The 60,948-nt window shown below is 38.2% G+C and overlaps 11 protein-coding genes across 15 annotated transcripts; 6 read left to right on the top strand and 5 right to left on the bottom strand.

Annotated features, from left to right (window-relative positions):
* Positions 1-4,325: 4,325 nt before the first annotated feature.
* On the bottom strand, positions 4,326-6,531 carry LOC119068390 (28S ribosomal protein S9, mitochondrial). The gene is made up of 8 exons (XM_037171951.1): positions 6,362-6,531; positions 6,006-6,242; positions 5,606-5,779; positions 5,450-5,535; positions 5,142-5,386; positions 4,966-5,081; positions 4,528-4,690; positions 4,326-4,457 (listed from the first exon to the last, which is right to left on the bottom strand). The coding sequence occupies exons 1-8, from the start codon at positions 6,461-6,463 to the stop codon at positions 4,366-4,368; spliced, it is 1,215 nt and encodes a 404-aa protein (XP_037027846.1). The 5' UTR covers positions 6,464-6,531; the 3' UTR covers positions 4,326-4,365.
* A 316-nt stretch (positions 6,532-6,847) lies between these two features.
* LOC119068656 lies at positions 6,848-7,453 on the top strand. Its single transcript, XM_037172336.1, has 2 exons — positions 6,848-7,130; positions 7,188-7,453. Exons 1-2 carry the CDS (start codon positions 6,928-6,930, stop codon positions 7,378-7,380), a joined length of 396 nt encoding a protein of 131 aa, XP_037028231.1. The 5' UTR covers positions 6,848-6,927; the 3' UTR covers positions 7,381-7,453.
* LOC119068034 (probable glutamine--tRNA ligase) lies at positions 7,400-10,037 on the bottom strand. Its single transcript, XM_037171400.1, has 3 exons — positions 9,852-10,037; positions 8,578-9,779; positions 7,400-8,525 (listed from the first exon to the last, which is right to left on the bottom strand). Exons 1-3 carry the CDS (start codon positions 9,909-9,911, stop codon positions 7,457-7,459), a joined length of 2,331 nt encoding a protein of 776 aa, XP_037027295.1. The 5' UTR covers positions 9,912-10,037; the 3' UTR covers positions 7,400-7,456.
* Positions 10,038-12,737: 2,700 nt separating this feature from the next.
* Positions 12,738-21,296, bottom strand: LOC119067826 (protein ELYS). The gene is made up of 12 exons (XM_037170998.1): positions 21,106-21,296; positions 20,881-21,025; positions 20,398-20,822; positions 20,131-20,323; positions 19,951-20,068; positions 19,536-19,890; positions 19,279-19,469; positions 18,869-19,205; positions 18,209-18,804; positions 15,566-18,148; positions 13,278-15,499; positions 12,738-13,214 (listed from the first exon to the last, which is right to left on the bottom strand). The coding sequence occupies exons 1-12, from the start codon at positions 21,197-21,199 to the stop codon at positions 12,857-12,859; spliced, it is 7,617 nt and encodes a 2,538-aa protein (XP_037026893.1). The 5' UTR covers positions 21,200-21,296; the 3' UTR covers positions 12,738-12,856.
* A 6,208-nt stretch (positions 21,297-27,504) lies between these two features.
* LOC119068504 lies at positions 27,505-33,722 on the top strand. The gene is made up of 2 exons (XM_037172115.1): positions 27,505-30,277; positions 32,293-33,722. Exon 1 carries the CDS (start codon positions 29,287-29,289, stop codon positions 30,229-30,231), a length of 945 nt encoding a protein of 314 aa, XP_037028010.1. The 5' UTR covers positions 27,505-29,286; the 3' UTR covers positions 30,232-30,277; positions 32,293-33,722.
* Positions 33,723-34,329: 607 nt separating this feature from the next.
* LOC119068618 (protein seele-like) lies at positions 34,330-35,276 on the bottom strand. Of its 2 annotated transcripts, XM_037172284.1 has the most exons (4): positions 35,006-35,276; positions 34,776-34,943; positions 34,582-34,712; positions 34,330-34,499 (listed from the first exon to the last, which is right to left on the bottom strand). In XM_037172284.1, the coding sequence occupies exons 1-4, from the start codon at positions 35,118-35,120 to the stop codon at positions 34,350-34,352; spliced, it is 564 nt and encodes a 187-aa protein (XP_037028179.1). In that variant the 5' UTR covers positions 35,121-35,276; the 3' UTR covers positions 34,330-34,349. The 2 variants fall into 2 exon arrangements, with proteins under 2 accessions (XP_037028179.1, XP_037028187.1); XM_037172292.1 differs by lacking the exon at positions 35,006-35,276 and having other exon boundaries at positions 34,776-34,996.
* Positions 35,277-35,311: 35 nt separating this feature from the next.
* On the bottom strand, positions 35,312-36,507 carry LOC119068426. Of its 3 annotated transcripts, none has more exons than XM_037172006.1 (2): positions 35,683-36,507; positions 35,312-35,652 (listed from the first exon to the last, which is right to left on the bottom strand). In XM_037172006.1, exons 1-2 carry the CDS (start codon positions 36,472-36,474, stop codon positions 35,401-35,403), a joined length of 1,044 nt encoding a protein of 347 aa, XP_037027901.1. In that variant the 5' UTR covers positions 36,475-36,507; the 3' UTR covers positions 35,312-35,400. The 3 variants fall into 3 exon arrangements, with proteins under 3 accessions (XP_037027901.1, XP_037027893.1, XP_037027909.1); XM_037171998.1 differs by having other exon boundaries at positions 35,312-35,655; positions 35,686-36,507; XM_037172014.1 differs by having other exon boundaries at positions 35,312-35,873; positions 35,952-36,507.
* A 1,456-nt stretch (positions 36,508-37,963) lies between these two features.
* Positions 37,964-47,698, top strand: LOC119068533 (band 7 protein AGAP004871-like). Of its 2 annotated transcripts, none has more exons than XM_037172149.1 (6): positions 37,964-38,325; positions 46,579-46,729; positions 46,801-46,990; positions 47,060-47,235; positions 47,301-47,466; positions 47,526-47,698. In XM_037172149.1, the coding sequence occupies exons 1-6, from the start codon at positions 38,226-38,228 to the stop codon at positions 47,628-47,630; spliced, it is 888 nt and encodes a 295-aa protein (XP_037028044.1). In that variant the 5' UTR covers positions 37,964-38,225; the 3' UTR covers positions 47,631-47,698. The 2 variants fall into 2 exon arrangements, with proteins under 2 accessions (XP_037028044.1, XP_037028052.1); XM_037172157.1 differs by lacking the exon at positions 37,964-38,325 and adding an exon at positions 42,135-42,300.
* LOC119068543 (cilia- and flagella-associated protein 298) lies at positions 39,197-40,263 on the top strand. The gene has a single exon (XM_037172167.1). The coding sequence runs from the start codon at positions 39,243-39,245 to the stop codon at positions 40,119-40,121; it is 879 nt and encodes a 292-aa protein (XP_037028062.1). The 5' UTR covers positions 39,197-39,242; the 3' UTR covers positions 40,122-40,263.
* A 2,946-nt stretch (positions 47,699-50,644) lies between the features above and the next one.
* Positions 50,645-54,518, top strand: LOC119068332 (organic cation transporter protein-like). Its single transcript, XM_037171890.1, has 8 exons — positions 50,645-50,835; positions 52,340-52,560; positions 52,629-52,732; positions 52,795-52,896; positions 53,208-53,233; positions 53,309-53,498; positions 53,559-54,220; positions 54,286-54,518. Exons 1-8 carry the CDS (start codon positions 50,796-50,798, stop codon positions 54,435-54,437), a joined length of 1,497 nt encoding a protein of 498 aa, XP_037027785.1. The 5' UTR covers positions 50,645-50,795; the 3' UTR covers positions 54,438-54,518.
* Positions 54,519-56,432: 1,914 nt separating this feature from the next.
* Positions 56,433-58,375, top strand: LOC119068576. Its single transcript, XM_037172225.1, has 3 exons — positions 56,433-56,561; positions 56,940-57,370; positions 57,871-58,375. The coding sequence occupies exons 2-3, from the start codon at positions 56,961-56,963 to the stop codon at positions 58,118-58,120; spliced, it is 660 nt and encodes a 219-aa protein (XP_037028120.1). The 5' UTR covers positions 56,433-56,561; positions 56,940-56,960; the 3' UTR covers positions 58,121-58,375.
* The last annotated feature ends 2,573 nt before the right edge of the window (positions 58,376-60,948 follow it).

The raw sequence follows: 60,948 nt of genomic DNA, 5'->3' as shown, positions 1-60,948 counted from the left end.
GGACTTCGAGGGGGAAACCACTATTTTGTGATTAACATGGTTAATCAGTTAATCTGTTAATCAGAAACATAAGTTTTGTGAATCCAAACGGTTAATCGGTGATTAACAATGATTAACCGCTATATTTCACGTTTATTTGTAGTTTTGCGACGATTCCACCGGTCAAATGCTGGTTTCAACAAAACAGTCTTTTACTTGCCACCCGAAGGTTGCAAGAACACTTAAATGAGAAACTCGAATTCGCATCCTGTTACAACCACTCGAACTTCGCACTTCGACGAGTTCTTGTAAACTCCGAACAGCACAAAGTTGTCACACTAAAGGAACCGACAAAAAGCAAAAAACACTCTAGGAGACAAACAAGGAACAAATCTTGAGTCAAGGTCAAAAACGAAGAAATTGCGAAATTTCTTTTTTCTTTTTTCAAAAATTAACATCAAAATTACACGATTGTCCAAGTCACGTCATTCCATTCCTAAAGTACCTAAAGACACCGTTTCGTCCCGCTGATTTCAAAACTAACTAGTTCACTTACATAAAATTCCCGTGAAATCTATGTGGAAACAGCACATTGGGGGACTCGTCAGGGACGACAATGTCGATAATTCTGAAATCATATGCGTTCTACGGTTTTTGGGGGAATTCTAAATGAAACCTTCTGGAAAACGGAAACCGAAACAGCAAAAAAATTAAGAAAAGAAAAAATCAATTCGTCATAATGCTAATCACTGGTTAATCATGTTAATCACATCAATAAAAAAGAGTGGTTTCCCCCTCGGAGGACTTACAGTGGAGGTACTGATAAATTTACAAAAAAATCAATAAAATTTCCTTAGTATAGAAATCCGGTACAACAAGACTGTAAAAAAGGCTGTACACGATGTGCTTACTAAATTTTTACTAGATGCCTCGCAGAGAATAGAAAGGATATAATGCGAATCGTAATGGAAAAACTTCGTTCTCCATCAATCTGAGTTTCAACTCGTAAAGCTGATCTTTTAAATTCAATAAAATAAAATTTTAGGCAGAGCCCATATTTTTTCTTGAAAATATTTTCCTGAATTTTCCCGATTTGCTGAGAATGTTTTTCGAGAAATTCCATGGAGTTTTCAAGAGAAAAGGTTCTCGAAAATAGGCACTGCTACATAGTAGTACACAATAGTACAGTTTACAATACAAACATTATGATAGGATTTGATAGAATTGCTGTCTTAAGAAAGACCAACAGGGGTTTACAGCGTCTATCGGTTGCATACGTGATTGATAGAAACTGGATGTATTTGCACCTTGCGTTGGTAGCTTTGGAGGCAAAGTTCAAGAAGAAGAAATCGTTTCTGTCTATATTACACAGCAGGAAAACCATTTATGTCGTTGGGTCCTTCGAGTTTGGTAACTTATTGTCTAATATTTTCAATGAAATCAGGGAAGTTAGCGATCATATTGCCTAGTGACACAATAACATTTTCAAAATGTTACTCCGCTCTTCCGTTAAAAGACTACGATTCATCAATATTTTTTTTGAAAATTATCTTCATTTTGCAACTAATCTACATCAGGGACGTAACCTAATATAATGGTCAAACAGCTCTAGAGGATGTTCGTACTTAATTTATGCTTGATCATAGTGCATCTTAAGTCTGTCTAATTCTCGTTTGTCGAAACTTTGTTGTACCGACAATTCTAACGATCACCATCACTATCATTAATAGACCTTGCTAACAATAATTATATTTCATCTGCAGATATTCTCAACGATTAATCGTAAACATAGCTATAATCAAAGTTTTTTTTTGTGTACTACGCGATAGCTTAGTTGGAAATTTAGTTCGTGTGGGAAGATGATCACAAATGATTATCGTGTAACGTTGCTCAGACATGTATCGTCACACATTTAAAAGGTAACGTATTTTTTGATCGCAAAGTGATAAAAAAAACGACAACAGCCAAAAAATCAATAATATGCAAATTATTCTTAGTGCCTTTTTTATCGGCAAAAATTCAATTGTTTAGCGAATCAATTGCTACAAGACATAAACATAATTTCGTGGGTGGACCAACCAGCTAACCGATCAATCAATGAATCGATATGATAAATAGATGGGATTCCTAATAGTCGGTTTTCCTAAATAGTTTGATTACATGGTTTTTTTTCCCATTCGTCAAGTGTTTGTTTCAAAAAGCTTTCGAAATTACGCGCGAATTTGTTACATTGACGTCAAAACATTTGATAATTTGATAAATTTTTTTTTGTTTAACTGTGTTGGACGATGGAAATGGATAAACATTTTTTATTATTAAAAAAAGTGCCAATTTCGGCGGTTAATGACCATGTTATTGCTTAATTGAATTCGCAAATGGTGAAGAGAAAAAGCAGCATATTTGTTTACATCTATCAGCTTTTAAATAAATCTACAGTAGGCAACAGAATTTCAAGGTCTCCTAATTTGGAGAAAAGTAAACTTACCATACACACCATACCAGTAAAATACGTACATATATGCACTAAATGGCGTCATAGTTAACACGTCTGCTTTCCACTATTCGATTGCCAATGTGAGGGTTCAAAGCTCAAACCGCAAACAGATTTGAATCGTTTGTCAAAGAAAGCAATACAAGTCTCATTAAATCGGTTGAAGTTAAAAGAAGTGGAGTGTGCAGCTATCACAAGGTCGATCGGAAAAATCATTGTTAAGAGAACCGGTTTTCAACACCTACTAGTTTCACTCGGCACTCGGCTAGGGCTCGGAACAGATCAGATCAATATGAAATCTGAAATCTGATCTGAAAATTTTGATCTGATCTGATTCTGATCTGATATCTGAAGACTTGAATCTGATCCAATCTGAACGATCTGAAGCGATTTGAAGTCCCAAGATTAAAATTTCAATATTCCAAAACTTGCTACTATTATAGAAATATTTTTGATTTTATTAGTTCCCCTGCACTCGCGGAGTCTTGCAGTTCAAGAATTTCTAATAAATTAACAAATAGTCATACTGATTTTCAGATTTCAGATCAGATCAGATCACGCCGCCTGAGATCTGGATCTGAATCTGAAATTTTCGCTTTTTTTCAGATTCAGAACGATCTGTTCCGAGCCCTACTCGGCGCCAAGGGTGTTCAGTAGAATATTTTGATAATGAATGGTAATAAAATTGTTCAGAGTACACTTGCAAGATTTTTGACCCATCATGAAAGGATAGAATCATAAGCGGTGAAACTGATTCTGACATAGTAATTGACTAGCCCCAAACACTTTGTTGGTTGTTGAGGCAGATTACTATTATGCCTACATTCGATAGACTGTCTAAAGCGAGGCATAAAGACTGTTATTGACAACAAAAACAACACTGCTCCTAGCATGAACACAGAATTGACAATTGTAAAATGTGGAGGCTTTAAAGATAAGAGCTACCGCTTAGGATTGTTTGTATTGTACGATTCAACTTATACAACAAAAATAAGTCGTCTATCTTCACGAAAGAAACGCAGTATCTACGGAACAGTACTGTGCGAGCCGGAGGCAAGTTCTGGAATCAAATTTACTAGAAAGCCTTTTAGCATAAGTTTGGAACGAGAATTTGTACATAGTGTGCCAGAAATTAGCTAAGAATTCACGATAGTTCTGCACAGATAAACAAAAGAATATTTGTAAATCAAACTGTAAGCGGCAATCGATGATTTAATCAAAGAAAGGATGGCACTTTTCTAAAGGTTGAACTGAACACGTTGCTATATTTTTGAGTCAGAATCATTTTTTAATATTTTACTAAAATTGAACGCAGTATAATGTCTGCCTGATTGTTCTGTTCGAATTGCACTTCCTGCTGATAAATTAATAATCTTGTATATGGAGAACGGACGTTTTGCCTTAGTTCTTTCTTTAGATTAGAGAAATCAGTCTCTATTTTTAACTGATGTTGATTGGTAACGTCTCCCTATTACAAGCAATTATGGTTAAAATTGACAAAAGGGTCTTTCTGTACAGGAAATCATTGAAGCGAATTCAGGCTTGGACTGCCCTGTACGACCTTTTAAAATTGAATTATCAAAGTAAAGTAAATTATTTACAAGACGTTGAATATGCCCCCGACGGAAAATCAATTTATATGAAAGATGGTGGAAATCAAAGCGTAAAAAACGTTACTGAAAACAAGACTGTTTCTGAGACGATTCCACTAGAAATAACTGCCTTTGCAATCCAAAATGTGGTAGAAATTCGTGTAGAAATATTTTTTTAGGATTAAGAAAGTCGTTGCTTACCTCATCTAATACAGCCATTTCTTCATTTGTGATGCCATTGCTTCAAACTATAACATTTGAACTTTCGATTCATTGACTTTATTCTAATTCCTTTTCTACAATTTAACGCTTCTGCCATGTGAACTTCTTTCGAGCTTTCGCTTGTCCTGGCTTCTTTCGTTCCCTCCTTCTGTAGTCTCGTTGCAGTAATCCAGCTAAACATCGATGTCAAAATTTAAATCAACAAAATTACAAGGACGCATAAACCCAAATGGTAATAATTACCTAGCCTCATTCGTTCAACAGTTTCAGCATCGACGAAACTTCTCAAACACATTGCTATGCCCCATCGAACAGCACCAGCTTGTCCGGACGGGCCGCCTCCCTCGACGTTGGCTTCCACGTCCACTTTATCGTTCATTCTTGCGAAGAGTAGTGGAAATAGAAGCTGAAAAACGATGAAAGAATTCTCAATTTGATATCAAGTCTAGTCGGGGTCTTTGAGAAAATTGAAGAAAATATTTTTTCAAAGAAGATCTCCTGAATACTGGGGGGAAGTGAAGTACGCTGAGGATGGTATCAGGGATTATAAGTTTATTTATCAATTGGGCTGTTTTTTCAACACTTCTAAAGACAAAGGAACTGTTCAATCAACCGTGGTTGTCTTTAAATTCGGGTCGCCAAACACACTTCAAAATTCTGTGTGAGACAAAAGTACCTTACCTGCTCTCTTGGTTGTATGTCTCGAAAGTATAAAATGTCCTTTCCATTTATGGAAATCTTTCCACTACCTGGTGATCTGACCGTAACATCGCCCCGAGCGCTCTTTCGCAAACATTCTAAAAAAAAAGTTTCTCTCAATATAACACCGACTGAGCATACATTTTCGCAAAACGAACCATAAGTTGTCACGTACATCCGTCCATCAGTATCATATTTAGGCTTCGCTATTTCATAAACGTTCGTTCGTGCTAGCAGAGGTTTACGATACTTCATAATGAAATCCTTCAGTCGATACGAGTATGGCAACGAGCACAGCCGTTCCATGGCAGTGATAAAATTTTGATAGTCCAAATCGCCAATCGTTTCGACTAATATATTTTCGAGATCGTCTTTAGACACCCATTGTGCGCCCGACATAGATCTAAAACGTAAACGGTCAGTTTAGTTGGGTATCTCTATCTCTACCAATAAAACGAAAACTTACAATTGAAGTGCTGGATCGACAGTTTTCTGCTGACGGATCATACGATCTTCGAAACTGTTCGACTGGTTGATATGCTCAACAATTTCCTGGTATGTGGAAGAAACGTTTGATTAGACACAAGATCCAATTTATGAGTGGGAATCATTCGCCGCTTACGTAAAGAAGTTGGTAGTAATTCGGTTTTCCTGTATAAAACATGCTGTGATGTGGTCGACCCGATTCGTCAAATTCAGCTGCTTTACGCTGCGGAAATACTTCCTCTGGGGGTTTCATAAACGGTCTCGCTCGACTATCATATAAACCTGAAGGAAATAGATAGGCGATGGCATTCTGGAAAGGACAAACAATTTTCTTTAAATCACCGAATAGACTGTTATGATCAGAGCGAGAGAACCGAAGACTAGTTAATTATAACTTGCCTTGGGGTACTTGTCAAAATATTGTTTTCTCTTTCAACATGTTTGAGAGGACCGAAGACCAGTTGTCTTGGGGTACTTGTCAAAATATTTCTCTTTCATAATAACACTCTGTCGACTACGCATCAACTTGAACTTACGTCAATGTCTTGCTGAGTAAACGTCTCCGGATCTTCTCCCATCATATTAGCCAAATGCCGCTTTCCAATGCGAAACTCTTCGTCTTTGACTTTCATGAATTCATCGTGTTCCTTGGCTCGTTCCAAATATGCCTGCATTACCTTGCTGACGGTTTTTGTTTGCTGCTTTTCTCCTGCTGGAGCTGGTCTAGATGTCACCGTAAAACTCGTCGCGTATGCATTGGAATTGGAGTTTAACTGAAACATTAGGGTACAATGTACATTCTGTCACTTGCTTAACAATTTTGGTTTATCGGCGAGTTGAAATTGAGGTTAGACTGTTGAGTTACGCAAAAACAATTAGATTGGTCAATTACCACATTTGTTAAGCATCCCAGTTGGCTGCCACCTAGATGTTTCCAGCTACCGAGCACTGGATTCCGTGGCAGAACACGAAATATTAATGTATTAATGGACATCGTTCAGCTTAATGTTCCATTGATGAGGACACCGAAGATATTTTTCTTCTTGAGTGAACTGTCATACACTGTGCGAGATTTGAGAAATATAAGAGAGTGAGAGAAATAGACCATCGTGAAGGTTTCTCTCTTTTTGGGTTAGTTCACTGATGGCACTGATGTCAGTCATAGGAAATTCAAATTTCGGTACCGTGAGGGTGACAACTTATTAAAGCGATTGCTTTGATTTCTTACATTTGTGTAACAGTAGAACAGATCGGGTATGATGCATGTAGTTTGCGTAATTCGTTTCACGTTCCCAATTTTTGTTCAAGAGCCCAAGGAGCCCAAGAGGCAACAAATTCTCATAGACCAATTGAACGCATCCGAAGCTAAATCTTTGACATATCGCTCTTGCTGCGCTGCCAATCATGTAATTGTTTATTTACGTTTGGATTATTTACACTTTTTCTCGAATCTCCCGGATGAATTCATCTAACTGGTCGATTCCATGTCTCGCTGATGACGAAGACCTCGAACCACCGCCAGAAGAACTAGAGGCAATGTACCAAAAACTTGAGAACGGTTCGATTCTCGACCTTCAATGGAAATGCCCCGGTAGACGATCGGTTCCTACACCACCGACTGCTGTTGAAGCCGAGATTCCAGTAACACCGGAAAAAGAGACGTTCGTTCGAGAGCGTAGACCCATTTAGTGAAACGATTTAATTTCGATCTCTTGCAGTGTGACTAAGAATAAGGAATTCGATTTTATGGATGAAGTTGCCAAGCCGACGATGAGAGTACGCCCGAACACAACACCAAAAACATCAGCGAAAAAGAAAACTGCAAACTTTGCTGGTGTACTGGATGCAATGAAAAAACACAGACTATCTTCATCGAGTGGACCAGTGACGCCGAAGGAATCAGGGTCATAGTCTAATCTTAACACCAAAATTATCCACAAAATTTCATTTTATTTCGTCAAATATAACAAAGTATTAAGATGAACCATTAGTTCTTGCCGGAGTCTTCCTTCAATGTTACAGTGCGGTTGAACACTAAGCGTTTGCTGGTTGAATCCGGATCAACAGAGAAGAATCCAATCCGTTCGAATTGGAATTTTTCGTAGACTTGGCACTTGCTCAATGACGCATCCACGTACGAAGTCAATTTGGTCAACGAGTTCAGATCACAATCACTCAAAAATCCTCCAGGCACTTCATTCGCATCTTCCGGATTCTTATGCCGGAACAACGATTCATATAGTCTGACCTCTATTTCAATGGGATGAGATACCCACTGCACGAACGCTTTCGGTTTGGCAGCTGTGTCTGTACTTTGGCATGAGCAAACGAGTTCCGTGACGATTCCTTGATCATTTTTGACAACTCTGTCAACTTTCAGCACAAAACCGGCATGCCGAAGTCCAACGGTTTGCTCGGGAGCCAATCGACGATATCCCTTGTCTGGAACTTCTTTGAAATCGCTCTGTTCGATATAAATTACTTTATCAAACACGATATCACGGCTGCCGAGTGTCGGATCGTTCGGAAATTTCGGTACGGTTATTCGTTGCGGCTTGTCGTATGGGAAGTTCGAAATGGTGATTTTCAGCGGTTCAAGCACCGCCAAAACTCGAGACGCAGTAGAATTCAAATAATCGCGAACTGATGCTTCTAACATGGACGGATCAATAGCTCCCTGAGCTCCGGTGACACCGACGAGTGCACAGAAATTGTTAATTGCTTCCGCCGGAAATCCTCGTCGTCGCAATGCTGTCAATGTAAATAATCTGGGATCGTCCCAATCCTCTACGATGCCTTCGGTAATGAGTTTAGCGATTTTTCGCTTCGAAACAACAGTGTAGTTGACATTCAGTCGGCCATATTCCCATTGAACGGGACAGTAAATGTCCAATGCGTTGCACAACCAGTAGTAGGACGATCGACGGGACTGGAACTCCTTTGTGCACAATGAGTGCGTAATGTTTTCGATACTGTCGCAGAGGCAATGTGTGTAGTCGTAGGTTGGATAGATGCACCATTCGTCTTTCGTGCGATGATGAGAAACGAATTTTATTCTGCAACGGAAATGTTAGAACGATTGCGATACCGACCTGTCGAGCTACTCACCTATAAGCGACTGGATCCATTTTTCCTTCTTCCAATGTGATTTTCATACGAAGTGTAGCTTGACCCTCGTCAATTTTTCCATTTTTCATATCCTCGAAAAGTTGAAGACTCTCCTCAATGGGGCGATCACGCCAAGGCGAAGGTAACGGATTGAATCCTTTCATTTCATCGGCACCCTGATGACACACGTAGGCCAAACCCTTTTTGATTAACACCACTGCCCAATCGTACAGTTGCTGAAAGTTATCCGATGAGTGCGTGATTTTCGCAGGTTTGTACCCCAACCACTCGACCATGTCTTTGATGCCGATAAAGAATTTTTCTTCTTCCTTTTCGGGATTTGTATCATCATAACGTAAGTAGCAGGTGCCGTTTTGAGCTGCAGCATAGCCAAAATTGATGTTAATTGCTTTGGCGTGACCAATGTGCAAAATGCCATTCGGTTCTGGTGGAAAACGAGTTCGTACCATGCCGGATGTTTCTTTCAGATGTTGTTTCAGAAGTCTTTCGGTATGTTCAGTAACGACATAGCCGTCAGTCTTGTGATTTTCACCGGGCGCATGAAAACGTACCTTTTTCATTAGCTCTGCTATGGAATGCGCACCATCTTTAACGGAAGAGCTTTCCGCTGCCGATGCAGTCTCTTTCGCCTGCTCTTTCTTCTCCTTCGGTTTCTTTTCGACTTTCGGCGGTGGAGCCAGATCAGCAGCAGTTTTTTCGCCCAACAAATCAAATAGCTGCACTTCAATTTCGCTCTTAACATGTTTACCGTCGGCCCATGGCAATTTCGTACGAATTTCTTGCATTATTTTCCCAACATTAAAGCGATATCGTTGCTCTATGATGGCGGGCTTATTGGCTTTGATAACCTCATCGACGGCCGATTCAATCTGTTCCGGTGTTACGACAACGCCAACCCCACAAGCTGTCTCCAGTTCAGCAATGTTAATAGCTTCCTTCGATTGGCCCCGACTCAGAACGAAATCCAGGGCAACATCTATTCGAACAGTTGTGTCCAACTTCTTGTCAACAATCAACTTAACCAAAATTGGTAGGCCATTTTGGACGATTTGTGGTTTAATTTTGGTGGCCAAATGGTAGAGTAGCATACCAACTCCATCCGCCAGTTGGACACCTTTACATTCGTTCAGTGCCGCTTCCAAATGCTTTGTTAAATTTGCATTTTTTATCGTTTCGATGGCCTAATTTCAAAACAATAAATTGCCGGTTGTAGTGCTGCCCACTGAAAATTTAAATTCACAATCATCACTGACCTTCTGTTCGCTCATTCCCAGAGCCACAAATTTTGGGATTAGATCCGCGGTGTTGGCCATTTTATGAGTATTTCGATTGATGTGCTTAGCTAAAATTGCATCAACCAGCTAACGTGGTAACTTTTTGTTTTTTCTTCTAATTTTGGTGTTGACCGTGTGATGTATTGAATAGAACAGAGAGAGGCGGGTGACGGATGTTGACGTTCTACTTTTTGCTCAACGAGGATGCGTTCAGTGTGGACGTTTTTTTTTGCGGTGAGTGTTCAAAATTTCAAAAAAAAATATTTCAATTTTTTAGTTGATTTGCAGCAATGAACGTCAACACAAGGTATGGTCGAATGTCAAACTTTGTGTGGAGCGGAGGACATAGCGATTTCATATAAAGAAACTCACCTCTCATGAGAGATGAGTTTGTTTATATGAAATCGCTATGTCCTCCGGTTTGTATGAATAGACCATACCTGGTTTATACTTTCATTGATTTGCAGACCGATAGCTCAGTGTCTGTGGTTGCTGATGTCCATAGACATACGAAAACTATGTAATGGATTTTACATGCTACACGCGTCGAAAACCTATACTTTTCATGTTTCAAGCACTACAACTTTCGACTCCCTCAGCATGAAAAATCCATAACATAACTTGGGATAAAAATGAAATATCTCGTTTTAGTTTGTTTATTGACCTCTGTTACGCCTCGGATCAACAAAAATTCAACTTGTCATCTTTTTATCACTAGTTAGTCATGTAATAGTATGTCGTGTTACAGGTGTTGTGACGTTGATTTTTTCAGCACTATATCCAAGTTTTCTGCACCAGCGGAGCGAGGGCAAACATGAAAAATACGGTTTTCGACGCATCTAGCATGAAATAGTTATTTATGCAATGGCACTGCGAAAGGTGAACTTTCTCATGCCTGATTTGGGTGACGTATGCATAATGACTGTGACTCATTACTTGACAGGTCGGGCTTCTATTATTAAAGTAATTTAAAAAATTCGAATTTTTGTCGTAAACAAATTTGTGGTAAGTTTGCATTTCGAAAGTTCACTTTTCGCAGCTGGTTGCATAAAGCGTTGTATGCAACACGTTGCGAAACGAGGTTTTTTTTCGTCACTAGATGTGATGTTATCAAACGAGCGAAGCGATAACCTCTTTTCGCAACTAGTTGCATAAATTACTATTACGTATCTGTTGTATATTTTAGGCAATTCCGCGGATTGTAGCCCGAACGAATAAAGTTTTTCGTATAAGGCAAGTGGATAGAGCCGTTGCCATTGTATTTGTATTGTTGTATCTGTAAGGCAAACCAACCCACGCATACAATTGTTGTGGCGGTACACGAAACTTTCCTTATCGGTAGTTTAATTCAAGATGAAATGTATGAAATGCCATTAAAATACAGAACTGTATGTAACCCCTATGAATGTATGGTTTCATTGTGTAAAACCCTTGATAACTTTAGCAATGCTGAACCGATTTTGAAAAAGAGTTTTCGCCTGAATATTTGAAGCCTACCACTATAGCAATTCCGGACCCATTTTCAAAAATTTTCTTCGAATCTACAATGCGATTCATTATGTTCATACTGTATGAATGACTCGCAATTTTATTGTCTACTACTATGCTAAGATGAAATATTTCGTCTTCGTGTGAATTTTGTCGATCCGAGTCGATGTATGAATCGTACATGTAGCATGTCGGTCTAAGAACATCTGCAAAACAACACACTCGGCGCAGATTCTCGTAAATTTTAGAAGTCGTAACAGTATGTCACCTTAAAAGTTACGAATTGTATAACCAGACTCGATCATTTTATTTTGATTTCATTTTACTAAACTTTTGGCCTTGAAAAACATGATCTCCCGAGCACTTTTTTTAAGATATCGGATAGTGTACCTGTCCTAGATTCTCTCCGATATTACCCATTCGGTCATACCTCACATGACATTCTAATGCCAATGTCATGATTTGTAGAAATGGTTGTATTTGCATTTCTGAGCGAATTTTTGGTCGGGAAAGGGATCAGTCTATACTCTGTCCGAGTGGAGATCTCGATCTCCAACATGCGTATCCCATTTTAGAGCTACATTGTTAGGGTATTAATCAGGGCCTATTTTACGGAAACATGTTTCTCAAGTTTTTGAAAGTTTCCAAAATGTTTCTTAAAGTTTCTTAAGGAAACTTTTCTAGAAACTTTAAGAAACTTTTCAGAAACATTTTGGAAACTTTCAAAAGCTTGAGAAACATGTTTCCGTAAAATAGGCCCTGGTATTAACTCTACTCAATAGTAATGTTTCTTTCGTCCAGAGACTGTTTTTGGGTAAACATTTTTCCACATTTTCTTGAATTTTCCAAAGAATTTTTCTTCATTTTCGTAGATTTTCCCAGAAATTTCTTAATTTTTAAAGATTTTTTTTGTTGAAAATTTTAACAAATCTGGCACTGGTTTCACTAGAGAAGTTCTTTTGCCCATTATATTCAAGCTCACTCTATTTTCTACAACGAAAATCGGGTCTGTAATAATTTTTACAAAATATGTCCTCTGAAGTTCACTCTCAACCTTACTGCGTTCAGCCAGGAGTCAGACATTAAAAAGAAAAATCAAAGGCAAAAATTCACCAATGCTTGGTTCATTTGTGTTCGCCCTCACAATTTACACAATTTTCTGGTTTATAGAAATTTTGTATAAAAATACCAAAGAAAACTTTACCATTCCATGAGCACCCTATCACCCTATACTACACCAGTATCTTACAAATATGATTTTGTCCAGTGACCTGCAGAAAGTTTGCAGAAATTTCACAGAATCCTTGTACGACATCCTAGTCTTGATCGGAAATCGAAGAAATTTTGCAGATGTTTTCAAATCATAAACTTCAAGGAAACTGCAGCTTTATTGACAAAGCAATTTTTGAATAAACGAAAAATATTAAAACAAAAAAAAAAATATTAAAAACTAATCAAATTCAATTGCTCGAGACTACCGTCTCGCTTCTCCATTTTTATTTCTTCGACGAGGTAGATCTACGTCGGCTCCTGGTTGATCTTACAGCTGAAACCACCGATTCTGTATCCGAATCAATACTCGCAATGCTTTTCTTATCCACCGATCCCTCTTTCTCTAATAGTCGCTTCGATTGTCGCACCGGTGTCAAGGATTCGGCAGATTTTCGGGATCTTGCTGATGCATTGGTTTTGGATGAGGCCACACTTGCTGTGTCGCTTATGTCATCGTCATCAGCATCAGCGTTGGAGTTTCTACGTGTACGCTTGCGAGAAACAGGCATGGTTGGGGGAGCAACCATCAGTTTAGATCTTTCAGCTACTTCGGCCATGAATTTCTTTTGACGACGCGTCAATCTATTGAATGAAAATAATTTCCATTTTTAAATGTTCGGGTACGTGAAGAGCGCAGATCCTTACCTTCTGTCATCCTCATACTGGCTGTCGGCTGTTTCCTCTTGAATTAAGTCTTCACTAATGCTTGGAAGAATTAGAGGCTTCGCACGAGTTTTTTTCGATGTCGAACTACCGTCATCCTCACCTTCATCAACGGCAACATTACTTTTACCACGAGTGCTGCGTGTGCTCCGCCCAGTTTTACTTGTAGCACTTCTGGTACTTCGCTGACTAACTTCTGATACAACCGAAACATTATCGTCATCTTCTGCAATGCTTCGTGTTCGTGAACGTGTTACACGAAGTGAACTTCCTTCAGGTGTATTGACTGGAGAGCTAACATTGCGACCCGCTGCACGTTTCACTTTTTTCGTTATTGTATCAACGCCATCGGACTCCATCGAATCCATCATAGACAGCGGTGGATGTTCTTCACTTCTTGTTGCTTTGATTTCCGAGCTTGCTCTTGCACCACGCGCCCTAACTGGTTGATTTGACACCGATTTCGTTTCCGATTTGGCCCTTGTAATGCGTGTTGCCGGTGAAGCAACTGATTCGTTTGGAGTCGATGCTGCCGATAACATTGACGATGATGATCGCTTTCTAGTCAATTTTACGGGAGGAGTTTCAACGGTTTCTGAATTCGAACGTAATCGTCTTTTCGGCGTATCCCGCAGTCCAATTTTTGATTCAGCTGATTTTTTCAACGCATCGGCAGAAGTTGACGGTGTTTGTGAAAAGACATCATCAATGTGTTGCTGACCATTTTCTTCGTCCCTTTTCTCTGTTTCCGGAACCAATACACCATCATTCTCCTGCGATTGAACGTTTTCTTCGACAATTTGCTGTATTTCTGGGACCACGGCGCTTTCGAGTATCTCATCAATATTCAAGACTAATCCTTCTTCCGTAAATTGTGCTTGTGTATCTTGTACGTCTTCTGGACGTTGCAGTATCCCATCTTTATTCGATACTAATTCATCACCTCTTTCTGTGACCTGCGTTTGAGCATCTTCCTCAATATTTTGACCGATCATATCCTGATCAACTGCTGCAACTTCCATCGGTTCAACTACTGTTTCTGTTTGATCGCAAAGAATGGCTTCGTTCAATATTCCGGATGTCACTTCAGTTGCGTCCACATCGGACACATCCGCCAAATATCCAGTGGTTACTTTCGTTACATTTTGATCGTGTGCGATAACTTCGGAATTTGTTTCTGATGGCAGTTCGCTTGTCGCTAGTGTATCCGGGAACGTAATAGTATCCACAATAATTCCTGCGTTCAAATCACAAGTAGTGGAAATGAGTTCAGATGCCACCGACACTTCCTGTGATTGGATCAAAGTATCACCGGAAGTTGTAATTTTATCGTCAGAACTTTTCTCTTCAATTACGGCGCACTGTGTCTCTGGCACGGCTGTAATCGTATCCTGACTGTCTATCACTGCATCGTTTAAATTTTGAGTGCCTTCCGTCTCGCCAATTACTTCCGAGACCGTGTCACTTACATTTACTGCTGGTTCGGTTTGCATGAAGGACTCCGGGAGTAATAGTGCGTTGTTCAAATCACTGCTCACAAGATCATTTTGAGCACCATAGTCCATTGTAAATCCCATACCATCTGCATTGATCTCGTTGTCATCCAGCAGATTTTCTTGTAGTTCATAAGTGATGGTGACTTGATTCTGACCTAATTGTGTACCGCCGTACTTATTGACGTCCAAGACTCCAATGAAGTCATCTGATGGTAGGTCTTTCTCAAGTTTCTCCTCCGCGTTATCAAAATCATGTGGCACAGGAGTATCTAAGGCAACGTCTTTCAGTGAACTATCATTTTCTTCCGGATGTAAGGATGCAGTCTTCAGCTCGGTTAAATGTTTCACCGAATTTTCGGACGCTGTCATAAATGACACATCGCTGCATTTGGACTCATCCATTGGTATCGTACTTTTGAAGACATCCGCCGGAACGTTGGCCTCAACAAAGCGATCCTTTTTGCCGATTGTGTTACAGGGAGGAAGACTAAATTGACCAGCCGAGGTGTTTTGCCCTTTTGACTTAATTGGTGGATCAGGAACATCCTCCGTTCCGCTGGAAATATCGATAACGTCATCTTCTGATTCGCTTTCGTAGTCATCCACATCGTAATCATCATCTTGTAGACCCACATCGGCTTCACTGGATAAATCGTAAATGTCGTTCGAATATTCGTCGTTGAAGTCTGGGCTTGTGGAATCTTTGGTCTGTGAAAATGGAAATGGAATCTGTCAGAGCTTGAATGAATGAAGGGGCGCACTGCAAAAACTTACCTTTCGTTCCGTTATATCAATCAAAATTGGCTTGCTGTCATTTCCCTTTTCGGAAACCACCGAGTTTCCAATTTCCTCAATTGTTTTATGTGCAGCAGTTAACGTCGATTGTTCGGAACTTGTAACCGATTGATCCTTGTAGGTGCTGTCGGTGAGAATATTTCTTGATTTGTACATCGAGCTTCGATCCAACATCGACAAGTTGTGGTAAGACGACTCTTTGAACGTGCTATCAGTCAAGATGTTCTTCTTGCGAAATATTTCACTGGAAAAACTGCTGCTGTTCGCATCGAATTGCACAGATGGTGAGGACTTTAACGTGAATGGGGTCGATGACATTTGAGCTTTTTCACCACCTTGAATTGCAATTTCTTGTTCGGCTGGTGTCGTTCCGAAGCGCTCAAATAAATCACAATCACTGTCGTCGTCACTGTCTTCGATTTGAACAGTCTCAATCTCATCGGCTTTTCCAACTCCTTTCGAACTGACCGAGGACTTTGTAGTATTTGGAGAAGTCAAATCACTGGAATTGAGCGTGCTTGTTAGCAGATTTCTCTGTTTAAATGGAGATCCATCGGTTGAAACGGATACGTAACTGGACTCATAGTAGGAAGAGTCGGTCAAGATATTTCGTTGCGATGGAAAGCTTAAGTTGGACACGTTAAGTCCGATGCTTGATCTACGTTTCTCTTTTGTGTCTCCAAACGATGAAGGACCTCCAAATTCGAATTGACTTCCAATAGGTGGCCTAGGCTCAACCTCAATGGGAATGATTCTCTCGACCAGTTTAGTTTGTTCATTTGTTGGAGCTTGTGCTGTAAAAGCACTGTACATGGCAGTGGACTGACCAAAACATTTGCTTGCACTATCGCCTGTTATAAAAGATTTAATGTGAACTGCAACCTCGTCCACATTTTCAGTAGTTGCAATTTTTAAGTCAACTGTTTCCTGACTGCTATCCTCCTCCAGATCGCAAGGCTCTGCCGTCGATCGAATGGGTTGTTTATTGATCGATTCTGTAGCGATGTCCTCGGGTTCTTCATTGATGGACTCGTTGGGTGTAGCAAAAAGTTGACGTGATTGCGGTTCGTAGGATCTCTCAACAGTAACATCAACACAAGTTGGAGTACGAGATGATGCTTCCGGTGAAATTGATCGTAAACGTTTTCTTCCCGGACTCGTTTTTGACGGAGTGATCGTGGAATTGGTTGGAATGTCCTTGGATGCCAGCAATGTAGTTTGATCGTTAATCAGTAACTGTGATGGGGTACGATCTGAGTGAATGGATGGCCTTTGTGATATACCAAAATTGAAAACATCCGGAATAACTGTTTGCATCGGTGTACTGGTCGGCACAGCAACGATATCATCGGGTAGGTTAAATCGAATGGACCGCTCATCGGAGTCTACCGATCGCCGTGAAGCAACGGACGAAACACTTTTGCCGCGATAACTGCTGCGACTCTTCAAAATGCTTTGTGGTGTTCCGATGCGTTCCAACAATGAAAATGGTTTCTTAACTTTCTTTTGACTTTGAACGACGGGCGTGCTTAGCGTCGTCTGCAACATTTCCGGGTCATCTTCCATTTCGATTGAGTCGTCTAAGCTTTTCGACAGAATCGATTTAGACTGGTTTCCCGTTCCTTTGAAAGATGTCAGGAGGGTCGTGTTAACAGTCGAACATTCTAATCGTTGACGCTTCGCCGTTGGTGCCTGAACAGCACTTTCGAGTGAATCGTTCATACGCCGTTTATGACTTGGAACAGATAATTCCGGATAGCAGACACGATCATCGAAACTGCCGTTTGGCGACGAATTTACACGTAGTCCGTACAGGAATGGAACGTTGCTGGGCGCAAGACCGCACATCTTCTTCTCTTGATTTTCCCAATAACTAACACTCGTTTGTTCAGTGTGCAGCAATGATTGATGATACACACCACTACCAATATCAAACTTGCGCTGCGATAATTGGCAACTTAATGGCTTCGGGCACTCGGCCTTTGAATTCAGTTTAACATTGATGTTGTCCCTCTGCTTGTAGTACAGGTCGGAGAACTGTCGTATCGGCGGAGCCATCGTTGACCGATACGTTGACAATATTGTATTCGATGTATCCAAATCGAGATGACCGGATCGTTTCTTGTGATGCAAGTCGTCGATAAACGTAACCGCTTCTATGTACTTTGAGCGTCGCAACAAATAAATGAAGTGAATGTTTTCACCCATTGACGATTCGATCGAACGCAAAAATTCACCCAAGCATTCCTCTTCCTTGTCATTCAGCGACAGATTCAGCAAGAAATGCCATTTTCGCTGCTCGTGGCACATTTGAAAGAATTCGAACAGTAGGTCGCGATTGCGTTTCATTCGCTGCACCTGAAAGGCGTCCGCCACTAAATCGTTAGCGAGAAGAGTTCGAATTTCCAGCGATGCCGCAATGGGCGACCCCGGTGCGTGTAAGGCTCGCAGTGCCAAATTCGGTCGGTCATTCAGAATCAGAGCTCCGATTAACAATTCACGTTGCCACACTGACATGTTCTGATCCTGAGCGAGCGGTGAAATTATTTCATCGACAGCCAGCTGAAAGGAAATTTGGTTGAGCTTGGTTGAGTTCATGTAATGCGAACTGAACTGTCTCACCTCATATTCTCCATGGTCGAGATTCCAAAAAGCTTGGGTTACTTTGATGAGTCCCGGATCCATTTTAAAGACAGCCGGAAATTTGATCAAATTCTTTATGACACCGTCGTAGTGCTCCTCACGTAACACCGAACTCAAATCCATGAATAAATACACAAACAACATATACTTCCGCTCGGTCGACACGCCCGGAACCAATAATGTACGTAGCATTGTTTGCAGCGATGCTGGTGGATACAGTCCATCGCCGGATTCTTTTTTCCATTCGGATCGTAGAACGGCCGAATTACATTCATGTTCGATGAATGCATCAACGTACAATATGCGGCAGCTGTTCGTTTTTGGCACCAGAAAGTTGCGATCCATTTCACAGAATTTGCGTCTCTGTTTTGTGTAGTAACTCTTCAGCGTTCCGTATGGATACGGCACGGCTTCAAAAGCGTCAAACGATGAGTCACGATATTCGGCATAACTCTTGTGCGGCTGGATAGAACTCACTTCAGGTAATAGGCCCACATTCAATAACCACTGCAAAACGTCTTGGTATTCGGTGGCCATACAAATGGAATTGCGCTGCGACTGCAACGTGTCCAACACTGCGAAATCAAATCGATATTCGTAACAACTTGTGGTCACAACTCAATGCTTCGTTTAACTTACCATCACCGGGAATATATTTCTCGTGTGTCGTTACAATCATATCCATCAAGAGGTACAGACGCTTCAGCTGCCGCGAAAAGTTCAACAAAACTTTCTGTGACCGTGGCTCGATGGAATTGCCCGAATGATCGAAGAGTGGAATGCACATTTCGTTACAGCAATCTTTAATGGATGTGGCCCGATTCCAGATCCAATCGGTTAACGTCGACAACGACATTCCGTCCGATGGATTTTTACTCAGATGACTCCCATCAGCCCAGGAATTTGCGCATCTCTTCAGTAAATTGACGCAATTGTATTCGAGTGCTATTGACAGGAGAAATTCTCGTTTCGATTTCTGTGAACGGGAAAAGTTTGCTTTACCCGTTGTGGACGAGAGTTTCCTATTTTTAGTGGATCAATAAACTTACCAGCGACTGATTCATGTCGTACGAATAATCGGTAAACTGTGGAATCAACGAAGCCCTAACCATTTCGGCAAAACATCGATTCGGTTCCAATATTGCATATGGACCGTTGTGATTCAAATGTTCTAGTGCCTCATTTTGTAGTCCCAGCCAATGGAGTTTGGCAGAACCGTTTGTTGTGAGCAGCATACAATCTGAAACGCATAGGATGCAATTGAGAGATGTTCAAATCGACCGTCTTCACAGTCCTCCATACTTACCAAAGCTCAGAGAGGACGGATAAAAATGTTCCTCGGGTCGGTTAAGTGAACTGAATGGCGTAACGGTGACCCCATTCATCCAAACATCTAAAACGGGTTGCTTGCCCAAGGGAAATATAGCTAGAAATGTGGGTGAAGAACGCCAATCACAAGCGTCGGGTAATTGCTGTTTGTACCATTGATTCAAATCGAATACACAAACGAAGGCGCCGGTAGCTGAAGTCCAAGACAGTAAACACAACGTTAAGAAATTCTCCTCAGCCACAATGTATTTCGTAATCGATTGACAGGCCACTGGTTTGGAGTGTTTCTCGAAAATTGGCATTGTAAGTCGCGGTGTGCATCGTTCAAAGTTCTGATTGAATAACAAGAGAGTCAAGATACTCGGTTCAATACCATGAATAGCAAAACCTACCTTGTACACGAACCCGTTGCCATCCGGTCTAACGATTTTCATTTCATAAGTCAATGAATGCAGCACAGCGATTGCGTTCCTGCTATTCGAATGGAATGACCACACGTACACACAAGCGCTGTAAAATTGTTAGAACGGAAATTTATCACATGACCTCTCCGCACTGCAAATGTAATTTACCGAGGATCATCGGCTGGTTCGATAAATGTTAATTTTTCCAATGGTGAATCGTTGTCCGGCGGATGGGCTATGTGAAATGCATCCAAATCACCTAGATCGTACAGCACCATTTTGCCATCTTCAAATCCAACGGCCACGATTAGTAACGGTGCCAAACATAATATTGACAGTGCTGGTCCGGACACTGTGACATCTGTTTTAATGATTGGGAAAGTAAAGTGCTGTCTGCTGCAGATTTGGGTGGTTAGCCTGCAAAATGTTTCTCACCTTCCAATTGCACTCCAAAGCCGATGTCATCCGAGTTGGAATACTGTTCGACCCTTTTGAATGTTGTGGCTGAGATGATTTTGCATATTTTCGGCTCATTTTTGTAAAACTCCGATCCATGCAGAACGCGGAGACAACTCTCCACAAACAAGTCAACAATTAGAATTTTGCCGGTTTCCGTGCCGACGATGATGCACCCATCGAACGAATTCAAAGCACTGTCCGCACAAACTCTGCTATTTATGAAGCAGCAACTGGTCACTTTGTCTTCGATTTCGATTGCATGAATGATGCGAGAACCATCAACAGCAAACAAATAGATGCAACTGGTCGTCGGGGAACAATGGACGCCGATGGCCAGCAGGTTTGTGTTGATTTGATCGATGTGTACCTCGACAACGAATGCAACGAAAGTGTTGCTATATCTGAAAGTGATGTTGTTTAGCGGGGAATCCTGAAAATCGAATAAAATCAAACAGTCACCTTCGATCACCAAACGTATAGTCAGCGATTCTGTTGCCATTTTTTAACGAAACAATTTCAATATGCGCACCGACTACAATCCAGCCACAAGAACCGTCCCGGAATATTCCTCCGATTGTATCAACCGGGTCGGTTTGATCTGTTTCTGCAAGGAATGGATTTTTTGTTACATTCCACACAGCAAAAACGCGGTAAAAAGTTTTATCGAACTGTAATTTCACTGACCATTTTTGGCTGGACCATTCTCCAGACCGTACAGCACAGATGGTGCATGTTTGATGTTTTGTCTGGTGCCGAATTCCAAAAAGTTATTTTGCATCTTGTTTACTTTAGCTCGATTAAGTTGATTTCCGAATGCATTGGCTAAAGTTCAACTGTTTTGCACTCTATCGGTTTTTCATTTAAAGGTTATGTCATTTCTATGATTACACATATGATGACAGATGATGCAAATGATGGAAAATGGCTGATGACATCTACTACATTTTCGAATTCGTAACGCCTGAATGTATGCAAAAAAATGTTAAAAATTAAATTTGAAATTTTACGTTTTATCCGAATCAAACATTTTGCGTTCCATTTGTGTTTGAACTGTTTCTATTCGCAAAGTTAGCAAAAGAATATCCTCAATTCAAACAACACGTAATTACGGTGGTCGGTGGTCGAAGCAATAGGATTGTTCATAAAACGTGTCTCGAAAAAATTTGCATGGGATTGTCAGACAGAACTTCAGTTTGCATTTTTACTCTGAGAGCTTCCGGAAAAAAGCAGTGAATTTAAACCAAATTAGAATTTATACCAAATTTGTGTCAAGCGCACGCATAAGCAGCGTGGTCGTATGAGTAAACCGGGCATGACGCAAATTTGACACAAATTCGGTTGACATTACAGTTTTTAACATTCAAAAGTATCGACATATAATACATTTCTTATTTTGCTTACTTCTCTCATTTATTCATATACTCGGAGAAATTAGAGAAGTTGGAGAAATATGAAATGTATAATATGTCGATACTTTTGAACATTAAAACCTGTAACTGTATTTCCATTCAATCTTTTAGAAATATCTCGTCGTCGATATATCATTGTCAATGCCGTTCCACATGTCAAATTAGTGGACAATTTCATCAGCTAACCAAAAGGTATCGGTAAATCTGGCACACGGTGCAAAAAGAATTCACTTTTAAACTACGCAAAAGATGAACTCGCACACGCAAGTTTATTACTGCAAATGCTTTTTAGCCATGTCATGGACTTAATGACTCCTTTTTCAAAATTTTGGTATCGAAAATTTGTGTGCGAGTTGAAAAATGCGTTGTTTTAGCACCGTGTGCCAAATTACCCCACGCCAACCAAAATGTTTAAAAATTTACATACAAACGAGCAAAAATAACCGTTTTTTTCGACTCTTTATACAAACGAGCTAAAATAAGCGTTTTTTTCGACTCTTTATAGAATCGAGCTAAAATAACCGTTTTTTTCGACTCTTTATACAAACGAGCTAAAATAACCGTTTTTTTCGACTCTTTATACAAACGAGCTAAAATAACCGGTTTTTTCGACTCTTTATAAAATAGAGCAAAAATAACCGTTTTTTTCGACTCTTTATAGAAGAATCGAGCAAAAATAACCGTTTTTTTCGACTTTTTATACGAACGAGCTAAAATTACCGTTTTTTTCGACTCTTTATAGAATCAAACTAAAATAACCGTTTTTTTTTCAACTCTTTATAGAATCGAGCTAAAATAACCGTTTTTTTCGACTCTTTATACAAACGCGGTAAAATAACCGTTTTTTTCGACTCTTTATAGAATCGAGCAAAAATTACCGTTTTTTCGACTCTTTATAGAATCAAACTAAAATAACCGTTTTTTTCGACTCTTTATACAAACGAGCTAAAATAACCGTTTTTTCGACTCTTTATAGAATCGAGCTAAAATAACCGTTTTTTCGACTCTTTATAGAATCGAGCTAAAATAACCGTTTTTTTTTCGACTCTTTATACAAACGAGCTAAAATAACCGTTTTTTTTCGACTCTTTATACAAACGAGCTAAAATAACCGTTTTTTTTCGACTCTTTATAAAATAGAGCAAAAATAACCGTTTTTTTTCGACTCTTTATACAAACGAGTTAAAATTACCGTTTTTTTCGACTCTTTATACAAACGAGCTAAAATAAACGTTGTTTTCGACTCTTTATACAAACTAGTCTCTTATATATCTCATTCGCTGCTGATGATCCAAACAAAGTTGTAACCTCAAAAGGAGGCACATCTTAAGCAGCTAAAGCTGCTTAACCATCATCCTAGGTTTTCTTCATGAGTTAGATAAATCGTTTGTGAAAAACTTTAATGCAGACACTCTTGCATTACTGACCCAGTGCAGAAACTACAGTTTGCATAATCTGTTTAAATTAATCCTTCAATACTTATAATCTACTTTTGGGTAGGACCTTTACCTTACCTTTACCTTACATAAAAATAAAATCCAATCCATCATCACGGCGACCCTAATCATCTCGGTAGGTAAATTATTTGTATTGAAATCAGCAATAATTATCATTAGATCTAGTGTGTCACCCACCCGCGTTTCTTTCTTTGGATAACCGCTCCATAATTTAGAGTCCTAACCATTAACGACGTTTTACATAGTGACTCCGTTGAAGATTGAAAATGAAAGAGAAAATGGACACACGAAGGCCATGATTCTTTCTTTTAAAAAATTGACTGAAAATTCTTAATCTTCGGAAAATTGGTTCAAGAAGTTTTACACTAATAGCCGATGCGATTCCTTCGCCATGTAACGGGGTAACGTGGCCATTTATTTAACATCCGTTCGAACGTCGCAAAAGATTATTTAAAATTTAGATCAATCCATGAAACCATCTATTTGTTCCAAATTTTTAAAGGCAAAACTGTTTTCCTATAACAATTCGTAAAAGGATGAATTCAGTTGAACCAAAGCAAATATTTCAATATATAAAATAGATGGTGTCAAACAATTTGCAATCGTCATAGCGATCCCATGTAATCGATGTACAGCAAATTACCGTAAAAATTTGATGTTTTTTACATTAGATTTAAAAATTAGAAATTTTAATTTTGTGTACGTCAACTTAAACGTATTGAATGACAAAACAGTAAAGCAATCAATCAGTATCCCGTTGCATGTGAACTTATGAACTTTTTCGAATTTTAGCGCTCACAAAAAACAAACGATTTGTTACACCTCTTGATCTAGTACGTTCAGTACTGCCATTTTGACGTATTGAGAAAGCGAAATGAAAAACATTGTTAATGTTTACAAAATGGTTCGTTGTATTAATGGAATTCTGTAAGTAAGAGTTGGAATCAAAACTCAAATATTTTAATATAAAACATTAGTGTTTGATGACGAAATGTTGTGGAATTGATAGGCCTTATCTTTAAGCAGGTAATTTAATTCATAAACATGCATCGAAAGATGCACTGATTGAAATTTTCGAATTCTTTTAGGAAAATGATTCAGCATCAACTGTTTACATTAGATTAGATCAGATTATTGACGGTCCAAACTTTGGGAAATAGATTTTTGTCTTAGAATCGATGCGTTATAATGATATTGTTGTATAAAAAATCCAAGTGACATAAAGATCTCTACTGCAAAATGAAATTTTGGTGCCGCACATTGAGACTCTTGGAACATCGAGTGACTTAAAATCTCAAATCGGTCTACTGACCTCGGCCATCAAAAATTTGTTCTGGGACCCTCTCAGCTTTCTCGTGTGAACCTTTTCTCCGAAGAAACCAAAACTCTACGACGCCATCTTGTCGCCGTACCAACGTCGAAGTTGTTGCTATGTTTTGGCACATTTTTCGACATTTCTCAAAAACGCTTCCGACGATTTTTTTGATATGCACATCAATCGATAGGTATTTCCAGTGGCTATCGATTGATGTACATATCAAAAAAATCCATCGACAAATTTTGGAAAAAATCGAGAAAAACTGTCAGAAAAGGCAGTCTTTTGCTATTTGCGGCAGCTCACAGGCTTCTGGCGTCTCTCAAATGTGTTCTATTGGATGCGCCGACCTCAAAAACCCTTTAGACACAAATTTCACGCCAATCCATTGATTTTACGCGAAATGACAGCTATTTTCACTTTCAAAAATTCCGACTTTGAAGCCACCTAGCGGCCAAGCGATGCATAAAAAAAAATTTTGACCCACATTTCCTGAATCAGCATCAAAAGCACTACCGAAATCAATGATAAAATCATTAGGTCCGAGGTACGGCCTCAGTCCTAACCTAGGTCCGAACTCGACTTTTTCCCATCTCGCCACCCTAAAAAACACTCCTACCTACTTTTTAGATTTTTAAAAACGACGATGCCCTTCGGGCATCGTTTTTTAGATTGTTGTAAAGTCATGTATTAAGAGCGCAGCGCTTCGCGCTGCGCGCTCAACTAGTCTCTTATACATCTTACTCGCTGCTCATGATCAAAACATTGTGGTAAACTCAAAAGGAGATACACCCGAAGCAGCTAAAGCTGCTTAACCATCTTCCTAGGTTTCCTTTATGGGACAGATAAATTGCTTGTGAAAACTTTTATACAGACTACAGGATATTCTTGTGTTACTGACTCAGTGCAAAAACTTCAGTCTGTATAATCTGCTGGAATCAAAGATTGCGTTTGAACATTTATTCAAAATTAATCCTCCTAATCTAATTTTTGTATAGGACCTTTAATAATTTTACATAATAAGAAATTCAATCTATCATCCCGACGACGATCATCTCGGTAGGTGAATTATTTGTATTAGAATGAGCAATTATACCCTCTCCATAATTTACGCCTCTAACGACTTTTCACATCATGACTCCGCTGAACATTCAAAATATTACGAAAATGGCCAAAAAATCACGAAGATTTTATCTCTTTCTTCGTAAGAAGTTTTACAATAATAGCCGAAGCGCATCGGTACTACCTTGGATTAGCCTATTTAAATTTTCAATGAATAACGGGAAACGTTTATTTAAGATCCGTTCGAAAGTCGCAAAAGATTTTTAAAGGCGTAAATTGAATAAATTCGGTTAAACCGTGAACAACCGTCAACTGTATAAATTTGTAAAAGGATCAATTCACTTTTCCCAAAGAAAATGTTTCACTTTAACATTTCTTAAAAGTAAAATAGATAGCGCAAAAAAAAAACAATCACAATCGTCACGTGACAACAATCCCACGACATCGATGTTCAGCAAATTACCGAAAAAAATTGATATTTTTCCATATGAAAGTTTGCAATGTTCGATAAATCCAAATCAGTTTCCATTTGCATGTGAAGTTACGAACACGAACTTTTAAAAATTTTAGCGCTCACAAAAAGCGTACCATTTTTGACACCTTTTGATCTAGTACGTTTAGCACTACCATTTTGACGTACATCAATCAGAAACATTGTTGATGTTTACAAACCACAAAATGGTTCTTTGATGCAATTGGAATTTTGTAAAAGTTGAATCGAAAATCGAATATTTTAATATAAATGTTTAGTGTTTGATGATCAAATGTTGTGCAATCGATAGGCCTTATCTTTTCGCAGGTAATTTAATTCGTAAACATGCACTGATCCAAATTTTTATTTTCGAAACATTGTTTTAGGAAAATGATCCAGCATCAACTGCTTACATAGATTAGATTATCGCCGGTCCGAACTTTAGAAAACGGATTCTTTTCCTTCGATCGATGCGTTATGATGATATTGTCTACGTAAACACGAAATTGAAGCGACACAAAGATCTCACCTGTGAAATAAAATTCTGGTGCCACACCTTGAGGCTCTGGAAACATCGAGTGACCTAAAATCTAAGATCGGTCCAATGACCTCGGACATAAAAGTTTTGTTCTAGGACCCCCCTCAACTTTCATTTTTGAACATTTGTCCCGAAGAGACCCAATCTCTACGACGCCATCTTGTGGACGTACCAACATCAAAGTTGGCACACTGAATTGACACATTTTCCAACTTTTCTCAAAAACGCTTCCGCCGATTTTTTTGATATGTACCTCAATCGATAGGTATTTTAAGCGGCTATCAACGGTAAGACCTGCATAAAAATTCTATGTACCGTTTTTGAGAAAATTGAGAAAAACCACCCAAAAAACCACTTTTTGGTAATTTGCGGTGGCTCACATGCATGTGGCCGCTCTCAAATGTTTTTATTCGGAAGCGCCGACCTCGAAAACCCTTTAGACACAAATTTCACTACAATCCATTGTATTTACGCGAAATGGCAGCCATTTTTCGTTTCAAAAATTCCGACTTTGAAGCCACCTAGCGGCCAAGCGACGCATAAAAAAAAAATTTGACCTACATTTCCTGAATCAGCATAAAAAGCTCTACCGAAATCAACCGTAAAATCATTAGGTCCGAGGTAGAGCCTCAGTCCTAACCTAGGTCCGAACTCAACTTTTTCCCATCTCGCCACCCAACAAAACACACCTATCTACTTTTTAGATTTTTAGAAAGTACGATGCCCTGCGGGCATCGTGTAATAGATGCCGGGACAGTCATGTATTAAGGCGCAGCGCTGCGCGCTGCGCTTGCAACGAGCTAAAATAAATGTTGTTTTCGACTCTGTGGTACCCCTCATGCCGAATGGCTGAAAATACGTTCCGCAAGTTGCTAGATCAGCGACATTCCGCGACGCTGAAATATTCGGAATCGTATGTCGTGGGAAATGTATGAAACGTCCACGAAATCGGAATCGAGGTTGGACGGATGTGAAGTGCAATTGCACTCGCATCAATTTGCTGATAACGCAAAATAGAAAAATTGTGGAATATCAATCGTACCGAACGGTCGATTGCAATGAACATAGAAAGTCAGAAGTATTTTGTCCATCGGCTGGAAAGGTTGAATAGTTGAGAGAGATATTCTGAACAAGTATATATATTGGACAATCAGGTGTTTGAAAAGTGATTTCGGGTCGTGCATAGAAGTGTTTACTGAATTTTACTAAATAAAATAAATATTTTGTGTCAACCACAAAGCATCGCATTCTTATTCCACCTATCAGGATTCGAATAATTGGATAGAGGAAATGAAGGATACGACAATGGCGCCCAACGTGAAAACCCCACGGTTAAATAATTTTGACATTCGCACATAACGCATATGTGATAAAGCCTATAAATATGCAGAATTCAATGAAGATATGTACAAATACCGGACAATTCTTATTTCGGTGACAGGTTATCGTTGAAAGATGGAAATTGTGTATATGTGCAATAATGTGCAATTCTTGATGTGCATATAAAAACAAAATATGAGAACGTTACGTGTATTACGTGTAATGTTACGTGTAAAGTAACCAGAAAGACAGTACACATAAACATGAATTCGCGCTTGAATTTGTTACCGTATGCATATTTCTATATGACATTAATCATGAATAAAGCTTGCATATGACGGGCAGTGTGTTGTTTATTTAAATGTGAAGGTCGGAAAACTAAAGCGGTGAAGAAATCTTAATAATAAAAAGGAAAATTTAACTCGGAGACTCAGTGAACTTTGACAGAAACGTTTGTGAATTTTATGGGGACTCGTCTCACAAGAATTTTAAATTGAAACTAGAATGAAAATGAGAACGGTGATGAATATACGTGTGTGAACCAACTCTTATCTATCGAAAACATCTAAAAAGGCTGGAGAACTCGCTAATACTGCAGCATTTAACAAACATAAACATTATTCTAATTTAACTTCTAGTAATAATTATATTCTACTAGCTTTCGCGGTAGAAACCATGGGCCCATGGAGTACAGAATCAAAAAATTTCATAGAAAAAATTGGATCAAAATTACAAGAGATTAGCGGAGATAAAAAATCAAAATCATATCTGATACAAAAAATTTCTATGGCCATACAACGATACAACGCCAGTTGCATAATGGGAACCATCTCCGCAGAAAAGCCTTTGGAAGAAATTTTTTATTTGTAATTTGTTATCTGTACTTTAAAAAGATACAAGGTTTTACAGGTCGGAATGACGGCTAAGCCTGACCACCTTTCCTTGTCAAATACAATGTATTCTGGTTTATTGAATAAAAAAATCAATTTGTAAAAAAAAATAAAAAAAAACGATTATAAGAAGTCAATTGATGAAATTTTGAAATTCTTGACAAGTTTTGCGTTATATAGATACGATAGACATAAGTGGGAAAAAACTTAGAAGATGGTTAAATTGTAACGTGTTGAACTTTGAGGAGGTGGCTAGAAGATGAATGTAGCATGCACAAACGACGTGTAAGTTGTGAGACGAAACAATAAGATGTATCTGATAAACATGTGAAATTCAGAAGTGTTCGGGTCGATGAAACGAATTAGGGTATAAGCATAAATGCCTAAAACAATATTGTAAGAATGAGAAGTATTGTTGAGTTGATTGGAATAACTGACAAAATCATACCAACGTTCCCTGGTGAAAAATATACAGAGGCGGACTTACACAAGTTTTTAAAAGGATGTGAAATTGCGTTGGAGATAGGAAGACCCGAAGAGCAAGGAAACATCCTGGAATGTATTAAAAGGAAACTGACTGGAGAAGCTTATCTAGAAGTGAAGTATGAGAAGTGTGTGACGTATGGACAAATAAAAAAGCTGCTGATTTCGAAATACAAAAAACCATACTCATTCAAAGACTGTCAAAAAGATCTATGGAATTGCAAACAGGCACAGAATGAGAGCTTGGAATGCTTTTTACTGAAAGTGCAAACTCTTTATAGATTGGGTTGTGAAGCAGTCGAATCAGAATACCAAAATCAGCTTGAAATTGAATTCTACGACAAAATGTTGGAGAAAGAAGCCGTTTATGCAATGAAAATGGGTTTGTTGAGGACAGATATTACCGAGCACATGGTTTTACACTGTAGACCAGCACCTGACAACATCAAAGATACGATGAAACTTGCCCTGGAATATGAAAAAGATTTTGCGGAAATAATACCAAATAAGGTCAACGAAAAAGAACGGGCAGAAGCGGCGCCAAATACAGTCAACTGGAAGAACATGGGTCACACACAGGACTACTTGGAAGAATTATCGCGTTTGCGTCACGATTTGAAGTCAATGCTAGCTGAAATATACTCGTTGCGCAATGGGAACAAATTGAATGTTGTTAAGGAAGGATCATGCGAAAGCGAGACTACACGTGAAACTATGAAAATCGCGAAAGAATGCTATATTTGCAACGAAAAGGGGCATGTTGCTAGAACATGTCCGAGGAGACTTCTATGTCGTCGCTGTGGGGGAGAGAAACACAACTTCAGAGGGTGCAAACGTAAAATAACTGACGATCAAAAATTGTGAGTGACGGGCCTGAGCTTATATAAATTGACTCGGATGAAAATGAAGGGTGAGTGTGAAAAAGACGGTGAGTTAGTATGTTGTCGTTCAAAATTTGTTTTCTCACTCATTCGTTGAAACGGTTTTGGTTTTGGTTGCTAGTAAAATAGAAATGAAACATCAGAGACAATAGCGCTCTGGGTACAAATTGATATTGTTCGAAGGATCGGTTAACGTACCTACGATAGCAAGGTGAAAACGTACTTGTTGCCGTAGGGTAATGATCCATAATGAAAATTGTTGGTGGAAGGATCGGTTAACGTACCTACGATAGCAAGGTGAAAACGTACTTGTTGCCGTAGGGTAATGATCCATAATGAAAATTGTTGGTGGAAGGATCGGTTAACGTACCTACGATAGCAAGGTGAAAACGTACTTGTTGCCGTAGGGTAATGATCCATAATGAAAATTGTTGGTGGAAGGATCGGTTAACGTACCTACGATAGCAAGGTGAAAACGTACTTGTTGCCGTAGGGTAATGATCCATAATGAAAATTGTTGGTGGAAGGATCGGTTAACGTACCTACGATAGCAAGGTGAAAACGTACTTGTTGCCGTAGGGTAATGATCCATAATGAAAATTGTTGGTGGAAGGATCGGTTAACGTACCTACGATAGCAAGGTGAAAACGTACTTGTTGCCGTAGGGTAATGATCCATAATGAAAATTGTTGGTGGAAGGATCGGTTAACGTACCTACGATAGCAAGATGAAAACGTACTTGTTGCCGTAGGGTAATGATCCATAATGAAAATTGTTGGTGGAAGGATCGGTTAACGTACCTACGATAGCAAAGTAAAAAGGTACTCGCTGCCGCAGGATAATGATCCATGATAAAAATTGTTGAAACGGTCGATGAACGTACTTACGATAGCAAGTTAAAAACGTACTTGCTAAGTAAGGTAATGATCGATGATGAAAATTGTTGAAAGGGTCGATGAACGTACTTACGTATGGACGTATGGCAAATATGAACTGTAAACGTTGGACACGAATGAGCATTGGAAAACAAATGTTGGTAAAACGACGAAAAAGTAGAAGTGGAAGAAATGGAGTTTGAATTTAATTGGGTTAACCCGCTGAGCTGAACTGGCAAAGGTATGAAAATGATGAAACTGTTGTCAGAACACATGAGACTGGGCTGAGAATAGTGGCGCGAAGAAACATGACATGATAGCCGTTACTAAATATGAGAATATGACAAATTCAAGGATGTTCCGTTGATACGAACAGCTTGTGGAAAAGGCCGTTGGGAAAATAATGTTGATACATCGGGTTCATTGTGGTCGAAATTCATGTTTAGTTGTATTTTTCAAGTTGTTGATTTTATATGTTTGAATTTGATTTAGTTAGATTCGAGTTTTGATTTTACTTTTTGTTCCCTCAGTAATTGCAAGATGAAATTGCTTTTTGTTATTTTGGATTGAAAAAGTTTATGTTTGGCAGAATTTTATCTTGCCATGTTTTGGCGTTGAGGTTGTTGATCCGACTTTCATTTTTGCAGATTTCGATTTGAAGTTCTGTTTTGTCTCGTATCGGGTTGAAATTTGTTGAGCTCGATATTATTTGTTGTAAATGATGAATGGATGGACGATTGAATCATATATGAAATCTTTGATTTGGGCATAGGAAAATGCATTTGTTTGGGAAAATGAATATTTGCGTTTAGATAAATTTTATGAATGAATGAATTACGCGGGTTGAATGATGATTGAAGTTGATGATATGAAGGCATTTTTTTATGAAAGGTGAGACCTATAGCATACTGTGAATGAATGTGGCCAGGCCACGAGTGAGAAAAAGACGAATGCTTAAAACCTCAATGATGATGACGTGATTTTAGAGATAGTTACTTTATCTTTACGCTTGGGTGAAAATGCATTGGGTATCCGATTAATTACAATGGGGAAATGATAATGTAAATGATATATTTCGTAGTTACAGCAAAACGGCCACTCGCTGTCGCAGTGTCACTATAATTTTTTTTTGAAAATTCTTGCTTTATATATTTTTGATTTTATTTTAGAAACATTGACAATCTTTGAACAACATGGTCAATCACTGACTTACACAGTCACAAACATCGACAGTTTTAACCATGGACAGTCACCAACACCGACAGTCAATGGACAGTCACTAACATCGACGGTCGTAACCATGGACAGTCACTGTTTCGGCAGGCCTTGTATAAACTGGATGAGCGGGTAGACGAAACTGTTGCTCCTGAGACGGATTGAAACGCACGAGAAATGAGTCGAGACAACGAACACTATGAATATTGCACCAAGACAGCCCTAGCGGAATGAGCAATGGCTGTTGGACGGACCTGGGTCGAACCGATAAATTGACAAGTTGAGGATCGAAGACGACTGGAAGAGAGAGCAAGTAGTGAGACAAAACAAGATACAGTTCAACAAAATCGAGAGTCATGGTTGGTCAATTTGGTCGTTGATGGCCATCGTTTCAGTCATTTTCATTATGGGGGCGGGTATCGTATGGTACATACGATGCCGAAGCACAATATTCCGGAGTGCCACGGAGGGAATACAGCGGATGCACAAATTGGCACGATCCAGGGACAACGTCGAAATGAATGAAGTAAATGTATGAATGAGTAAAATATCTGGGAGTCTTTCGATGGTTGAGGATTTTAGAGTAGGGTTGGGGGTGAAAATTTCTGATTTTTATAGTCATTTAAAATGTTTTTGATTTTTATAGTCACTTAGACTGTTACAATTATATTTGGGGTTTCATTTGGGGTCGTAGTTAGGGCCTGTTTGGTCATTTCAAGTTTCTTTTTGATTGTTTAGGTTAAGAATTAATGTGAAAACGCGAAATCACTTTTCCAAAGGCTTGGTCGTATGAGCAAATGGCTCAGAACGGTGTGACAAAGGTTAAAAAGTTTGAAGAGAGGGTTTGCGAGAGAAAGCTTTTTTCCGACTTGAACGATGATCTTATTTTTCTTTTTCTGAGGAGGGAGTATTGTGGTACCCCTCATGCCGAATGGCTGAAAATACGTTCCGCAAGTTGCTAGATCAGCGACATTCCGCGACGCTGAAATATTCGGAATCGTATGTCGTGGGAAATGTATGAAACGTCCACGAAATCGGAATCGAGGTTGGACGGATGTGACGTGCAATTGCACTCGCATCAATTTGCTGATAACGCAAAATAGAAAAATTGTGGAATATCAATCGTACCGAACGGTCGATTGCAATGAACATAGAAAGTCAGAAGTATTTTGTCCATCGGCTGGAAAGGTTGAATAGTTGAGAGAGATATTCTGAACAAGTATATATATTGGACAATCAGGTGTTTGAAAAGTGATTTCGGGTCGTGCATAGAAGTGTTTACTGAATTTTACTAAATAAAATAAATATTTTGTGTCAACCACAAAGCATCGCATTCTTATTCCACCTATCAGGATTCGAATAATTGGATAGAGGAAATGAAGGATACGACAACTCCATAGTTGTAAATGCATTTTTGATCAGTGCCATTGAAAACCTTGGGTTAAAAAGAAATTCTCTCTGATTGGATCAAGTCAAAGCACTTCAAGCAAAAGTGTTTTAAGTGACAGCTGTCAAATGAGTACCATTTCGTATGAAAAACTTTTCGAATCATAAAACTTAGTGGCATATTTCTGGCAAAGACATTCTTTAAAACGATTTTTCACCATGAAGCCATGATGGCTTATTTTTGACCAAATGGAGAAAAATGTAGATCTGGTTCTGTTCAACATTTTTCTACATTTGACCAAAAACGAGCCATCATGGTTTCATGGCAAAAAATTGATTTAAATAATGTCTTGGCCAGAAATATGTCACTAAGTTTTATGATTCTTTTTTTACAGTGCCAAAATTTGTTTGATACACTGTCCAGTTTCAGTACTCTTTTTAGAGTTCCACTCATGCTTGAAGTGGGTATGTACCGACCACAATAACAGTCAAGTTGCGAATTATAATCTGAAGTAAGGAAGCGATAACAAGGACTTTTTTCTTTATTTCCGCGCCACCAAATCAAACCACCACCAAATCAAAAACAAAATGATTTTCTATTGATCTAATTGCATTCAAATAGTTCTCATAAATCACTTCGTTGACTTTCATTTTTACTTTCCTCGCAATATTTTGCAATTTTCGAGCAGACAACATCGTCAATGTTTTCAGGAGTAACTTCGTCCATAAATTGTTTTAAGATTTCGTCTTCGTTATCTTCGAGAACTTCCAGACACTATTCAAAAGCAATAAGTCAACGTTAACAAAATCACATAATATCTGTTACTTTTACACTGGGACACTGGGATCATACTTACAAAATGATTTAAAGTTTGACTCAAATCACCATCAGGTGTGAAGTCTAAAAAGCCATCGTTGTTCAACATTTGGGTGGTAACTATTTCTTGAATAATTGTTTTACGCACTTTCGAAAAATTACTGTCTTCACCTGAATCGAAGTGGAATTCAAAATTGTTACTCACTTCTGACGATTACGTTCAAAGATACTCACACATCGACTCCATAAGTTCGGTCAAATAAGTTTCAGATTTGGAATACTGAACCGTTTTGGTCTTCGATTTACCGCTTGGATCCAGACGAAAGCCGCTCACTTCAACTCTCTTCCGCGGATCAATTTTTTTAATTTCACTCTCCATTTCACGAATGGTTCCTTTACACGCTACAAAAAGTCTCTACATTCGAATTGTCTATCAGCCATAACAATATAAAATGTGGTAATACCTAAGCACTTTAAGTTCGATAACAGTGCATCATCGAAGCCCCCCCGAGTGGCACATTTCACTACGCACACAATGCTTATCAAGATGCACAATTGTAAAATCACAGTCGTCTTCATTTCGTTAAGAGAGAATTTTGAATGAAAATGAGTTGCAAACTCATTTTTTTCTGGGCAAATGAATCTTATCAATAATGTGGGGGACACGTTTATTACGTATGATTGGCTAGCTTTGCTGTATGTGAGACTGGAAACTGATAAGTTTATCTTCTTGGCTGTTAGAGATATTCGTTGAAACCTTCCAAAGTAGAAAACTTTATTTCAATTCATTCTACAGTAAACATGCTAACGTACAATCAAAATTAAATAAAAATAAAAAAAAAGAACAAAACAAAGAAAATCACTGAACGAAATACACTTCTTCCATTGGGGTGCTTTTCGGAATGCTGGAGATAATGCACATTGCGTTCCTATGTTGGATGGCTAGTGAAACCCTCTGAAACAAGTAAGTCCTCGACTTCGGTTCACCAGTTGTGCGAATCAGATTAGCGCCGATCTTGTTCAATAAATCCACTGATTCTTTCGCCCAAGGACCCAGTGATTCTACCGCAAATGCGACGAAATGGTAGTTTCGTTTAAGTTTGGAATATTTCGCATGCTTGCGGTTTGCGGCTTTTACCGACGCCATACCCGGTGTCTTCGTTCTCCCAGCCATATTCGATGCGGCCAATGAGTCGGCACAAGTCGCATCCCACACTAGAGCCTTGCCCTTCTCCCAAGCCGTGTATGTAATGCCGTCCGGGCGTTTTTTGCCGTCATCTCGGAATAAACCGGGTGGTTCCAACAAAGAACTCCTATTAATGGAAGCCAAACCCGTGTGCAAAGTACGATTGAGTTCAGCGTGTCGGAAGAATTTTCCAGCGTTATTTTTACAATGCAACCCGTGACGACCCAGCGAATCTACCTGGGTTCCGCAAATGCACACGAATGGATGACAGATTTTGGTACCAAGGCGTAGACCAACGCATGTGCGGAAAACGTCGTTGTTCATTAACGTTCCAATGCATGGGCTCGGTACAACGTTAAGCCATGCTCCTGACATCTTGTTCTGAAGCAGTTGAAAGCGGTACAGTTCGGTATCGTTGGGGAATGACAACGAAGATGCGACTCTTTTGGAGTTAATTTGATCCCAGTTGAATTGTGAGCGTAGATTTTCTGGCGTTAAGTCTTCATTCAACTCGCTCCATCGCGACAATGCCTCCGTAAAGTGGGCGATTTCGGATTCGTAATCCCGTAAACTGATTAATGTAGAAACGAAATCCTTGACGCCGTACACGGAGGACAAGAAAGCTGGTAGCGAGATGTCCAACAATGAGCGAATGCCTAATCCGCCTAAGTTGACTGGCAAACTCGACTGCACCCATTGAGAGTGATTCAACTGAACATTGGTTATTTTCTCCAAGGCAGATTTCATGTCGGAATCTAATTGTTGAAGCAAATCTGGGAATTTCCATAACGGAGCGCATCGAAACAAGTAGACTAGCTTAGGAATCGCCATGCAATTTTTGAGTACGAAATATGCGTAGTGGTGCTGCAATGAAGCTAATCGGTTAATTAGAACGTACATTTTATCGAATTTTCTCTTAGCGAAACTTTCTATGGCGCTTTCAAGCAGAGGTGCTCCTAAGAGTTCCAATTCCTCGTCGTTGACAACTCGTATGCCGGGAGCTATGGCTTCAAATTCATCGACTATGTTTTGATCCGGCTGGCCGTTGCAGAAAAACAGCTCGCATTTTTCCCCGTTCAATTCCAAACCTAGCAATTTAGCCTTTTCCTTGATAGTTGCTAGATTAGCTAATACAATGTTGGGTGTGTCCCCGATCGTTCCGTCGTCCAAGTACCAGATGTTCAGATCGGCAGTCAATTGAAGGATCAACGGATGTATCGCCAGGCTAAAAATTAGTGGGCCAGCTGGATCACCTTGTTGGGCTCCCACTTGTGATGAGATTACCTTGTTACCAAATGACAGGAACGTTGGTTTCAGGTAACATTGACGAAGGTAGTGGTACAGCTGCGGGATTTTATTCTTTATTTCAACCAACATAACATCCCTTTCCACACTATTGAATGCATTACGGACATCTACTTTCAAAAGCACCTTGGTCGAATTTGTCGGGTTTCGTATATATGCTCTGATAGAATGGACGGCACCTTCGCATCCATATTTCACACCGAAACCTATTTGTCGGGGAAGAAGGTAATTGACCATGTCTGACTTCACAGAGAAACACGCAATTTTCGAAGTTAGTCTGCGTATCGTCGTGCCGATTGCTATAGGTCTGATGCCCCCATCTTTTTTTATCAACGCGCACAATGAGGCCTCGTAAAGTAGTTCACATATATCATCGTTGAGCTTACCAGCTAGTAGAAAGTTGCACAGTCTTGTAATCGAAGTAAGTGCTCTCTTCCCGGCCTCTCCAGCTGACAGAGAGATGATGTCTTTGAGATGTTGGGGCCGTAAGCCATCAGTGCCAGCGCTGGAAATATAATCTTTTACAAATGACATTGAATCAAATTTGTTCTTGATTGTTTGATACAGAATCTGTTACTTCAAATGTTTTAACATACATTTTGCAATGTAAGGGAATCAGATGTCGACTCTAAATGCATCAAAACATCGGAATGACGAATGATGTTGATGGTTTCATTCTCGTCATTCCGATGTTTTGATGCACATTCAAACACTCCTACATTTACAATTATGTTACACCAAAATTTTCACGTTTAGTAAATGTGAATGGTTTATAGTGCGTCGCGATGCTGAAAAACTCGATCGACTCAGTGGCAGTGCGTAGTGACGCGATATTTATTCCAATTTTTTTTTCTCTATCATTAACACATAAACTACAAAAAGAGACTAAACAGAACATCGTTAATGAATAAAACAGAAACCTCCACACTATTATGCACACTATAATATACTCATTAGTTTCAGTTCTCAATGGAACGCGTAATAATTAGTTGCATTGATTTTGATTGTCTGTCCAATTTGTTAATGAATTTGAAACTGTTGTCGGAGGCTTTCAGTTAATTGTGCTTATCGTGCAATATATAAATATATAAATTGGTTAAATTTAGCCAGAATTATGTGATTAACACGTTGATAAAAGCTGGTGTTGTTAAAGTATCAAAATTTAATTTATATTTGATAAGTGTTAGCATAAAATGCATAATAAAGGTGGAAATGTGGGACTAGGTACAACTGGTACGACAACACCATCAGCATCAATCAGTGCTGCTGATGTGGGACCAAGTGTTAGAACATGTAAGTGTTCAAAATTCACGACAAATTCTGTTTAATGATGGATTAACTGAACAAGCATTGGGTACTAATGATGTTTGATTTACTTTTGGAACATACTCTGGACTCGGCTTTCTGTTTTCTAACAGACACTTTCTAATGATACCACACTCAATTTCTATTTAAGGAAATTTTATTGTCTGCCCCATGCGAAAGCTGACCATTACATGACAGTCTACCCTGGCGAAAATATTCCTTTCCATGAAGAATATTTTCAGTTCGTTTGATGTGAATCAGTTGTGGTAATCAACTTTGGCAATAAAGGCAGGACAGACAATAAACCAGAATACTTTAGATTCTGCTACGCGCTGCTACGTAATTAATCAATTAAAAAAACAACTTTGAGATACTAGCAAACTCACTCGAGTGTTTTTAAGCAACTTGCTTCGGTAAGTGTTTTGTACAATTCTTTTGCCTTGGATATTCAAATCTGACGAAAATTACCGAAGCTTGTTCCCCAAAAACCACAAGAATGAGTTTGCTCATATCAGAAAATTGCTGCCTCATGCAATGAATTACTTTCGCAGCATCCAATGTAATCTATTATTACTCACTAAGCCACCGAGAAATGGGTTTGAACGATCGTTCAATGGTCTGATGAGTAAAATCTTTTACTTCATTAGTCTTAACATATATGTTACCATAAAGTTTAGTCATTTCTTACGATAACGATTCTTCGTTAAGCATACGGCATACGGCCTATACAGCACTATTTACACCATCATCGTTGATTTCCAATACATATTCTTCCAATCAGGATGCTTTGAAAATCCGTTGCCATTGGATAATCAAACAAAATTTTGTTTGATCGATATTTTAACAAGTTGGTGTTGTGCCGTGTCGTATCTACATTTTAATTTTTGTATTGTGGTCAACGAATCATGGTCTTGTTACATGTTAAACGAAGTGATCAGAGCCAATTTCTGTACGACACAAAGTTGGACAAAACAATCGAAGGACTAACTCACGAAATTGTGAACATATTCAATGGTCGTTTAAAAATCGGTCGAATTGCGGCTGAAGTTGATGAATTGATAAAATATGGCCCAATGTATCCACCGGAAATTCTCGGACTAACTGAAGAACAAGTGGAAGAATTAAAATTGGTCGATCCGTGGGAGGAAAAGGTAACACCTAGTGGTGGTTGGGTGTTCAATAAAGATCCGATTGGTAGACGAAATGGCCGTCAACCGAATGCTAAGATGGGAGAAATATTGCAAAAAACCGTTGATGAATCTCGTTCGATGATCAGCAAGAAGTTGGTCGAATCAAATACAACATTAACGTACCAGACCGTACAGAGGGCACTGGATAATATTCGCGGTGCTGTTACCATTGTTTATCCAATGGGCTTACCACCGCATGATAACATCTACATGGAACTAACCAATACGGAAGACCTGAGCGGAACACAAGCATTGAATGAAATCGTTGAACCGGCCACGGCACAACTATGGTTCGCAGGACATCAAATGTATCCCGATAAGCATTTGTTCGATTATTTGGGACGAAACGATAAGAGTAAGGTAGTCATCAAGCTAGCGAAAAATGGTGAAGGTGCTCCCGGTCGTGAGCCGATTTTGTCCGAACAGGAGCGTAAACATTTGATGGCACAACAGTATCGTCGCCAGGAGGAATTGAAGAATTTAGAAAAAGATGATGAAGATCAATATCTGAATTCGAAATGGGCTGATAGTGGCAACCTGAAGCGGCAATTGCATGGCCTAGACAAGGTTGATTTTCGTTCGAAATTCTGTTAATTGTACATCTGATTGATATAGTGTGATGACATAATGAAGACGATAACGGTTTCGTATGAAAAGTCACAACAATATTTCTTATCTTTCACTTATCGGTTGGGTTAGATTTGCGGCTATAAATAAATTGTATTGTGGACTTGAATCGATTTTATTATTAAAAAGAAAAACGGCAATAGCAATCGTTGTATACGTGGTCAATGTTTGTGATACCCATTAGACACTGAAATTTTGTCTAAATTGATTTTATTAGCAGCCAGCAAGTAATCCACGTGTGCTCATTGTGCCAGTGACACACATTCTGAATCTTGCTGCTGAAGATGCATCCAGTTCTCAATGGTTTTCATTTCAATTTACACAAGCATCCTAGTGAAGAGTAGCTGTGGCTTGCTACGCTACATTCTAAGATTTGCCAAAAATCCAATTTATTTCTTTAAAAAGGTGTGTTTGGTGTCATTTTAAAGAGGAATGAACGGGCTTCAAGACAAAATTTGCTTGGTTAAGTGAAGGAGATAAGCTCAAAAAGTTCCCCAGTGGCTTCGATGTGTGCCCTAACAGTATTTTACATGACTAGGGATAAAAATATGAAAAGTAGAGTTTTTGTGTGAATTTGTATGATCCGAGGCGTAGCCGAGGTCAATACACACTAAGACGAGACTTTCCATTTTTGTCCCGATGTAATGGATTTTATCTACCTAGGTGAAATAATAGCAGTGAAAAAGTGCTATTATTTCGCCGTCTGTAGATAAAATAGCGTATTCACCTCTGTCCAAATGTTTATTTAGACACTTAGGGTTATACCATTCGCCTTCGGCTCATGCAATAACTCCCCAAGTGTCTAAATAAACATATGGACAGAGGTGAATAATCTACTATTAGATGCTGATGGAGTAATACTTGAAACATGAAAAGTACGGTTTTGAACGCATGTAGCAAGTAATGTTACATTTTTAAATCTTAAAAGCAATTCAAAAGAGCTTTATTCACCACAACAATATTTTGTGGCTAGCGCTGGACATAAGAATATTTTACATGCAAAAATTGTGAGAAGCCTTTAATATCTATAGGTATGGGTCTACTTGTTGAAGTCAAAGTTACTCGTCATCACACCAGAATATACCTTTGATCTACTTATGCAAAGATTTATTAGGAAAATTGATTATTTTTTCTTTAAACCGATGATATAAAAATAACATCACTCTCAACGGTTTACGTCCTACATGGTTACGACAAAAACTTATAAGCTTCGTCCACCTTGTCGATTTAATATTATGTAATGCGATGCCTGAAAATTACATGATAGTAATTAGCCGTGGAGAGTCCACATTACAGCGATATCCTAACCTCTTTGTTGTAGTGAAAGGGGTTTTCAACAGACTCAGTACGAAGTTAGGTTATCCCAAAGTCTAGTATTCAATGTTTAACTTCTCACAGTCGGTAATTATATCAGTGGGTGTAATTGTCGAAACTGGTTCTTATTTTGATTTAAGTGTTCTCATTTAGATAACTAATCGATTAATTAAAGATAAATTTTGTTTGGTGTTTAATACTGAGGTAATGTTCATAATGCGACGATCTCTAATCAATCTACAGTAAAACCTCTGAAACACAGTCAACCAGGAACCATTTTTGGGAAAACTTTTTCTTTCGTTTTCCAACCATCTCTCAACATTTTCCCAATTTTCTCATACTTTTCCAAAAATATTTTTCTAAAAAGTTTTGAGGAAAATGTGGAAACATTTATGAAAATTGGAACAAAGTGCTTCGAAAAATAGTCCCTGCAATCAACTCATCAAGCTCCGTTCTCTGATCTAACTGAAATTCAATCACTAATCCCCCTGATCCTTAATACCGAAATTTTACCGCAATAACATTAGCACACCCATTGGTGTCTAGTGTCTACAACAAATGGTACGACGAATCATCAGAACTTGTAAATCTGCGTACACATAATGGCAGTCTAATAATTTTATTTTCCATGAGTGCAAATTTAAGATAGCAAATCATTATTTTTCTCAGTATAATTCGATAAACGGAGGAATAAATAACAGTTCTGCCGTTCTCTGAGTGAGTTGAATTTAAGTGATCGAGGGAAAGTGATACATGACGCATATAAATATGGCTACCACGGAAACCCCGAGAGCTCGCCCTCCGACTGGGAATATGGCGAATATGGCAACTTGTGAGTAGCCTTGAGCATATTTTATTTTGCTAATTGTTTTAAACAAAATATCCCGCCGAGAATCCTGTCATCGCCAACAACTGGTATGTGTTCCATTAAATTCGGTCCCAAGCTAATTTCAGTGTTTTCTTTTTTATTCTCTTAAACATCTGCATAAACTGTGTCTGTGGAGTTCACTAAAATACTGTCGATATTACGTGAAATCGAAAAATTTTTGTTTATCAATATTTTAGCTTAGACACTGTTGTCTTTACGCCCAGTCAGTTTATTAGCTCACACATAATTGTATAAACATAAACAGTTTAATTTCGAAAATTTGTGGTTTATTTACTTAGATCGCAATATTGTAATTTGGTTATTTGGATTCACGTGTAGGATATGGAACACACATTATAAAATTCGATTTTATAATCGAGATTTAAAATCTAGTTCAATCGATATTGATGTTTCGTTGCTCGTTTAAAAAAGATTGTTTTTTTTTATCCATCGATTTTGTATCGGAAATTTTCTTGGTTTTTTCGGGAGTTAAGGAACATCTTGCATTGATTAATTATATCAAGCGAGCAAAGATTTAAATTTGTAATGTTAATTGAAGAAGAAATGTAAGTTGACTTTTTTTTTATGGTGTGTGTAACATCAACATAGATAGAAAGGGAACAAGTCACATTGATGAATCATAAGAAAAATGAAATTTAATTCTTTTAGCTTTGCTTCGAATAGTCTGACGATGTCAATAGAAGTTTATAATAAATTCAATTGAAAAAATTCGCCAGACTATTCGAAACTGACTTTTTATTAATTAAATTTAAATTTTCTTATAATTTGCTAATGTGTCACGTATCCTACCTGCATACAGCTATTCTATAGACAAATCAAGATTCATCTACTTATTTCAAGACCATGACGAGTCACATTCGCTTGAATTTAGTGATTATAAATCAGAGCATGACCACAAGAAACAAATCACTTCCTCATGTGACCCAATATATACGATTTGAGCCATCATATCAGATTTTTTTAATCATTAAGTGTGATTCTCGTCGAAAATGTAATGATTCGCATTAATTGTTTGTGTTTATTTTTCGTTAACTTTATCTCAGTTGAACCTCCGTCAACATTTTCATTAAAATATGAAAACGTATTTCGCTTCCAAGCAACATTTTTTTTAGCAGATCTCGAGATTTACCAATGGGATTATGTTTGACTTAAATAAAATACGTTCCATGTCTGGATGACAGTGTCATAAATTAAGACATTTCCGTCGTGTAACGAAGAAATAATGCTGTGTAGCGACACTATCGGTGCCATCGTATCCAAAACATAGTTTAAATTCAAGATATTTAATGTTGTGCCCATTATATTCATAAAATGAAAATATTTATCGGTTTCGGAATTAAAATTCTTCCGAAAATCGTGCTGGTGCGCAACTCTTTACAACACTACTGTTAACATTGTCTACAACACAAAAACGTTTTCGGATTTTTTTTTTAATTTCAAAATTTATCAGAAGTCACGTGCGATTCGGATTTTCTTTGATTTTTATTTTTATTTTGGATTTTCTTGTTTCCGTTTTTTTTTCTTCAAAAGAATTTTACTTAAAAATAAAATGTTCAACCGGTTGCGTTTAACTATTTATGGGATACCATAACAGTGAAATGGGTCTTCTCCCATACGATCGATTTTCTTTCATTCCGGTAGGCAGTAATTCGTATATCTAAACTTTGATTTTATGAGCAAATCTTGCATTTATCGTCAGATTATATGTTCGTTAATTATAATTTGATGGAGATAAAAATAGAAATTTAATTGATTTGACTTTTGTTATTCTGACCTATTTGAAGTTGGGTAATAAATATCCAATTTGTTAGCTAAATAAAATTCAATTTTCTTTGCAAAGCTTTTCGCACCCACATTATGTCGAATTACTTCGAATATACCAACTCAATAATCTCATTTTCATTATTCGTTATCTAATCTAGCAATTTATTATCCAATTCGAATACCTTGCAATTCGTGTTTGGGCTTGTTAAATGCAATCGTTTGTCTTATATGCAATCTATTCTTGGAGCGATCCAAGAAAATTACTTCGTTAGTGTGTTCAACTTTAGTTGTGTTGTGTTTGGTAAGAGACAGCTAGCCCACATACATGTCAGTCCCTCATAAGGCTGCGGTTTTGAACCTCAGCTAAATTGTTACATTTTCACGAGTTCACTTCGGCCGCCACACGGCGAAGAAAATTAAAACTGGTGGCCAATTAGTTCTTTTCATGCCACGGCACAAAATTACAAATGTTTTATCGTAAAATTGGGTCCTTTTGCATGCAATAGTCATTTACGTATCTGTGATGAACGGTAGATTTTCGGGAATTTTGCGAGTTGTTGCCCGAACGATTCTATAATCTCATCCCAAGGCCGGAAAATGGAATTGATAAACGAAATTTTTGATCTGTACAAGATAGCTCAAATTTTCAAATTATTAACCTGTCTGGCCAACGCACTCCAAGAACATATAGGCACAAGAACAGATTTTTGGATCTGTTAAAAATTCTCTTATTTTGGTCACCGCATTAGTATTATACCAACATAAGAACATATTTGTCAGACCAATACCTTCAGTTTGACACAAATATTCATTTTCTACGATAAATGCCGGCCGAGGTTCTATGGCTCAAAAGTTAAAGTCGTAGAACAAATATTTGTCGCATTGGGTATAATGTAACAATATGACATAGGTTTCAAACTGCGCCCTAATGAGGGAGTGATATGCATGTGAAGGGTGGGCTCTCTACCTATAATTTGAGATAGGTTTTGCTACAGCTGAATTTAATCAACTGATCTTCAAACATACATTATCAATGCACCAAGCACCATCTAAGCATAAGCACCGTCTATGTTACGCTCTACGCTGATACGTGTTTAATGTGGGCGGTATGTAAAATGTCTTTGGATTTTATACTACGAAACGAAGTATAAATTTGCACATCATAATAGCATATTCAAACACAAGGACTATATACTCCCTGTGGAATGAATGATCCGAGGATTTCAGTCATTTTAGTATGTTACGTCACTGTTTGTAAATATTTGTTTAGGCATGTGTGAGGTTTGTGGAAAGAGCCGAAGGCGAGTGGAGTAATCACACGTGCCCAAACAAGCATTTACAAGCAGTGACGTAACACATTTTACATGTTTGTGGACGGTAAGTGCATTTTCCCTGTCACAAGCAGTGATGTAAAGTGCACTTTACCGTACATAAGCATGTAAAATATTATTACGACGATGGATGGCTGATCATCTTGAAACGATGTAACAGTATTGATAAACTTGATTCTTCAGCTGCATCAACGCACTTCAAGCAAAAGTGCTTCTAATGACAGCTGCCAAATAGAGTACTATTTGGTATGAAATACACACACGGAATTTTGAAAACCGACAAATTTTCTGTTTGCGAGTTTTACTTGATTTTCTTACTTCTCCATTTAAAACCACATGCAAAATTCACAGAAAACCAGTAAACCACGAAACAGAAAATGTGTCGGTTTTCAAAATTCCGCGAGTGTAGTTCGAGTTTTCTTTACACTGTAAAGTTTACAGTGTCAAAATTTGTTTGATACACTGTCCAGTTTCGGTACTCTATTATCTATTTACAGTACCACTCATGATTGAAGTGCGTCGGCTACATACATAAAATCAGGGACTGTTCTTGGGATTTTCCCACATTTTTCTTAATTCTCCCAAAAAATATTTTTGTAAAAATATAGGAAAGTTCGGGAAAACATAGAAAAACTAAAGAAAAAATTGGAAAGCACTTCCCCGAAAATTATCTCTGTACAAAATGCTTCAAAAGTCAAGATTTAATAAAGTAGAAAATTGTTTAGATCTTTCACTCGAAACATTTCTCTGTACGTCTCTGTGCATTTTTCGGCTATCGATGATATTATGATATATTACACTACTCGGTCGTCTCGCCGATTTTAATAATTATTTTCAGATGTGTAACGATCTCATGAAACTTGGATTCTCTTTTTCAATTTTCTTTGTTTTTCGAATCAGATCAAATTATTGGTTCGATCGGTACGGGGAAAATGGTGAAATCAAATTGTACATAATTACGAATTGTAAAACAACGTTTCTGCTAATTATGTGTGATTCAGATATTTAATTTAACTGTGAATGTTATCTTAAATTTTCTGTTGCCCATTATCACTAATCTTACGATGGATTACCGTGCGAATAACTTAAATTTTTCATAATTTTTTATTTTAAATTTCATTTTCAGCCGAAGGTGAAAATTCAGGATGTATCGAAATACTTGCCGCAGCAGGCAGCATCCTCCTAATGATATTCACTTTACCATTCTCATTGTTCGTATGCTTCAAAGTTGTTGCTGAATACGAACGAGCCGTTATATTCAGAATGGGAAGACTAAGGTAAAGTTAACGACTTATTGGTGATGAGTGTCATTATTGCTGATGATCATCAATATCATCGTTTATTACAGAGCTGGTGGCGCCAGAGGTCCAGGTGTATTTTTCGTTCTACCTTGCATAGATAATTACTGCAAAGTCGATTTGAGAACGGTATCGTTTGATGTTCCGCCGCAGGAAGTTTTGTCCAAAGATTCGGTGACGGTTAGCGTGGATGCTGTTGTTTATTATCGTATCAGTGATCCGTTGAAAGCCGTTATTCAGGTATGAAATACGGGTGGGAGGACATCAATTAATGATGTGGACTCGAGGATTAATTTCAAAATATTTTAGGTAGCCAACTACAGCCACTCAACACGACTACTCGCTGCAACAACACTGCGTAATGTTTTGGGTACTCGAAATTTATCCGAACTGCTAACCGAACGTGAGGCAATATCGCACACAATGCAGGCGTCTTTGGATGACGCTACAGATCCCTGGGGGGTTAAAGTAGAACGAGTTGAAATGTAAGTCAGATTTTGTTTAATTGACAGCACCAACACCGGTTTCATCGACATTTTTTCCCTTTCAGCAAAGACGTATCTCTTCCAACCGCATTACAACGTGCGATGGCTGCTGAAGCAGAAGCGTCGCGCGAAGCTCGTGCAAAGGTCATTGCTGCTGAGGGTGAAATGAAATCGGCAAGAGCACTGAAAGAAGCATCCGATGTTATGTGCGAAAGTCCAGCCGCTCTGCAGGTAAACTTTTGGTCGAGAGAACCATCCACTCCGTACTATCGAATTTTTGTTTATTTCAGCTTCGTTATCTCCAAACCTTGAACAGTATTGCATCCGAAAAGAATTCCACTATCATTTTCCCGTTACCAATCGATTTGTTGAAAGGATTTATGCCGAGGTCATAACCAGAGATTTTTATTGTTGAAGAAACTATTGCCAAATAAATATCGTCAGTAAGACCTATGTGTGAAATGGATACGTTTTGATTGCTTATGCTGAACGATTATAGATTCTCGTTGTTACTATCCAGTAAAATACGAAAGTTTCCCCTGCTACAAGCGAATTTGACTTTTGGGTGCATTGATTTTGTTAGATAATTCCAACGAAATATCTTTCAATCGATCTTCGAACTTTAACAAATATTCGAACAGACTGGTAGACACTCTTGTTGCCTCTGTAAGTGCAAGTCACGCAACTATTAATAGCCTGCGCTTGTAAACACAATTTTTAATCTCATCAGTATAGCGATAGCTTTACCGTGCATAACAAGTTGTTCATGTGAACCGATTAAACCGATTTATCTATGATGTTAAATAACAACGAATTTCTCTCTGGAAAGTGATGTGATACATTTGGTTACCGACGCATTTCACGTGAAAAAAATGCTGTGAGCTAATGCACCATATAGACGTATTCGTGAAAGGCACGAGTGACTCTGAGTGACTCTTTGTAATACTGTATGTACTATAGTATCTGCCCGAAGACACAACTTACAGTCCCGAGTATGATGCGTCTTAGTTAATCATGATGTTTCTATGTACAAATGTTGTACTTCTGAAACGAAATTATTTAAAAATGTTGAGAACGAGTAAACATCTTACACATGCAGGTTCGGATGCTGAACGAGGTCGAAAGACAAAAGTAATGTTGCATGTTTGGTATATCTCGTTTCAGTATCGATTCACTTCGATTAAGTTCAAATGAACAGACTCAATTTTCAGTTTGACAATTTACTTGGGTCAGGGTATCGTCAGTGAAATTTTGACATGAATTTGATGCAGCTGTGTTTTTGGATCACTACTGATACAAACGAATCTGCAAGTACGTCTTTATACAGTTTTGTCATTAGCACGCTGAGTACCACGCGCGTGTGCGTTTTACTATTTCACTCGTATGAACCGAACTACAAACAGTTTGCTTATATATATGAGTGTATGAGCAGCTGAAAAAAAGCTGAAGCAAATTTAAGTCTAAATTCAAATGTACACTGTATTTAGGAAGCTGAATAAAACGATTTCTTATAAGTCACAAATTTTACACATCCGAACTAAGGGATATATTAAACTCTATTTTACAAAACTGCTCTTCAGCTTCCATTTACATCAAGGCTGTAAACTTTGGGGAGGTCACGCAGATCGCCATTTTATTAGACACGCGGGAACACACCACCTACATATAAAAAAATCACCACATCATCACGGCGACGAGAATCATCAGAGTAGGTGAATTTTTGTATGAAATCCGCCGTTTTATCATCAACTGTGGTGTGTCACCCGCGTATCTGTCTGTATCTGCGTGACCTCCCCAAAGTTCACAGCCTTGATTTACATGACGTTCAGCAGAACCATTCCTTAATTAGTGAAGTATCTGAGCACAACTCTGGGTGCGCCTTCATTTTTCAAAAATGATTTTTGTAAAAAGGTATCATCGGAAATACAATAAAAACGCACAAATGTCTGAGAAGCATCGGTCACCGACGTAACGTCAACTAGGTATCATTTCTCTGGTTACTATAGATTGTGGAAATTGTTACCGACACTACCCCAAAAATCAGCGATGACACTGCCTTCGAGTCGGTCTATTGAGATACGAAATTTAAAAATCAAAATCATTTGTTGGGAAATTAAATTTTCGATCCATGAAAATTTTGTTCGATGAAGTGACAGAAGTGCCCGACTTGCCGACAGCGTCAATCATTCAGAGTCCTGTGAAATAGTGCTCAAATCCACAATCTATTGACAATGCGTTGAAAAATAATTTATGAAAAATCGAATAGATCGTGGATTTGAGCACTATTTCACAACGATGGACGCTCTCAGCAAGTCGGTCACTTCTGTCTCTTCACCGAACAATATTTTCATGGACAATGTGATCGAAAATTTAATTTCCTAACAAATTATTTTGATTTTTAAGTTTCGTATAAATAAAGATTGGCTCACCTAGTTTGTGTATATTACGTAGGTGGAAGCACGGGGTTTCAGGGGGTTTCGAACATTTAGTTTTTTCATGTTGCAGATATTGCAGTGTCAAATTCTGTCCAAGATGTGACATATTTGCAAGGTATTGGCCCTTTTCACAAAGTATAATCAGCGTAACCTTCGTAAAAAGAATCTTGAATCTGACAAGAGCACGTGCGCCAACGTGTAAAAAACAAATGTTCAAAACCCCCTGCTGAACCGTGGCGATCCTCTTGTCAAACGGACAGTACATAAACAAATTCCATCATTTATCTCAAAAGACCGACTCGAAGGCAGTGCCATCGCTGATTTTTGCGGTAGTGACGATAACAATTTCCACAATCTATTATCCACAATAAAACATTTATATTTCTCCGACTGTATAAACTCGATTGCGATGATTTTGAAAAATCTGATAATGGTGACTTTCATTACGAAATGATCGAATCTCTGCGAGCATCTTCAGATGCAAAAAAAAATATCCGTTTTGATACAGATGAAATAAACTGGAATCAGTATGATGATTTGACTATGCTAACCAAAGAAAAATTAATTACGTCTTGCGTTCATATTCAATATCAAATCAGTCAGGCGAAAAAAATAGTCGAGGTAAGCGTTACATCAAAATGATGTACGATGTCAACAAAATATGTTTTCCTAACTAGTGTTGAAATACCGCCACTTCGTCGCTTATTTCCCTCTTCGTTTAGGAAAAACGTTGGTCCTAACTTATGCTAAAAGGCTTAGCGAATTCGATTCCATGCGTTAGGAAAACAACTAATGCCATTTTATGTAAAAAAAAAAACAAATTCCGCATCGGAATTTCCGCGTCTATCTCTGAAAAAGTGTTCTCATGAACGTGACTTTTGTGTACATTTGTGTACTTCACTATGAAAAAATCAAAAATCGGTCATTCGGTCAACAACATTCTACTATACTATACTCACGTTTTTTGTGACTTTGTAAACTTGAATGGTATGTAGTTGGTACATGCAACACTCGTTATTAGTTGTTGAATAAGCGAGCAACGGCTTCCAAATTTTTTTTTGCATACGGAAAGTTACGTTACTAAACATAAAACGAAATTATAAGATCAGCGTAAATAATTGGAAAATGGGTTACACCAAAGTGGAAGATGTGCTACAAGATTTAGGTATATTTAAATCTTCAGCCTATTGATACCTACTCGTAAAAGACCTAATCTTAAACCACAAGTATTGTGAATTTACATACGGTGTCGGCAATTAATAAAAAAAAAGTTTTTGTGTATTCAGTCGGTATTTTAGTGAACAAGAAGTGATAATAAATGATAATTAAGAGTGAATTCGCCAAAACTTCGAACAGTCCGAATTCAAGCCGACGGCGATCCAATCGAGCCGCCGCAACAAGTGAAAAACTTTGAGAAAACAGAAATTTTTGAAGGGCTCTGGGCGGCTGGGAAAGTTAGTAGCAATAACCCGGAGTTTTGTAGCTTACTTCAAGCTCTAGCTGCACAGAGCCCTTCAAAAATTTCTGTTTCCTCGAGGTTTTTCACTTGTTGTGGCGGCTGGATGGGCCGAACATCGGCGTTTGTTGGTCAATAATATTCAGCTCATTGACCTTCTTAAACGTGCACAATTTGACATTATTCACTTTTTGCATGTGGGAGTAATTGATAAAAAACGATTTTCGCGACCACTTCGGAAAATTTTTTTCTAAAGGGCATGACAACCCAACAAAAAAATTTCGGGAAAAAAGTTGTTCTACGATATTCTCAGAATTGAACGATGATTCATTTGAACCATAGCTCGATTGGATCGCTGTCGGCTTGAATGCCGATTCCATATAAGCTGTTCGACGTTTTGGCGAATTGACTCTTAAGCGTTCGTATTGGATATAAGCAATGTTTACGTATGCTAATTTGTATTAAATTTCCGATTACAAATTCAATGAATTTAATTCATGAACCAGCAACTATTTTGAAACTAATTCATTTGAATACTTTCATCTGAAGAAGGGGTTTGCCATTGCTCCATTGCTCTTTGAATGTTCTACGACTAGTTGTGACTGCACTATTGTTATAAATATTTTTTAAATATGACACGAGCACATCGAGCAGACTTCAAAGCTACACCACCTACAATGAAAACATTTTACGACTTCACGTAACATGACAATATGTCTGCCTTCTAGTCCCGTGGAACTGAGTGGAAATGAAAGTCAGGTCCCTTAACTGAATAGATTTTAAATTAGTTATCAATTCGGGCTTTAAGTCATCAACTTCACATCAATAGTCACGATACATACACTTTCTGTTTTACAAGAGTCTTAAAAATGCCAAATATTTTTCGATTCTTGTTATTTCCTAATCTAGGCCTTAGATTGTACTCTGTTTTTTTTTCGCAAACGTTTTTAACTTACTGCAGCTTATGTATTTGAACCCAAAGCTTTGTTATAGTGAGAATATCATCAATGGGAGATGATTCAACGCTGTGTTATCCTCACTTTTGAGATGTGTATGAGACTGTAACTTGCAGCGAATTAATTTTAGATAAATTACCAAAAGCTCTGGACCACAATGATAACATTTTATTGAATGAACGTTGTCTTCTACTGTTCTGCAAAACAGTTATCTCTCAGAAGAGTTACGTTATTTCATCTCAATGTTCAAATTCCAGGTGGATACTCCAAATATCAGAAATGGTTGTCATTGGCTCTGATATTTCCCCAATTTCCCACTGCGTTGATAGTTCTTTCACCGATATTTACGGGGACGAGTAACGTTCCGTTATTATGTCCAACCAGTTCCATCAGACACAATTCAACAGACGCTTGCATCAACGCTCTGAATTGCACAGACGATTCCGAAAATTTTGAATTCGTTTCAATTGTACAAGAGGTAAGAATGTAGATCATGTCGAAGTCGAGATTGAACAGCTAAAAGGACAATAATTACAATATCACCAGTGGAATCTAGTGTGCTCGATGAGCTGGGTCACTGATACAATAACCAGTTTCCAAATGTCGGGAATGATGATCGGAGCTTTTGTTTCCTCAATATTTTCAGATACGTACGAGAGAGAGAGAGTATTTGAGCGGATAAAAGCGCGGTTCTTAATTTTTTTCATTTCAGATACGGACGGAAGAAATGCTTTATCATACAGACGTTTTTAATGGGCTTGCTAGGAATGGCTCCAGCATTAGCATCTGGACCTTGGTCGTATGCTGTAGCTAGGTAAAAAAATGTTATCAGAGTGGGAAATACCAGCATCCAAAACCACAATTTAGAAGCATTGCTTTTGCCCCTAACGAAGTGGGGGCTTTAGAGTGCACTTTGCCTCTGCCAATACCGAAGGGGAATCTACGTGAGCAAATACTAGAACAGGAGATATTTGCTATTGGTGATCAATAGAATGAATTAGTACGTCAATAGACGTAAATGAAATTAGGTGGGACTGACTTTGCTTGCGTAGTTTCCCCTTCGGCCAACAAACTCATTAATTTATTAGTTCTTGCCATGCAGAAAGTTTAATTTTTTTTATTTAGATTTTTTGCTGGATTTAGTGTCGGAGGTACAGTAGCTCTCAGATTGGTTATCCAATTGTTCACCCAGCTCAATTTTTAAATACTGTTTTCTCTCAATTTAGCAACATTTGTCGTTTACTTATCACACCTAACGGAGTTTCTCGTTCCTTCATGGAGAAATATATGCGGAGCCTTAAGCTTCTATCCTATTGCAGAAATGGTATTGCCGCTTCTAGCTTGTTTAATTGGAAGCTGGCGACTTCTAACATTTGCAACAGCAATTCCAGCTTTGTTCCTCCTTGCTTTCTATCGGTGAGATTTCAGTTCAAGTATTAAGCTAACAGCTTATAAAATCACCTACAAATTTTAAAGCTTCATCTTAGAGAGCCCGCGATGGCTTCTAGTTAAAAATCGTCCAGACGAGGCACACAAAGTTTTTGAAAAAATCGCTGAGTGGAATTCAAAGCCAGTACCACGCCTTGACGAAATTAAAGAACTGCAATCGGTCATTTTGAAACAAGAAACGGCGGCACTGAGTGGCCTCAAGGCAATGAAAACCATCATGAAAAATCAAACGCTTCGACGAAACTTAATCATCGAAACATTTTGTGTTGTAACGTGTGCGATTGTCTTCTACGGAGTTTCGTTCAATGCGAAAAATCTCGGTGGCAATAAATACCTGAACGTCTTCTACATGGGTGTGCTGGATTTTGTCGCAAGTCCTGCGTCTATGCTTTTCTCCAACTGTATGGGGAGGCGAAAAACGTTCATGATTTTTATGTTTAGCGGTACAACGTTTATGATAGCAATTGTATTCCTTTTAATGCTAAATCCATACGGTTCATCCAGTCCAATTATTGTAATCGCTTTATCGCTTGGTGGTCGATTTTTTATAGTCGCTGGTTGGAGTGGATTAAAAGTAATGATTCTAGAAACGTCGCCTACAAATCTACGAGCCACATGTATAGGCTTAACCGTATTTGCTGGATATTTCGGAGGAGTTCTCTCTCCACAGCTTGCCACATTGGCGACAGGTACTTCCAGTCGTTTTGATTCTACCCGACCCGAGAAATTCAAATAATTTTTATTTGCCTAACAGTTTCACCTGCTCTACCGTACATAATTCTAAGTTCTATGACTGTATTATCGTCGATATTTTCATGGTTTTTGTCGGAAATGCTCGAAAAACCGCTAACAGATACAATGGAATTGGATGTTAGAGTAGCTGATAAGAATCGTGATGAGCAGTAAAGACAGACATGGTCGGAAAGTGTAAACATAAAGTATTTTTTGAAATTTGTTAGACTTAAAGAAATATAACGAAGCACTTGATGACCTTACAGTATGTGGGCATAACCAATGTAACTGTTGAATCTTTTACTCCCTTTATTCTAAGAATTATGCATGGATTGATGAAATTTTCGTATAATTTTATGTCTGGTGTTCAGGAAATGTACTAGATTTCGTGTGCTTCATGTATTTATACAAAGTTGTAAACTTTGGGGTTTACAGCCTTGGTATTTATATACATCAGCATGCGTTGACATCAGAGATATAAAATCTTCTACTTCATTAGTTTGAACATATTATCTCTTTATTGCTATATAAAGAGTGGTTTGGAAAGATTTTATTTTTGTCGTCAGATTAACATATTAAATAGCCGTCTGCAAAATGTCATTGACGATTGATACTTGAAATCGTACCGACGCGACGACTTGTCGTATATAAAAATTCTGCTAGTCAAGCCTATTAGCCAATTTTTGGAATTAAATACTTAAAAAATCCATAAAATTCTTACAAAATTGTATAGACAGAAAGTATCAAAGTCTTAGTCGGCTGAGACCTTCTTTAAATCATGTTTTTTACCATGAACACAGCACTGACAGTGCGTTGCCATGGACCAAGGCAGAGTTTACTGACACGGCAGAGCTGGTTCACTAGACAGGAGCGCTTGATTTGACTAGGGACTAGTAGCCTTATATTTTACAAATAAAATTATTCAATTTATGGTCATTTTAGTTTATTTTCATACAGTGTGCTAGGTCCCTTATTTGACTGACGCTTCAAAAAAGAAGCGCTCCTGACTGGTTTATTTTACTCTGCTGTGCAAGAACCCATGATGGCTCATTTTTTGAGTGTCATCTTTGCTGTGTCTTCCATAGTATCTTCTACATTTTTTTACATTTGTCCAAAAAAATGATGGATTTGGAGAAATGTATCGTCCAAAAATATATAACTAAATAGGGACATGTTGTTTGGAACCTTTGGAACCAAACGAAGTTTGTTATTCCATGGGACTTTTTTTTTGAGAAATTGATAAAAAAGAATACAGAATTTTAAGGAATTAAACTCCAAAAATAAGCTATGCGAGATCTTTGTTGTTCATTTTACGTGTCAAGGAAAATATGGGAAAATTCAAGAATTCAATAGGAAAATCTCTGCCATCTGCACATGAAATTTTTTCTATCTGAGGCCGCCAGCACACGAGCCATTTTGTGTTGGTGGGATCGACAATTATGCTGCGTTTCCCATAGTTTAGCCTGTGGTGAATATCAATTTACAATGAAAAACACAAATAATTTTCGATCCCATCAATCCAAAATTGCTCGTGTGTTTTACGCCTAAATAGTTATTTTGCGCGAAATGTGTTGTCAACCTCGGTTTTCATGTGTTGTCAACATCGGTTTTCATGTGTTGTCAACCTCGGTTGTTATGTGTTGTCAACCTCGGTTGTTATGTGTTGTCAACCTCGGTTGTTATGTGTTGTCAACCTCGGTTTTTATGTGTTGTCAACCTCGGTTTTCATGTGTTGTCAACCTCGTTTTCGCTTCACATCTCCACATTTTTTGCGAAGAACGTCCCATTTTGACGTGATAGCAAAATTGCTATTTAAACCAAGGCTGTATACTTTGGGGAGGTCACGCAGATACAGATACGCGGGTTACACACCACAGTTGATGATAAAATGGCCGATTTCATACAAAAATTCACCTACTCTGATGATTCTCGTCGTCTGGATGATGTGGTGAATTTTTTGTATATGTAAAGTCATCAGAAGTGGTGTGTTCCCGCGTATCTAATAAAATGGCGGTCTGCGTGACCTCCCCAAAGTATACAGCCTTGATTTAAACATTGCGCAATTCATACTACCAACATAGGAAAACAATTTCTCATGAGGAAATATTGACTGGGATCGCTCAAACAACTCAGACATCGTAAAAATAATCGTAATCGATTTGATTTAGAATGTCAAAATATTTTTCAATATTGCTATCACTATATCCGATGTCCCCAAAAAATTCATAATTTAAAATCAATCGAATGGCAAATAAGTAAAATAAATCGCTTCAATCACACACATGGACATTAACCGAGGTAATAAAATTTTTTGGAAAATTATATCTGTATAAAAGTGTTAGACAAAACTGAAAGAAAGGTTATGTGACTTACGTCCGCCAAAAGCGTCACCAAATTTGTATTTCTTTAAAAATTGTTGATTCTGAACGTTTTTGTGTCCTACTTCGGACAATAAATTTGTTTTACAATATCGATTCCACCTGTGATTGAGTTGGTGCTACACTTTGACTGTTTGCCGCGCTACTTGCATTGTATAAGATACTCCGACCAGGTGTGTTTACGATGGAAAAGAAAATGAGCGCCAACATTTCTGTTTACTAACAAACCATATACAACTGAACTGAAACTGTTGCGTAATTTTTATGTTTACTGACCGAGTCAATTTGTCTGTTGCAGTTCACCAATCATAATTTTATCATGGAAATGGAACAGATTTTTCCTGGCATTTATCTCACACTATGCGAAGATAAATGGACAACCGAAAAATTGCGAACACATGGATTCACACACATCATCCGCATCGATAAACACATCAAAACCAGTCACACTACCGATCGCAATGCATCCAGTGACAATAAAACAGTGTCACAGTCGTTACTGGATCGCGACCATTTATCACCGCTGGACGGTTTCGAAACATTGGATTTGAATTTTGGTGAAACTTCCTATTTAACAACGGTACTTCCGAATTGCTACAAGGGTGTTCGATTTATTGACAGCGCACTGAAAAACGGCGGGAGAGTGTTGATTGTGGATAGAATTACCAATGAGAAATGCATTACCGTGGTGGTTGGGTTTTTGATGTACAAGGACAATTTGAAATTTAGGTAGGTGGAAGGTATTTTTAGCTGAGTGCAAGGACTATTTTTTGGGGAAATGTTTTCCATAATTTTCCACAATTTTTCTAAAAAAAAAAAATTGACAAAATTTGGGAAAATATGAGAAAATTTAACGAAAATATGGGAAAGTGTTTTCCCAAAAAACAGTCTTTGGGTGACTGTGATTTTATCAAAATGCAGTTCAGTAGTACCGTGTCTCCATTATTGCATTATCAAACTCGTATCGACAATCTAGAATTTAAATTCTTGTCTCATGTTCTGTAAAGATCAGACAGAACATTAAACCTTTAGTTGGTTTGCTTTTATACTTTAACTGTACCTTAGAAACTACGACAGCCACAAGTTTTTGATTGTCGGAACTTGCTGAGTTTCATTTGAAATGATCTGACAAAATTCGTTGCTTGTGCTTTTCACTCACTCTAACGAATCGCTCTTACCTCATCCACTCTTTCATCTAACCAAAAAGTAATCCGTCTAATATCTTCCAGCACTGCCTTCAATTTGGTTAAACAAATTCATCCGAACATTGAACTGGATCGGTATTATGTGAACCAAATGTACGAATACGAACCGATTTTACAAGTTCAGCGTACGTTAAATCTATATGGAACGAGTTGTTCGCGTGAGCTACGGAGCAGTATGCATAAACGGAAAATATCCGATGATATGCAACCGTCAGCCTACGATGATAAATGGAATAGTTTAAGCTTTGATAGTTCGGACACATTAATGGAGTAAGTGGTGGTGGTTGGAGGTAAATTTTGCTAAGTTTTTTTTTTCTTTTATTTTCTTATTTTTCTAATTTAGAAACTTAGGCTTAAAACAGTGAATCGAAATTATATTTTGATTTTGGTTCAAATTTTTATGTGAAGAAGTTGGAACATCGAATTGCAATGTCTTAGAAAATCCGGAAGGCTCAGTACTTCTGTACAGCTCAAAATATTTATCTCTTGTATAGACAGACATTCGTTCCAAGTTCCAAACCGACCTCGCCTAAAAATTTTGAATTTGTAAATTTAGTTGTGGCATTACATTACTGTGACGGTGTAAACCACATTGACTGAAATTTCGGAACCTTCGGAATTTATCAAATTGTTTTTTAGTTAGAAGAAATGAAACGTCTGCTCGTGCTTTATTTCAAGCACGACATGTATACATAATGTGGTATAACAGAGAGCGCGGATATTTTTTAATGAATTTTACATAATGAGCGTGTGTGATGATAACATTTAGCAAAATAAAATCTTTTATAAAATTGAATGGAAAAAGTTATTTTTTTTAAATTTACTGTGAGGAATCCAGGAATCAATGTTGTCCGGTTGGAGTGTATTTTGTAGACTATTTTAGTTGATAGAAGACAGTTATGGAATCTCATCGAGTCATAAGAATGAGAATTGATTAAATAGTCCAGGCCCTTGTGTCAGAAACAATGGCTCCGTTGAAAAAGTAGATTTTCGAAAAAGAAAGTTTGTTCCACAACTTTTCATTCCCATTCATATTTTATGATAACTGAAAAGCTCCAAAAACGTAGAGCGAGCGGATTGACACAAGGGACCTGACTAAAAGGAGTGACATTCACGTTGGACTAGAATTATATGTGACAATGTGTGGATATGAAGCCGACCTCCAGGGGTAAGAGTCGTCCAAAGTTTCTGATAGCTCTTATAATGCATCATTTTCGAATAGAAATCAAAAGAAGGTTTTTTGTTCAAGTCGCTTTCAAATCAAGGTTCTGAAAGAACAGGTTAAGACACCCACGAATGCGGATGACACACACATTTTGATAAATAGATACATTTTATTGAACACAATCATTACATTAAAGTTTTTATCAAGTTGACATTTCAAACAATCTGTAATGAGTCTGTTCAATAAAAAGCATCTATTTGTCAAATTTTTTGTGTCACCGCCTTCGTGATCAACTCAGAAGTGTCTTAACCTATTCTTTCAGAACCTTGGGAATATTGCCGTCTGAAGCAATTTATCTCTTTTTTCTTAAAGAATTAGGTTAGCTCGCATAATTTGACTTTTTTTATGTAGATGGAAGCACTGGCTCTCAGTGAGTATAATGTACCAATGCAATAAAGTGCCAGTGTGCCAACTTGTAAAAATGAAAATTCAATTCAATTCGGAGGCGGTTCGTTTGACGAACCGGAACGAATACTACAAGAACAAATTCCTTACTCTATTTTCTTTCAAACAAAAATCATTCTTCCAGGTTAGTCCCACTTTCCCGCACACTCCGAATGTTCCTACACACTCCAAATATTCCAGCACACTTCGAACGTTTTCAGATACAATTTTACACTCTCTTTCCATGATACTATCCAAGACTTAAAGATTTATATAACGAGCCATCAGAACAGTCGGAGCGTTTGCTGCGACTGAGCCCCGTACAAACCCGTATATCTATTGCGTACGTGACCCTAGTGCGTCTGTCACTCTACTTTGACCGTAAGCCTATGCGCCGGTTAAAGTAGTTAAAGTAAAATTATTATGTAATGTGTACATCTTAGAAATTGCGCATAGCGTAATTACGAAGCCCCGTACGACGTTCCTTTCAAATAAAACAAAAATTTCAAATAGCCCTAAAATTTTAATTTATTGAGTATAAATACACATAGGGCCTAGTATCGGCCTCAGTCCGAGGATCCAAATTTTTTTTTTTTTCAATTACATTCTATTCGGCTTTTGATTACCTTCCAAATGAAACAAAATATACGAAAAACGGATGAAATTTGCTCGAGTTATATGTAAAATACACATAGGGCCCTAGTAGCGGCCTTAGTCCGAGGACCCAAATTTAATTTTTTTTCAACAACATTCTATTCGGCCTTTGATTCCCTTCCAAATGACACAAAAATTACGAAAAACGAATGAAATTTACTCGAGTTCAATGTAAAATACACATAGGGCCCTAGTAGTGGCCTTAGTCCAAGGACCCAAATTTAATTTTTTTTCAACAACTTTCTATTCGGCGTTCGATTACCTTCCAAATGAAACAAAAATTACGAAAAACGGATTAAATTTACTTGAGTTCTATGTAAAATACACATAGGGCCCTAGTAGCTTTTCACTTCTAAGGCCCTTTTCCTGGATTGGTATTGACAATACCTATCATTTGCCGTGTCCATCGTTTATTTTGCCATAAATATCACCAAAAGACCTTAAATCACTTAAGTGGCCCTAACTCACGAAGGGCCGACCCGAATATGTCCATCTTCGAACTTAGCCTCACTATTTTGACTATCTTTCAGAGGAAAAAAATATTTTGAAATCGGATTTGATTTACTCAAGATATCGATGTGACAGACAGACGGACAGACGGCCCAAATTTTTATTGCGGATTCGTCATCTATGAACATAGGCAAACACTTTGCCCTTACCGTCTGCTTCGAATTCCATCAATTACACACGGCATCGTAATCCTATAAGCCCCTTCGTACTTCGTACGGGGCTAAAAATCAAATCTACGAGAAATGTATTTCTTCACAGTGCAACTAAGGCTCGGAACAGGTTCAATTCAGGTCATTAAAAACTAACTCAATCGCTAGATAGAGACTTAG

The sequence above is a fragment of the Bradysia coprophila genome, chromosome II (assembly GCF_014529535.1).
Source record: "Bradysia coprophila strain Holo2 chromosome II, BU_Bcop_v1, whole genome shotgun sequence".
Classification (NCBI taxonomy): domain Eukaryota; kingdom Metazoa; phylum Arthropoda; class Insecta; order Diptera; family Sciaridae; genus Bradysia; species Bradysia coprophila.
Note: the sequence above shows the minus strand (reverse complement) of the source record. Positions and strands in the feature narration are given on the sequence as shown.

What these genes read in the sequence shown, in the direction of transcription:
- LOC119068390 (XM_037171951.1), bottom strand. Translation starts at nt 6,463, where the DNA reads ATGTCCATTAATACATTAATATTTCGTGTTCTGCCACGGAATCCAGTG. An exon ending in TGGGATGCTTAACAAATGTG is followed by an intron (nt 6,243 to 6,361) that starts GTAATTGACCAA and finishes CTAATGTTTCAG; the next exon opens with TTAAACTCCAATTCCAATGC. An exon ending in ACATACAACCAAGAGAGCAG is followed by an intron (nt 4,691 to 4,965) that starts GTAAGGTACTTT and finishes ATCGTTTTTCAG; the next exon opens with CTTCTATTTCCACTACTCTT.
- LOC119068656 (XM_037172336.1), top strand. Translation starts at nt 6,928, where the DNA reads ATGAATTCATCTAACTGGTCGATTCCATGTCTCGCTGATGACGAAGAC. An exon ending in GTAACACCGGAAAAAGAGAC is followed by an intron (nt 7,131 to 7,187) that starts GTTCGTTCGAGA and finishes GATCTCTTGCAG; the next exon opens with TGTGACTAAGAATAAGGAAT.
- LOC119068034 (XM_037171400.1), bottom strand. Translation starts at nt 9,911, where the DNA reads ATGGCCAACACCGCGGATCTAATCCCAAAATTTGTGGCTCTGGGAATG. An exon ending in TGGGAATGAGCGAACAGAAG is followed by an intron (nt 9,780 to 9,851) that starts GTCAGTGATGAT and finishes TTTTGAAATTAG; the next exon opens with GCCATCGAAACGATAAAAAA. An exon ending in ATGGATCCAGTCGCTTATAG is followed by an intron (nt 8,526 to 8,577) that starts GTGAGTAGCTCG and finishes TTTCCGTTGCAG; the next exon opens with AATAAAATTCGTTTCTCATC.
- LOC119067826 (XM_037170998.1), bottom strand. Translation starts at nt 21,199, where the DNA reads ATGCAAAATAACTTTTTGGAATTCGGCACCAGACAAAACATCAAACAT. An exon ending in GAACCAGCCGATGATCCTCG is followed by an intron (nt 20,069 to 20,130) that starts GTAAATTACATT and finishes ACAATTTTACAG; the next exon opens with CGCTTGTGTGTACGTGTGGT. An exon ending in GCAACGGGTTCGTGTACAAG is followed by an intron (nt 19,891 to 19,950) that starts GTAGGTTTTGCT and finishes TTATTCAATCAG; the next exon opens with AACTTTGAACGATGCACACC.
- LOC119068504 (XM_037172115.1), top strand. Translation starts at nt 29,287, where the DNA reads ATGAGAAGTATTGTTGAGTTGATTGGAATAACTGACAAAATCATACCA.
- LOC119068618 (XM_037172284.1), bottom strand. Translation starts at nt 35,120, where the DNA reads ATGAAGACGACTGTGATTTTACAATTGTGCATCTTGATAAGCATTGTG. An exon ending in CGAACTTATGGAGTCGATGT is followed by an intron (nt 34,713 to 34,775) that starts GTGAGTATCTTT and finishes ACTTCGATTCAG; the next exon opens with GTGAAGACAGTAATTTTTCG. An exon ending in GTCAAACTTTAAATCATTTT is followed by an intron (nt 34,500 to 34,581) that starts GTAAGTATGATC and finishes GCTTTTGAATAG; the next exon opens with TGTCTGGAAGTTCTCGAAGA.
- LOC119068426 (XM_037172006.1), bottom strand. Translation starts at nt 36,474, where the DNA reads ATGAAATCTGCCTTGGAGAAAATAACCAATGTTCAGTTGAATCACTCT. An exon ending in CGAAGACACCGGGTATGGCG is followed by an intron (nt 35,653 to 35,682) that starts TCGGTAAAAGCC and finishes CGCAAGCATGCG; the next exon opens with AAATATTCCAAACTTAAACG.
- LOC119068533 (XM_037172149.1), top strand. Translation starts at nt 38,226, where the DNA reads ATGCATAATAAAGGTGGAAATGTGGGACTAGGTACAACTGGTACGACA. An exon ending in AAAGTAGAACGAGTTGAAAT is followed by an intron (nt 47,236 to 47,300) that starts GTAAGTCAGATT and finishes TTTCCCTTTCAG; the next exon opens with CAAAGACGTATCTCTTCCAA. An exon ending in AAAGTCCAGCCGCTCTGCAG is followed by an intron (nt 47,467 to 47,525) that starts GTAAACTTTTGG and finishes TGTTTATTTCAG; the next exon opens with CTTCGTTATCTCCAAACCTT.
- LOC119068543 (XM_037172167.1), top strand. Translation starts at nt 39,243, where the DNA reads ATGGTCTTGTTACATGTTAAACGAAGTGATCAGAGCCAATTTCTGTAC.
- LOC119068332 (XM_037171890.1), top strand. Translation starts at nt 50,796, where the DNA reads ATGGGTTACACCAAAGTGGAAGATGTGCTACAAGATTTAG. An exon ending in TGGTCGTATGCTGTAGCTAG is followed by an intron (nt 52,897 to 53,207) that starts GTAAAAAAATGT and finishes TTTTTTATTTAG; the next exon opens with ATTTTTTGCTGGATTTAGTG. An exon ending in TTCCTCCTTGCTTTCTATCG is followed by an intron (nt 53,499 to 53,558) that starts GTGAGATTTCAG and finishes CAAATTTTAAAG; the next exon opens with CTTCATCTTAGAGAGCCCGC.
- LOC119068576 (XM_037172225.1), top strand. Translation starts at nt 56,961, where the DNA reads ATGGAAATGGAACAGATTTTTCCTGGCATTTATCTCACACTATGCGAA. An exon ending in AAGGACAATTTGAAATTTAG is followed by an intron (nt 57,371 to 57,870) that starts GTAGGTGGAAGG and finishes AATATCTTCCAG; the next exon opens with CACTGCCTTCAATTTGGTTA.